The sequence below is a fragment of the Martes martes genome, assembly GCF_963455335.1.
Source record: "Martes martes genome assembly, chromosome: 11".
NCBI lineage: Eukaryota > Metazoa > Chordata > Mammalia > Carnivora > Mustelidae > Martes > Martes martes.
This window is the reverse complement of record NC_137899.1, coordinates 27,347,636-27,408,940: the sequence shown is the minus strand read 5'-3', so window position 1 is coordinate 27,408,940 and position 61,305 is coordinate 27,347,636. Positions and strand designations below refer to the sequence as shown.

Below are 61,305 nucleotides of genomic sequence, written 5' to 3'. Positions count from 1 at the left end.
TGTATAAATATAAGAACTGCATTCATTTGTTTCCATTTTTTAAAAAAACATGTTTTCTAATTAATACTAAGATATTTCCAATAATTTTGAGTGATACTCTGAATATACAAGACTGTAAGTTTGGATGATTCAATATAAATATTCTGAGAGTGATACTGGAATGATTATGAAGAATTTGAAGACTCAAATATCTGAAGATACAAGCTTGTTGATTAGTAATAACTTTAAATCATAGTAACAACAGTATGTTCCAATTGAACCGTTCCTTGCAGATTATCTTTAGTGTATAGATTTGCACCACGTTCTACGTTATTATACACTCTTCTTTAAGAAAGATGGGCAAGTTTTTAAAGATGTGCCACAAGTGGTCATTTAATTTGAAAGCATAATGAATTTCCTCTTTTGCTTCTAGCCACACAACCATGGGGTTGTGTGGTTTCGCCCTGTGATCAGGTGACAGCTCTGAAAGCATCTCCTTAGGCAAAGCAGGGTCTCAGAGAGTGAGGGAATGGGCGTTTAGGAAGCTCCGCAGAGCACTGCTTCTGCATCTTCCCTCTAAGCCGGAGCTGTGCTCCACATTGGAGAAGGCTCAGGCACATAAACTAACAAGTATCTACCACTACGAGATGGGGAGCGGAATTAGCTCAGAGAGCAAGGAGTCAGCCAAAAGATCCAAAGAACTGGAGAAAAAGCTTCAGGAAGATGCTGAACGAGATGCAAGAACTGTCAAGTTGCTGTTATTAGGTAATATTTTTTTCCCTCTTGCTTTCAAAACCCCCATTTTTCTTTGCAATTAGGATGTATTTCTTTTCTCAAATTTTAATTTCAGGTAAATTACCATATGGGGGATTTATTATGAATATGTGCTTGGAAACTTAAAAAGATTTTATATGCCCTCTATAAATGTTTACTTTTCTTCTTTAGTATTTTATTTTATTTGCTTAAGCAGAGACAAATATTTATGAGATGATTCAATTCCTCTTTGTCAATAATACAATTTACTACTATTAAAGGAAAACTCATAACCATTTATTATTTTCTCCTACACTAATCATTTTCTGAACATCAGTGTTTTAGTACTGAAAACAATCCTTTAATTACAAGTTATATAGAGTTACATTATTTTGTTTCAACAGAAATAACAGTTGTTTGATATCAAATTTAACATGTTATTTAATTACTTGTGCTGTGAAAACAAATTAGTATCAAGTTATTTAGAGAGTAATGAATGATAAGTTACCTTAGATTAATAACATTCTTCAGGCTTTTGAATATTGCCTGTGCTACCGTTTGTACACTTATAAAATACTCCACTGAAAGTTTTTTAGGATATTTATATATTGATTCAGGTCAGGATTATGTTCCTTCTACCTTTTTTTTTTACCCTTTTATTTTTTTAAAAAGATGTTACTTATTTATTTGACTGAGAGAGAGATCACAAGTAGGCAGAGAGGCAGGCAGAGGGGGAGGGGGAAGCAGGCTCCCCGCTGAGCAGAGAGCCCGGATGCAGGGCTCCATTCCAGGACCCTGAGACCATGACCTGAGCTGAAGGCAGAGGCTTAACCCATTGAGCCACCTAGGCACCCCTCTTTTTACCCTTTTAAAACTCAGCACAACGTTTTACCACAATGCTAAATTAATGTTTAATGAATTGACGGGAAGCTATATGCTGCACATTTTTTCTAAACATAAAAAAGTCTAACATGTAGTGGTCAAGGCAAGATCAATTATGTTTTTGAAATAAAAATCAAGACCTTTATAGAGAGATCAAAACAAGAACTTTAATTGGTACTATGTTCCTCCTGCTTAGTTACACACAAAAGGACTTCATTTTATTTTATTTTTTAAAGATTTTATTTATTTGACACGGAGGGAGAGAGTTAGAGAGCGAGAGCACAAGCAGGGGGCGCTGCTGAGGGAAAGGGAGAAGCGGGCTCCCTGCAAGGAGCGGGACATGGGGTTCAATCCCAGAACCCTGGGATCATGGCCTGAGCCAAAGGCAGACGCTTAACCAACTGAGCCACCCAGGCGCCCACAAAAAGACTTCATTTTATTTTAGAATTGTGTATTGTTCACACGAAATACCCTCATTTTTTAAGTGCCGCCTTTCCTGTGTCTAGTTTGCTCTCAGTGGCAAAAGTGTCTCAGAGATCAACTGTGGGATTCCCAGCACTTGCTCCGCAAAGAAAAGAAAACGTTCTCTCCCTTTATGCACAAGTTCTGTGGCTCACACCTGCCCACAGCACTTGCAAGTAACCACCTAGGGGTGAGTAACTTAGAAAGATGTTGGAGCCAACTCTTGCAACTGGAAATATTTTCCCTCTCACTCCAGAGCATTCTCTGAGGCTTTCTTTGATCAAGAGTAGACGTAATGTGGACATAGAAAAAGCAAATAAAAGATGAGAGGGAAAGCCAAACATTCCTACAGGTGCATTCAGTGTCCCACTTGTACTAAGAACAGTGGTATAAGGGTAATGATAAAATAGATTTTAAAATCCCTATTTTTGAATAAAGTTTCAAAAGACTAGACCTATTCTCAATATACCAGTTCTTTTTAGATTAAAGTGGTTGGGTTAGATCAAGAAATGAGGGTAAGTTTTAGTACCAGAGATTAAAAAAGGATCATTAGTAGCATTATTTTATCTTTTACTTTTCCCAGACAACTTCATAAATTCAGTTCCAAAGACACCACACAATATGCTTGGATTTATCTGGGTCTGAAAATATGTGTACTGAACTTATTTATACAAGTGAATCAAATTCTCAAGTCTTCCTCTCCCAGTTTATTCCAAATGTTTGTCTAAGTTTTCCCTTCTGGACTCTGAGTTCTATGCTTGCTCTTTCAATTGTCAAGTTCAAAACAACAAAGTCTTATAAAAACTCTGCTTCAATCCTCCTTTTTTACTTTAACTCAAATTCTCTAGACAGTATCTTTTTATTTGTAATATGGCCTCATTAAGACATACAAGCATTCAATGGAACTAACCTAAACCTTCCCATCCTCCTACCCTCAAATCCCCTCACAAATGAAATCTACTTAACCTCTCCCATCATTGAAACAGTGATTACTAATGCATGTAGGTCACGTGGGATGGACTAGTTAGGCCTTGGTAGTGATCAGATTCTGATTCTCATTCAGTTTCTGAGAAGATTCAGATTGAAAAATATTTTTGACAGAATTCATTCTTTATGCTGATCCTCTTATCTAATAAACTGTAGGTGCTTAAACACATTAACACAAGTTACAAATTTAACATGTGCTGTAAAGCAGATGTACCATGTGGTATTTTTATGGGACATAAGACTTCACTGAAATTAAAGAGCTATCTAATTGCTATTTTACAAATAAAGGAATACCTTGCAGACAGGTTCCCTCTTTATTATGCCTTTCAGATCTTTAGTAGAATTACAGAGAGATGCCAAATCTTTCTCCTTTGCAAAAAGCAGGCTTCTAGGAAACACTGGAGATGACTCAGACATTCTTAGCACATTTGAAAATTGCTGTAAGAATAATAATGCCATGTGCCTTAAAAAAAAAAAAAAGAAAGCCTATAAAGATTACCCAGAAAGAGTACATTTTATTAAGCAAAACAAATTCTAATAAATAACATGTTCTCTTTTGGAGAATTCTTTTTTTTTTTTTTTTTCCTTTTGGAGGATTCTTAAGTTAGGTATTTCTTGAAGACTTAACTTACAAATGTTTGATTAAATTTTATTACTATCCAAAAGAAATACCGGTCATTAAATTGCAGAATCAGAGTGGGTCATTTCCATTCTTTCCATGTCCCTTCTCTTCATATTTTACGTTAATTTCTTTTGTACTTTTGTAGATTCAGAGCTTAATGGGAAGTATAAGGAAAAATTAACTTCGTTTTTGTATTTGGAACACTGTCACATTTATTCTATAATTTTCAGTTATGATATTATAATTAGCTTTAGCCAGTGATTTCCAGCACTATCCTGTACTGTTCATCATTAATTTTCTTTTAGAATTAAACCCTTCTTATTTATTTAATTTCACAAAACTTTTTAATGGTGCCATTTGAACTCTGTTTTAAAATACTATTGCAATCATCTGACTCTTGAAAATGTGAACTTGAACATCCAAATATAAAAGAATATCTACTTTAAATGTGTTTGTTTTTACTTAGGTAATCAACATTTTCAATTTTTTCAAATGGTCCCATTTATTCAACAAATGGGTATTTTGGAAAGTATATCATTTTTCTAGTATGACAGTGGTAGAATTATGATAATTTTGACACAGTTTAAAAGCTTATTACAAAATAATTGGTAAAACAAAATCTGCACAGCAGAATTGACTAAATAGGTTTATCCACCTGGAAGAGTGAAGACTATAATTCAAAACATTAGAGTACAATGTATTTTAAGCCATTTGAGATAAAAATAATTGATTTAATGCTTTCATTATGATATGCTTTTTTCATATCTCTGAGTTACCTCAGGCTAGCCACATAACATCAGAGAAATGGTGGATGTCAAAGTATTTTATAAACTGCAAAAATCCAGACAAATATGATGTATTTTTGTTGTATAATAGATTTGCAAAACTGAAATAAATTGAATGTCAGTAAACGTATATAATTTTTCTTCCTTTGTTTTCCTGTTATGTATACCTAAGAGAAAAGAAGACAGAAACTCAGGTTAAATCAAAGTTCTTACTTTTATTCTTTTCTTAAAAGTAGGTCTTTATTTTTATTTTTTAAAAATATCTCTAAATATGAGTGGGAAAGTATGCAGGAAACTGGACGTGTTTCTGTCACTGGCTAGATTATGAATTCATCAAATGTAAGAAATTCTATTTTGAATTTCCATTATACCAGAATCAATGCCTGACAATGGATGTGATCAGACAATGAGATTCCCCCAGAATAATTACTTCGGGATTAACCAATCAATTTCTTTCTAATCACTAGTGATAAGTGAACAGCATGTAAGACATATTCCTAAATGTTTTTATTTTTTTTGTTTTATTTATTCAAATTCAAGCCACACTTTCTTGCTCTAATAATGTATTTTTGTTTTAAAATATTATAAAATAATTTTATGTTTCTAAAGATATCCAATCTTGTGGTCGCACAAATATATTTAATGCAAATGTTCAAAATTGATTTTCAGGAGAGAGAAAACAGGCAGAAAAGTCTACTTGGAGAGTTTCAAATTTTCTCAAAAATGCAATGAACTGTTTGCATCATAACAATATGAAAGTTCCAAAAGCAAACCCAAATATTTATAATGTTGTATTTATTTACCAAGAATGGCAGATGGCAGTATCAAATAGCTCTCTATAATGTCTCTTTTCCAACAGGCAAAAAGCGCTTAGACAAATGTTTTGCATGTATTTGGTTGTTTGTTTTAAGTTAATTTATCTTAAATAAGCAGTTGATCTTATACATAGACTCAAGTCTCTCACATAAAACATGCAAACTATGTATTAAGGTATTCCATATTTAGCCAAACGACGATATTTGCTAATGAGATTAAATCCTCTGGAAAAGACTCTTGTTAACTCTGATTTATAGCAGAACCTCTCTAGTAATACCACAGAACTTTTCTGTATTCACTTTTTTTCATTCAGACTCTGAATTACTGATTCAAGAGCAAGCGATACCGTACCTTTAAAAACATTTATAGAAGCATGATGAGCAGCCAACAAAAAGTTATTTACTCCTCCAAACTGTTAGAGAGATAGGAGGGTAGTGAACATTTGAGAGCATAATGACTCCATGATAGATAGCACATAAAATATACCTCCAGTTAAGATTTTAGACTCAAACCCAGAATCCATCTGCTTATCTAAGTTTTCTCCAAGTATTGATGTATAAATATAAATACATCAGTGTAGCCTTGAACCTATAGAAGTAGGATTGGTTCAAGGTGAAACTGAGGATAAGACCAATCAAGATGTGGAAAAACACCCATTCTGTTTATTAGACCCTGATGCTTTAAAGCAGATGTCACAGCTGTCACTCCTGCCTCACTATTTTATATTCAAAAAGAATAAATGTGCTACTTAGAATTGTTCCTTTTTAAGATATCTGAAAGTTTTGATCTCTGACCAGCATTTTATATTCTCTCACTCTTTCTGACACATGTGAGTTAGTTCTTTGATTTCATATACCTTCCTGACCCCTTCAATTGGAATCAGCCTAATTTTAGCTGTATTCGTCTGACAGCTGTGAACCATCCTGTCCCTTTAACCTGCTGCTTTAACTGAGATTCATACTCTCCACCTTAGATAATTCCTCAAAATTCTCCATCCATCTTGTTCTAATACACTGAAACCAACCAATCTCCACCAAAGCTATGCTATTCAACCTCTTTTCAGGCCTGAGTGCTCATCCAACCCTGACTCCCACGCATTCTCTTAATTTCTTTCATTCCCAGGTGTTATAGAATAAAATGGCATCATTTTCTGTTTCCTGGCTGACTGATTTGTTTTTAACTTTAGCTGGGCCAATAATTATTTTACTCAGTCCTCGTTTTCTCCTAAAATCATCCAAAGGGCAACTGTTTCTGTATTCCCAATATCATTTTCATCTAGAACTCCTCCCCTCTGCCTCACCCAAGATGAACACCCGTGTACCAGATAGTCATCAGTCATCATCTCCAAATCTCACTGAAATATTCCACTTTCAGTTTAAAGCTAATTTCAACCACTGTGTTATAAATTTCACCCTCTTCCATATTTTAAGAATTTTGCTTTATGAATTATTTTCTCTTTTCTCTCTCTTTTTTTTTTAAGTGATAGAAGTTTATTAAGTGAATTTCCAGAATTCTCTACTGGCTCCTTCCTTTTGGAACGTAGATATATTTTTCTCCATTAGCCTAAAAAACATTCTTTGACTCCATAATCTCCTTGAATTTACCTTACATAGGTATCTTTTTAAACACACTTTTATATTGAAATACTTCTAGTGTTTGCTCACTGCTTCTGTTTTCTTATCCTCTACATTCTCTTTAGTTAATTGCAATCCACCTGTGTATCTTCCTCTCTACTAAAATGTTCTCTCTCACAGAGCCCTGATAACCCCCAATTCACAAAACTCAGACTTCAGTAATTGTGTCTCTCTTCTTTAGTCATCCTATAATGCTGCAATACCCTCTAGTGTTTTATCCCCTCATGGCTCCCTTTATTGAAGCTTACTTCTTCTCCCCAGTCTTAAATGGTTTCACCTATCAAGGTTTGTCCTTGGATCTTGGTTTTGCAATCTGTCCTGTCTCTTGCAGATCAAATTTAACAATCTCTTCTGGAAGAATGACACCAATATCCTTCCTTTTGCCTATGTCTTGATCCATATTTGCAAATTTCTGTGAACTGTGAACTGACTGCACCTTAGGAGACCTCAAAATTATTGTTCAGGTTTATCTTGCTGCCTACTTATCCTTAAGCTTTGTATTTTATGAGGTTCCCCATTATATTCTTTCCCATTATATTAACTCCGTATTTCAATCTTCTTTATCTCTTTTGTGATCATTCTTTGCCCACTGCTGGAGGGCAACATTGTGGCAAAGGTGAGTTTTATTTCTATCTCTGATAGAATGGATCTCATATTTCTCCACTGTTTGCTATTGCTTTCTATCTACAAAAAAACCCCTATGAAATAGATATTATTTTCATTTTACAGATGAGAATCTTAAGAAATTAAGATAATTCAGTTTCTAAGATTACAAAATAGTTGATGAGAAAACAAAGCCTTTTATTTTTATCCCTATTAGTATTAAATTTTTATTAGCATTCTAGGGTCTATGAAAACAAACAACATGTCAGGTTTTGTTCTTCATTTTATTCCTATGACTTAGCACAAGAATGCATGCATGCATGATGTATGTATGGAAGAATGACAGAATTGGAATCTAAAATATTCCTGTAAGCTGTTCATAGTGTCTAAAGCATAGACATATGTTTGGAATGTGGAAAGAGAGCTAGAAAAAAGCCATTATGTCATCCCATAAAGAGCTTATTTAATTCAACTGGGATATATTGGTAGGTTTTCAGAATATAAGTGAGAATGATTATACTTTTTTGGGCAGGAGGAGGTCAAAAACCATCCTGGCTATACTATGAGACAAAGATTTTATGAGAATGATTGAGGTAGGTGGGTCAACTAGGAAACTGTCACTATTTCACAAATACTTGATAAGATTGTAAATTAAGATGGAAATTACAAGTTTCAAAGTAAGATTTGAAGGACATCCAGAAACAAGGTCAACAAAACTTAGCAGCTGACTGCATATGGGTTTTAAATGAGAGGAATGATTAAAGGCAGAATTGAAAATGGTGATCATTTTATTCATTGATATGTGAAAGGCAAGACAAAGTTTAGGTTGGGGTAGATATGAAAGGAGAAATGATTTAGGACATTCAAATGGGTGATGTTTATAGCACAATGAAGTGGAGGTATCTATTAAACAGATGAATATTTGGGTCTGGAAATTAGGAGCAAAACTCCAGTGAGCACTAGAGATTTGATATATTCAATCCTCTCTTTTCTTTTACCTAATTCTCAAATGTGTATAAAATAACCATGTAATGAACCCAGGCCGTGGTTTTTTGTTTTTTGTTTTTTGTTTTTTTTTTGAAACTTTAGTATACAAAAAGGTGTGTGTGTGCCTGTTCCACAATTAATGAACACTTAAACAAATCTATCATCTATGTTTCAGTTAAAATAGGCCTCTTTGGGGAAAACCACAGTTTCCCTTTTCAGCCTACAATGTATAGTAATAAGATTTTTTAAATACTTCTTAAAATCCAAAAGGCTCATATAATCTTTTAAATATTATATTTTAAAACAAGTATAAAATTGGAAGTACTTAAATTTCATAGAAAAGATAGTATATAACCACAATATTTCCCACAAATGAAACACGCTTAGTTTGCCTGATAAGGTGTTTTACAGATTTGTGATGCTTATATAGTTATTATATATATATATAACATATATATATAATATATTTATATATATATTACATATATTATATATATATTACATATATATAATAACTATATAGTTATATAGTTATTATAGTATTCTATCACAGAAATAGGAACTTAGATATACTATTAGTCACAGAAATGTATCTGACACCATAAGCGTACTGATGTGATGCACCAAAAAAACACAGTATTATATCATATTTACACTAAAATATTTATGTTGAATCTAACCAGATAAGTACAGAATACTGGATATTATATAAGAAGTTACCCTACACTTTACAAAAATGCTAATGTCATGAAAACAAATTAAAAACAATTTGAAAATGGAAATATTCTGAAATTAAACAAATTTAAATAGCATAATAACCAGAGGGAATATATAAACATTAACTGGATCTTGGATCCAAGAAATATAAAAGGCATGAAAAACATTTTTTGGAACAACCAAACTTAAATATAGAATATATATTAGCTCACATTTTGGATTAATATCAATTTTCTCAAGCATGAAACTGGTGTCATGATTTTATAGGAAAAAATGACCTTACTCTGAAAGAGTAAAAGAAAAGAGTAAAAGAAAGAGTAAAAAAAAAAAAAAGAAAATGATGCATTCTGAAGTGTTTGTGGGTAAAGTGTCTACTTTCAGAGGTTCAGCAAAACAAAGTATATTATATATATATGTAAATATACAACATTATTTCATAGATGTATGAAAGAAAGGAAACATGACAAAACAAAAATTGGTGAAGGGTATAAAATATAGGTTCTTAAGGGAGGACAGGGAAGATGGTAGAGTAGGAGGATGCTCAGCTCACCTCCTTCCTTGGACACATTGAGATAACATGTACACATATGCAACTAACTCTGACAATGACCTGAAGATGGGCCAAACAGACCTTCCATAGTTAATTGTAGAGAGGAGTCCACATTGGAAAAGGGCAGGAGGGGTGGAGACACAGCTGTGAACCAAACCCCGCAGTGACACTACCACAAACAGGAGGGACACTGTAAGTTCAGCAAAGCAAGAGGATTGAATTCCTCCCTGGCACCCCAGGAACTGGGGACTCACACTGGGAGGGCAAGTTTCCATAAGGTCTGGCTTTCAAAATTAGTGGGACTTAAATTTGAGAGGTTTTACAACTGGTGGGGTTTAACCCTGACTACTTTAAAATCAGTGGGCTTAACTCCAGGAGAGTCTGAAAACAATAGGAAACTGAGTCCCTGCCCTGAAAGAGCCTACCCACCACACCGTGCAAGCAGCCTGGAACTTGCACCGTTCCAAAATGATTCCTGTCTTGGAGAAAAGGGAAGATAACCCCCTACACCAGCATATCCACAATTCCTGCATCCAAGCTTCATCGCTGGCTACACAGGGAGCAAGCCCTGCCACTGGGCATGTCTGCATCCAAAGCATTGCAGATGGCTGGGAAGAAAACAGGTGCAACTCAGTGACAATAGTAGTGTACATGCAGCCACACAAGAGCCACACACCTCTGGATCATCTGGTTCTGGTGACCAGGGGGACATTGTGATACAGGGCACCACAGGACCTCTTTTACACAAGGCCACTATTTTGAAGACCAAGAGATATAGTGGATCACCCTATTGCATAGAAGCAAACACAGAATTAGACAAAATGAAAGAGTAAGACAAAATCACAGCAAAAAAAAAAGCTAAATGAAACAAAGATAAACAATATGTCTGGTAGACAATTCAAAGTAATTGTCATGAAGATACTCAGATGACTGGATAAATTCAGTGAGGTCTTTCACAAAGATACAAAATATAAAAAAGAACCAGTCAGAGATGAAGCATTCGGTAACTAAAATTAAAAAAAAAACAAAAACTCCAGAGGGAATCATTAGCAGATTGGAAGTTAAGAACAAATCAGCAATGTGGAAAAGAGTAATGGAAAGCAAGGAAGCTGAATATCAAAGAGTTAAAAATGGAAATCAGTTAAGGGAACTCAGTGACATCATCAAGAGTGACAAATTCTGGGGGAGGAAACAGACATTTGGGACCAAGAATCACAGAAGTCCCTAACAAGATTAACCCAAGGAGGTCCATGACAAGACACTTAGTAATTAAAATAGCAAAAAATAATGATAAAGAGAGCATTTTAAAAGCAGTTAGGAAAAAAAGAAAACTGTAAGGGCAACCTCATTAGGCTATTTGCTGATTTTTCAGCAGAAACACTGGAGACCAGAAGAGAGTGGTATGATATACTCGAAGTACTGAAAGTTAAAAACCTGCAACCAAGAACACTATACCCAGCAAAGTTATCATTTGGAATAGGAGGAGAGATACAGAGCTTCCCAGATGAACAAAGTCAGAGGAGTTCATTGCCACTAAATCAGCCTTACAAGTAATGCTAAAGGAAATTTTTGAGTGGAAAGGAAAGGTCATAACTTGATGAAAATTATGAAAGGAAAAGATTTCATAGGTAAGAGTAAACATAGAGTAAAGGTAATGGATTAATAACTTATCAATTCCGTGTGAAGGTTAAAACACAAAAGCAGTAAAATCAATTATATCTATAAAAAAGTCAGTCGAAGGATACAGAAAATAAAAGATATTAAGTATGACTTTATATACATAAAACATCAAAGGGGGAGAGAAAATTGCATGTTTTTAGAATGTGGTTGAACTTAATGATTATTAACTTAATATAGACTGCTCTACATGTAAGATGTTATATATGAACCTAAAGGGAATCACAAATCAAAAGCCTGTAACAGATACACAGAAAATAAAGAAAAAGGAATTCAGGGATAACATTTAAAGAAACCCATCAAATCACAAAGGATGAGGTCAAGAGAAGAAAGGAACTGAGAAGAACTATAAAAACAACAGGAAACGATGAACAAAATGGCAATAAGTACATACCTAACAATAATTACTTTAAATGTAAATGGACTAAATGTTCCAATCAAAAGATATGGGTGACCAAAGAGATTAAAAAAACAACAAAAGTCTGGGACCAGATGCCTTCAAAAGTAAATTCTACCAAACATATAGAGTTAATAGTTATTCTTCTCAACATCATCCAAAAAATACAAGAGGAAGGAAAACTTCCAAATGCCTTCTATGAGACCAGTATACTCTAATATCAAAACCAAAGACACCACACAAAAAACAAAAGGGGAGGTGGAGGAAAAAGAAAAAGAAAATAAAAAGAACTACAGGCCAGTACCTCTAGTGAACTTACAAGCAAAAGTCCTAAAAAATATTAAGTTGAATTCAATAATCCATTAAAAGAATCATTCACCACGATCAAGTGGAATTTATTTCAGGGATGCAAGGGTGGTTCAATATTCACAAAATCAATGTGATACATCGCATTAATAAGAGAAAGGATAAGAAACATGATCATCTGAAAAAGCTTTTGACAAAATAATATCCATCCATGATAAGAACTTTCAACAAACAGGAAACATACTCAGTGGTGAATAACTAAAAAGCTTTCCTCTAAGATCATGAACAAGATAAAGATATCCACTTCACTACTTTTATTCAACACAGTATTAGAAGTTCTAGGTACAGCAATCAGACAAGAAAAAGAAATAAAAGGCATTCAATTGGTAAGGAAGAAGTAAGACTCACTATTTGCAGATGACATGTTACTCTGTGTACAAACCCCCAAAGATTCCACCAAAAATATTACTAGAACTGATAAATGAATTCAGTAAATTTGCAGGATAGAAGATTATATATCCTGCAAATTTACTGAATTCATTTATCAGTTCTAGACCCTGAATAGTGAAAGTAATTTTAAGAAAGAACAAAGCTGGAGCATCACAATCACAGATTTCATGATATGCTATCGAGCTTTAGTATTCAAAATAGTATGGCACTGGCTAAAAATGGACAAATATATCAATGGTACAGGATAGAGAGCCAAGAAATAAATGCACACCTATATGATAAATTAATACCCCAAATGTATAAAGATCTTATATAACAACACCAAATCATCATCCAATTAAAAAATACACAGAGAACCCGAACATTTTTCCAAAGACCTACAGATGGCTAACAGACATGTTAAAAGATGCTCAACATCACTAATCATCATTCATGATCTAAATCAAAACCATAAGATGTAGGGAAATGCAAATCAAAACCATGGTGACCTGTCACCTCACACCAGTCAGAAATATTAGTATCAAAAAAAGATAAGGGGTGCCTGGGTGGCTCAGTGGGTTAAAGCCTTTGCCTTTGGCTCGGGTCATGATCCCAGGGTTCTGGGATCGAGCCCCACATCGGGCTCTCTGCTCAGCAGGGAGCCTGCTTCCTCCTCTCTCTCTCTGCCTGCCTCTCTGCCTACTTCTGATCTCTATCTGTCAGATGGATAAATAAAATCTTAAAAAAAAAAAAAAAAAGATAAGAAGATAAGAAATAACCAGTATTGGCAAGGATGTGGAGAAGGGAACCCTCATGCCCTATTGGTGAGAATGGAAATTGATGTAGCCACTATGGAAGACAGCTTGGAGTTTTCCCCCAAAATTAAAAGTAGTAATGTTGTATGATCCAGTAATTTCACTGCTGGCTATTTATCCAAAGAAAATGAAAACACTAATTTGAAAAGGCATATGCATCTGTCTATTTACTGCAACATCATTTACAAGAAGCAATATATAGAAGCAACCCAAGTGTCTATCAATAGATAAATGGATAAAGAAGATGTGGTAAATACAATGGACTCTTAGTCATAAAAAAGAATGAAATCTTCCCGTCTGCAACATGAGTGGACCTAGAGATATCATGCTAAGTGAAACAAGTCAGAGAAAGATACATACCATATGATTTCACTCATACGTGGAATCTAAAAAACGAAACAAATAAACAAACAAAAACCAAACAGACTCTTAAATACAAAGAACTGGTGGTTGCCAGAGGATGGGCGAAAGAGATAAAGAGGATTACATACTTCCAGTTATAAACTACATAAGTCACAGAGATGAAAAGTACAGCATAGGGAATATAGTCAATACTATTGCAATAACATTGTATGGTGACAGATGATGATTATACCTATTTTGGTGAGCATTTATTATATACTCAATAGATACAATTGAGTAATGTACAGAATTGTTGAATCAATATGTTGTATACCTGAAACTAATATAACATTGTATGTTAATTATACTTCAATTTTAAAAATAAAATAGAGGTTTTCAATGAACTGTTTTCTCAAACTTCTGCAGGTTTTAAGATTATTAGAATAAAATGTCTGGGTAAAATAAGTGTACACTGAGATATTGTTTATTATCTGGCAAAAGAAAATGTACAAATTTATCTAAAAATTCAGTATGACTTTATAAGTAAATCCTACCAATTACCTCATGAACAAATCACTTAAAATTACATAAAGAAAGAAGTGCTTCTTAATGCATTCTTTGACAACCTTAACAACAAAATTTAACCGACGGTGACAGGCCATTCTCCCTCCTCAGAAACATAAATACAAAGACCAAAGCCAATATTAGCAAGCTAATTCTAACAATGCATAAAGTGTTTAAAAAAAAAAAAAAAGTGTATGGGTGGGGGTTGTTATCCCAAGACTGCTTGGTTAAAACAGTATTAGAACATTAATATCATTCTCTAACTTACCACATTTAAAAGAGAAAAATCATTATAATTATGTTAGAAGCTGAACTAAGCACAATAAACTTCTTTTATCCATTCCTGATAAAAACGCTTATCAAATGAGCTATAAAGGCAATCCCTTAACCAGACAAGCAGTATGTACAAAAACCTTCAGTGGTTGCCATAGGTGACTACCGTCAGCTCTGTGTACTACACGGCTAGCGTTGTTGACTGCACTAAGGATGATTCAGGGACTTGACGCAGTTTCCTGCCCCTCACCCTTTCCTATTCACTGCTCTTAACAGGGATTTGGGTGAAGGAGGATAAGAAGCATTTCACACTCAAATAAGATTCAGAGTTTGGCAACATATAGTGACAAACAACGTCAAAATTCTACCTACCAGAATTCAACTACCAGAAATGACTGGTCCAAATAAACAAAATGGAATTTAACTGAGATCTTCAACTGAGGTTTAACAAAGATGATGTGTGTGTAGTATGTGAAAGGATCTGTTTGCTAAGGGGTGGTGTGGAGTAAAAGTAGGAAAATCTTAACTACTCAAAACTTAATATAGGTAAAGAATGTGATACAGTTACAGAAGAAAAAAAAAATAGAGGCGGCAAATGAATCATGGTCCGAATTAAGTGTTCTATTTAAAAACAAGCACCAAGGGCAAGGGCAGTCTAGGTTGCATTCCTATCCTGCTACATCAGAATATCAGTGTTGTTGATAAATCTCCTGATATCTACAGCACAATTTTCAGTACCAGTATTTCAAACAGTTTTTCACCCAGCTCCGAGTGGAAGGGGTCGAAATACATATTCTACAAGAAAGGATTAAAGGAACTGGACATATTAAACTGGAAGTCTCTTAGGAAAGAGAGAGAGCACGCTTTAATTAAAAGAAAGTGTTGAGAACTCACCTTAAGTTTAAGTATGTCCTGCGTATTTCCTATCTCTAATTTAACCTGTCCAGACCCTAAGAGGTAGACATTAATAGCCCCATTTTGTAAAAGAAAAAAACTGACTCTCTCACTAAATTTGATCAAGATACTCGAAGTCAGAAATAACTGTGAGCCTGTATTTAATTCCAAAGTGCTGATCACATTTTCCTACCCTCAGTCTAGACGATCTGAAGGGTTGTGAAGTGGAAGAGACAGATAATTTTGTTGTTGCTCCGTACGAAAGAGGAAGAGTCAGTGCGACAAGGTTCGGAAGGACTACCCTAAAAGCCTTCCATGCCTGCAGGCTATACAGGGATGACGAGCACAGACTGCATACCAGTATCTATGACAAGTACACTGCTTTTATATTAATTCAAGATGAAGGAATTTAAAATAATTTATGTGTTCAAATCATATTGATATTGACATTACCAGAACTTATTTTAAAAAGCAGCAACATTATAGCATTAACATAGGAGTCAGAAGCCATAGTTTCTCTGTTTTAAAGTAGGTGTGGGACTTGGGGTGAGAATCACAATTTCTACTGGACCCATTTTTCTCATGCACAGAATGAAGAGATAGCATAGTTGGTTGATTTCTGAGGTTTTATTCTACTGCTCAATTGTGTGATTTTTAAAACCACCTACAAGAAATCTTGTGCAGGATAACAAGCTGAAGTGTTTATTCTTATTTTGCCTCCTTTAGCAAATGAACAATCAAGCCTGGAGTATGTTCAGTTGAAGTTCAGTTACAAGTATAGATACCATGTAGCTTTAACATTATTTTTAATATTTGTAATAAAAATATGGAATAAAATCTCTAATTCTTAGGAATAATTTATGAGTATTAAAGTATGAGGCATAAACCTAAATATTTAATTATTTGAAACACCATCCACTTCCAAGAAATAAAATTCCCTTAGTACCCCTTGACCCAGAAAATAATTTTAGTAATTACCAGTTTGGACGGCAGAGATTATTTCGGGACACCCTCAGCCTATGTGAACATGCTGTTTTGAGGTCTATATTTGACTCTGTAACATGATCTCATTGTACAAGAATGGAATGGTTATTGTGAACTATGACCCAGAGCCATTGTGAGAATGGGACTTGATCATTTATTTCGGAGATAACTTTATAGAGTTTCAGATAATAAATGAGATTTTAGAGAGACTGACTTTTGTTCAGGAATTTTCCTGTTAATGCTATAGCTGACTGTAGTGGATGTTCATATAGAAGACTAGGGTCACTACATTGAGCAAGTAATAGTCCAGATATCCTTTGTAAAGTCTTCCAAAGAAAATACTCATATTTCACATGTAGTTCCATAAAAAAAAAAAACAAACCCACACACTGTTTTTTAAACATGACTGATTATTCTGCTTACCCAAGAAAGGTCATCAATGATCATTTTATTATAAGATACCCTCTAGACTCAGAAATAATTTTGGAAACATGCCAGATCTTAGTGCTGCATGATTACCAATTAAATATAATAGTCAGAGATGAGTTCTTTTTCTCAGTCTCATATTTTCTCCAATGTTTTTTTTTTTTCCCCCCAGTATTTCCATTCTGATTGAAAAAATGTAACACTAAATACATATGGCATGAATAAGCAAGAGAGTCCCTATTGGGCCCATTGGCTTTCTGCCCACATCCCTATGACCCTGTAGTTTTCCATATAGCAAAAAGACTATATAGCAAATTATTTATAAATATAAATATAAATATAAATATGGAGAGATATTCTCCAAATCTGTCACCTACAGAGGATGATGCTATAATTTCTTATGTCCACATCTGCCGTTAGAGAACATAAAACAAAACTACCACGAACAGTTTTATAATCTTGCCAGATAACTTTTTTATTTTTCCAAAGTGATGCACAGCCTGAAGCAAAATAACAAATTTTCTAAAGCTGGCAAACCAAGATAGTGTACAAAGCTCATTGATTTTCCCTTACCACTGTTGCAAACAAGCAATGCTCAGCCATGCAAAATAATATAGCCAGTTGTCTTCTGAAGATAGGTGAGGTGATATTTTTAAATTTTTTTTAAAGATTTTATTTATTTATTTGACAGAGAGAGAGGGATCACAAGTAGGCAGAGAGGCAGGTTGGGGGGGTGGGGGGGAAGCAGGCTCCCCGCCGAGCAGAGAGCAGGACGCGGGGCTTGATCCCAGGACCCTGAGATCATGACCTGAGCCGAAGGCAGAGGCTTAACCCAGTGAGCCACCCAAGCGCCCCAAGAGGTAATATTTTTTTTTTAAAGATTTTTATTTATTTATTTGACAGACAGAAATCACAAGTAGGCAGAGAGGCAGGTAGAGAGAGAAGAAGGGAAGCAGGCTCCCTGCTGAACAGAGAGCCCGATGTGGGGCTGGATCCCAGGACCCTGGGATCTTGACCTGAGCTAAAGGCAGAGGCTTTAACCCACTAAGCCACCCAGGTGCCCCCAAGAGGTGATATTTTAATGTGATTTTTATTTGATCCTCAAAAATTCTACTCTTGGACATAGCAGTTTCTAGTAAATGAGATGGTTTTGCCGCATCTGTCAGTTCATGTTTGATTACATCTTAAAAAGTCTACAAAGAAAGATTAGCAAATTCATGTCATTGATTTTGCATTTATCAAATTTTATGCTGTGTGGTGTGGACCACACCAATAGAAAGCCATAAAGAGAAGTATGCTGGAGGCTTACCCAAGGGGTACCCATTTATCCCCACCAGGCAATAAAATTTCATTTCCCATAACTTTGCAACTGATACCCTTACTTTATAAGGTAAGCAGCTGTTTCAGATAACTGCAGAAAACTAGATACAGTTAGATAGGCTGAGACAATGCAAATTCGCTGTGAAGTAGAATTAAATTTAGGTGCCACTACAGCTTAAGAAAATAGTGCCAATCAGGCAGAAATGTTGCAATGTGAAAAATCTACAAGACAGAGGGCAAAATTTTATTTCCAAAGTATGAATTTACAAAATTCATTTATTCCATTGAAATTCTACGATTAGGCACTCTTCTAGGTGCTTTAGATCCATCAGGGAACAAAACAAAGACTCCCGCCCTAGTGCAGTTGACCTCACAGCATTGGAAGACAGATAAGAAAAATTAACAACAGCATGTGAGTCATTTGTAAGTTTGTAGAATAAGGTAAGTGATAGGAAAAAGCAGAGTAGGGAAAACAGAATAAAGTGGGTGATAGTGGAAGTTAAGAACTGAAACAGGGTAGTCAGGATCCTCCAATTTAATACATATCTTGATATAAATTTAACTAAAATTCTGAGACTGAGGGTTACAAAAAATCATACTATTTTTGCTTGCATAAAAACAGAGGTAAAACAAGGCAGTTGACTGCCATGCTGGTAAGGGATATACGTTTATTAGTTTTCCTGGATTTTGATTTTTCCTGGGAAATTTTAAAACTGCCTTAGCTGTGCTACTTTGAAATCTGTCCAAAATTAACAGGCACGTTGAGACTTCGAAGATGTCCCATGACCCAGTTTTTGGAGCTGCCAGTAACCTATCTCGCCCCTTGCTTCTCTTAAAGATACAGAAATTAGGATAAGAAGACCAAAATATTCGACTCTTTGGTATTTTAGTTCAAGTCTTTGGTCAATACCATATTTTAACATCATATTTGCATGGATAAGGGTTAGTTGTAACCCAAGGATATATTCTAAAAAAATACAATTTCTTATCAATTACAAAATACTGAACTTTCCCCCAATACTTTCCAGATTTATAGGTGATTGTATCTTAATAATTTTATGAACAAATCTGTATTATCAGGCTTTGCCAACTCATGGTGACTCTGGTTTTCTCCTATCTATAAAATCAGAACATTCAAAGTTCAAGTGGTTGCTCCTTCCCTACCTCCTCCTTCATAAAAGATAAATACATAGATATTTATCCCATAGATAAATACACTAAAGATAAATAGATATTTATCACATAAGTGCACTAAAAAGCATGTCTTTATATCCCATTTACACTCCATACAATATGCCCTACATATTGCAGTAATTTTAACTAAATTCTCCCATCATTTTCTCTCAGGAGTCATATCCATTTTTAGACCCTTCATATGGCAGCCATCCTCACATTAGTCATCATTTTAATCAACACTCTTATATAAACAGTCTTGAGTCCCACTGCCTGCATTCACCCTACTGTTGAAAATATAACTATAAAAACATAATATCCTACTTTATAAAGCTCACACATATTAATGATATTATGGTACTATTAGACCTTAAAAATTGGTGAAATGGATAATGACCTACAATGTTAATGTTCTAAGTTGGTGATGGTGTTTGTTTTTTAAACAAGATTATTGAGATAAAAGCTACATATAATAAGTTGCAAATACAGAAAGGGTACAATTTGAAGAGTTTTTATAGACCTACACACCCATGACATCATTATTACCATGATTCAAGATTCTGAACATTTTCATTACCCCCAAATTTTCCTCACATGCCTTTATAATCCTTGCCTTTCTCCTCTCCCATGAGCAGGAAGAACTAGTCTGCATTCTCACTATGCTTTGGTTTTACTTTCTAGAGTTTTATGTAAGTGAAACAAATATCCTAGGGACTATAGGGGGTAAATAAACTTTTTGTCTTCTTTCCCTCAGCATAACTATTTTAAGTTTATTTATGTTGTTGCATGAGCCAATAGTGTGTTCCTTTTTACTCCTTGTAACATTTCATTATAAAGATGGGCTACATTTTGTTCATCATCCCCGTTAATGGACATTTGGGTATTACTGCTATGGGGCTATCAAACAAAGCTGTTGTGGACATTCATGTCCAAATCCCTGTGAGGATGTATATTTTCATTTATTTGGAGTAAATGCCTACGAGTGCAATGACTGGATCATATGACAGGTTTATGTTTAGCATCTTGGGAGGTGCCAGCTGTATTCCAAAGTGGCTATACTATGTGGTTTTCTTTTTTTTTTTTTTTAAGATTTTATTTATTTATTTGACAGAGAGAGATCACAAGTAGGCAGAGACGCAGGCAGAGAGAGAGAGGAGGAAGCAGGCTCCCTGCTGAGCAGAGGCCCGATGCGGGGCTCAATGAGGGGCTCGATCCCAGGACTCTGGGATCATGACCTGAGCCGAAGGCAGAGGCTTTAACCCACTGAGCCACCCAGGCGCCCCACTATGTGGTTTTCTATCAATAGTGTTAGACCTTCCAGTTGCTCCACGTCCTTGGTGGTACTTGGTACTGTGAATCTTTTAAATGTTACCCAAATTTACTGGATATGTAATGCCATCTCTTTATGGTGCCATTTGTACTTCCTTGATTACTAGCGATATTGGGCATCTTTTCATAAGATTATTTGTCACAGATTTTTTTTGAGAAATGTCAGTTCAGGTTTTTTCCTAATTTTTATTGGATTTTTAGGTCTTCTCATTATGAATTTACAATAATTTTTATAAAACTGGGCACCTGTCCTTCACCTGGCATACATGCTGTGAATGTTTCCTCCTAGTTAGTGGTTTGCCATCTCATTTTCTTGATACTGTCTTTTGGAGAGCAAATATTTTTAACAATGATCAAGTCCAATTTATCCATTTTCAACTTTTTGTTGTTTTGGGGTCTTTTTAATGTTTTATCTAAGGACATTTTGACTACTTCAAGTTTGAAAAGATTTTTTCATCTACATATTGCTCTAGAACTTTTAAGAGTTTCATTACATACAAAAACACATACATGTTTATGAATCAATTCAATTAATTTTGGCCTATTGTATAAAAGTCAGTGTTGTTTTGCCACATGGACACACAGTTGCTGCAGCATCATTCATCTGGTACATGTAGGGTATCTTGACGCTCTTCTCTTTACGGAACACCACAGAATTTCTTTCATTCTTGGATTCTTAAGTACATTGCTCTGTTTTAATTTGCATGGTCGTTGGCAGATAAGTTCATGCTTATTGTGTCATTACAGTCTTCTAATAATCTTGTGAGGTAAATTTCTTAGTTTATAGGTAAGGAAATTAAGGGGCTAACGAATTTACCAAAGATATCGCAGCTACACACAAACACACATGTGTGCACACATGGGGGACAGAGCCAAACCCTCAAACTTAGGTCACTTCATTTCAGTACTTCTTGGGTACTGTTTCCCAAGTCAACATTCGTATTAATGGCAAAGGACACTCCAGAAATATGCTCAAAAGGCCTTGAGACATAGCTGGAAATAATCAAATGTTTTCATCAAAGTTTCCCTTTATATTTTAAAAATCATGTGAATTTTGGGGTACCTGGGTAGTTCAGTTGGTTAAGCAGCTGCCTTTGGCTCAGGTCATGATTCTGGGGTCCTGGGATCTATCCCTGCAACAGGCTCCCTGCTCAGCAGGAAGTTTGGTTCTCCTCCCCCCCTGCCCTTTCCCCTGCTCATTCTCTAATAAATAAAATCTTTTTTAAAAAATCACGTGATTTTTGCATCTCTTTATACAATGTTTGCCAAACATACCAAAATAAAATTGTATATTGTATATCATCTACTAAAATAAATGTTCCAGGTAAATGTGACTGGTTCTCTATGTTATCACTGCCACCCCTGTTCCTTCCCATGGGGTGTGTAATCCATTTTCAGATACTCCTCATCATTGTTATCTGCAGGCTCTTTAGGTTTGCTTAGTGTTGTGTTATTAACTTTCCTTTATTTAAGCAGAAAACACCTATGTATGAAGAGAAACACAATAATAAAGACAAGAGTCCATTCTTCAATTAGAATAGGTTTCAGGGGCACCTGGGTGGCTCAGTGGGTTAAAGCCTCTGCCTTCAGCTCAGGTCATGATCCCAGGGTCCTGGGATCGAGTCCTGCATGGGGCTCTCTGCTCAGCGGGGAGCCTGCTTCCTCCTCTCTCTCTGCCTGCTTCTCTGCCTACTTTCGGTCTTTGTCTGTCAAATAAATAAATAAAAATCTTTAAAAAAAAAAAGAATAGGCTTCAAACAGTTCTGGAAATAAAAGACAATCATCTGGTGTTCTTTTTTTATTGCTATTTAATCAAACACGATATATGAGGAGACATTCTGGGAGACAGTTTTCTAGAGACTGCAAAGTTGGGACCACTTTCCTTGGGGTGCAAACCCAGGGGATAGAGCTTTCCATTATGTTCAAATGCAATAATTTTATTTCCCTGAGAATATACATTTCTTGTTTTAGAAGATACCCTTTACCTTGAAGCCAGACCTATAGCTGTTTTTAACATCAATATAGAGGGGTTTTATTTTCTTTTGCAGTCCTGGAAAGTAGGTAGCTAATATCTTTCAAGACTTGATGGAGATTATTTTCCTTCTTTATATAGCAGAGCTATCTGGTCAAGATTTACCCACGAGAAAGTGACAACCCCAGGTTTTAGTATCTATGTGAATTTAGTGTAGCAATTGATAACACTCCCCTCTTTCCGTTGCAGGTGCGGGAGAATCTGGAAAAAGTACAATCGTTAAACAAATGAAGTAGGTATACACTATTTTATATGTTTGATATTTGAAGGCTGTCTGTGTACTTGACCAGTCTGAAAAGAAATACTTTGGGAAAATCTGACAGATGGTCTGTACATGTAGTTACTGGCAGAGCTGTCTCATTCACTGGGCGAGCCTCTCTCCTATCCTTTCGCAGGGAGCGTAACTGATGTGTGATATTGTAATTTCCATTTTTCTTTTAAATTTTGCCTCTCAACAAGATGCATACTCAAAGCAGTCATGTTTTAAATATATTCATCTGGGCATAATCTAGGGCTTTGGTATTGTGGGTATAAGCCATCGACATTTCAAAATATGTCTATCGATGACCCATTTGAATTTAGGAGGAAATGGTATTTTTAACCTAATTGGCATTTTTGCCTGCCTGGGGATAAAGTGCTTATTTAAAGTTATTACTAACATGGATTTCAATTTATCTTTATAGTTCTTTTCTGTATTTTTTTTCTTTGTATAATGAAATAAATAGACATGGATTTCTTAATGAGACACAAAAACTCTAAACACAAAAACTCTAAAATTCAAGAATATAATGTCTAAATGAATAAAATTTAAATTGGAGAGTGGAAGGGATTATGTAAAGCCTAATGGCTCCATCACTGCTGGAGAATTCTGAAGGACAACTCTTGCCATAGGAGAAAAAAATAGTCCTTTTTTTGGCTTATTTTTTGTTCCATGTTGGAGGATCTTGTCCTTTGGAATATGTCACACAAGGGTTTCATCCCAGTCAATGATATGATTGTCTATTTAGAATCTAAATCACTAGTTTTTTTCTTTCCTTTCAGGTAATAATGTCATGTAAGTTCCATACCAACAATTATTTAAGTCTCATTTTTGGAATTTCCTGACACATGTACTTGCAACCAAATTTTTTACCTTTTCTTCTGTCTTTGAAGAACAGGACACTCGTCTCTCCTGATCACTGTTCAGACTGCTCCATTCACACAAATCATCTCATACTCCCATCACACTCCCACTGTGTTCACCTGTTCTTTTCTTTCAGTTCTAATCATGCCGGAGTTCCTCCTATCCTATTTACCTCTCCATTCTCTATGAAGTTAAATGCAGTAAAGCAAAAAATAACCAGTTATTTGACTATCTAAAAATTAAACCCTTTAAATATATCAAACCATAATAAAATTTAAAAAGATAACTAGGAAAAAAACTATAATAAATAAGTAACTGACTGTCATAATATAAAAAAAGTCATACAGATTGCTAAGAAAAATAAGCTGCCCAATATATACAAATGGGAAGAGACTATGAACAGACAGTTCACACAAGACAAAATTCAAATATCTATTTAAAGCAATATAATGAGAGGCACCTGGATGGCTCAGGGTGTTAAGCCTCTGCCTTATGCCCAGGTCATGATCTCAGGGTCCTGGGATCGAGCCCTGCATCGGGCTCTCTGCTCAGTGGGGAGCCTGCTTCCCCCCCGCCCCCTGCCTGCCTCTCTGCCTACTTGTGATCTCTCTCTCTCTCTCTCTCTCTGTCAAATAAACAAATAAATAAAGCAATAATGAGCTATTCTTCATCTTAGTAAATCAGCAATTTTAAATAATATTACCCAATAAGGGTGAGGTTTTGAGAACTTAATATTTCTCATTACTATTACTAAAATTATTTGTTATAGCAAATTTGTAGAAATAATTTTTCAATCAAACTAGAAACCTGGGAAAATAATAACTTCTGATATAAATAGGTCTCTGAGAATTCTAGTAAAATAATTTAAATTTGAAAAAGCACAAAAGGAAAATGACGTAAACATGAAAATACGAATGTTTATGTACCAAGAGGTTTAAATTAGTCTTATTTAAAATAGAGAAATAAGGGGTGCCTGGGTGGCTCAGTGGGTTAAAGCCTCTGCCTTCGGCTCAGGTCATGATCCCAGGGTCCTGGGATCGAGCCCCGCATCGGGCTCTCTGCTCGGCAGGGAGCCTGCTTCCCCCTCTCTCTCTGTCTGCCTCTCTGCCTACTTGTGATCTCTGTCTGTCAAATAAATAAATAAAATCTTTAAAAAAAAATAGAGAAATAAGAGAGAGATTAAAGTACCCTAAATTAAAATAAAACACAAGGAAATAGTTTGCAAAAGTGTAGGACCAGTTTTCAATTGCAATATTTTGCATCCATTACAAGTTTCATGTATATGAGAAAGTTGTGATAGAAAATACTTAAACTAGTTGAAAAACTAAGACCGAAAACTGCATGAACATTTTACCTCAACTATGACAAAATACAGTTTTTTAAAAGGGAATAATATAGGCCAATATTCAATGACAGTTATTTCTCAATATTGGGATTAAAAGTTACATTGCACTTTCACTTTGAATACTGCTGGGCTTTTCACATTTTCTACAAGGAGCAAGCACTGCTTCTGTTATTAAAGGAGTCTCCTCGTTACCTCCTCCTTCCTTCCTCTCTTCAGTTGACTCTGTGAAGACTAGTCTGCCTTAACTCTCTTCACTCTTCCACCTTTCATTTACCCTTAAACGATTCTCATCACTGCTACCTTTGGCTTGCCACATCAATTGCCCTTAATAGCATCAATATTATCTCCAATTGCCATTTTGCCTGAAATGCTCATGAGTTCCTATTTTAATTCCATTCGACTCCACTGGACTTATCTCTTCTAAAACGTCACCCTGGCTTTTGGAATAACTCCTAGTTTATGTCCTAATTGCCTGCTTGACTCTCAGATTCCGCCTAACTCGCTGGTGTCTCTAATGCACTTGGCCCCCTTCTCTGCTTACTCTATAGGTTCAGATGAAAACTGCTACAGTACAATGATTTTCCCTCTCATCTTCAAGCAGACTGTCCCAGATTATTTCTTTCACATTCACTCTGTCTAAATTAGGGAAGCAGGTACTTCTACCTCCATATTCTATGGATCGGTCCAAATCAGAATACACAATACTAAGTTATCTCCCCGTCTGGCCTCCATGTCCCTACAATGAATTCCAGCAGCTGCAGCCTCTGAAGCAATTAATCCGGGTGTAGACATGCTGACATCCACTCTCTCAGTTTTGCCATATCTAAACAACTTTTGTCTTCAAGGGTGTCACTTATCCCTATTGTCGCTGCCTTAGCTTAAAAACCTCGAATTTCTGAACTGGATTAATACAATATCCTGCAAAACACTTTTTCCCTCCCTCTTCTTTCTTCCACTGCAGTATCCACACCAACACCAGTGGATTTCTTTAAAAAGAAAACTTATCTCTTTCCTGGACTGTATTCTTCATGAACTGTCAAGAACAGACTCCTTGAAGGAAACATAAAGCACTTTAGAATCCAGCTCTTATCTCTCTCTTCATTCTCACGTCCCATGACTTCCCCCTTCCTGCTTTCTACACCCAGAAATCCTGAGCTCACATAGTTCTGCGGGCTACAGAAGACAGGACAGCTGAGCGCCTAAGATCACAGGCTCCCAAATCAGAGTGCGTTTGTTGCCCAACTGTCTCACGTACTGAATAAGTTAGGGGTAGTTCCTTCATTTATCTGTGCCTCCATTTCTTCCCTGTAAAATGTAGGTAATAATCTTACCTTCTTTAAAGGACTTACTGCAAGAAATGAGAAGATATATAAGCACTTAACACAGTTCTTGGTACACACTGAAAGCTTGATCACTGTAACCATCTATTTGGTCATAACTGATCCTTCTGCCTAGAATGTTCTTCCTTTTCACTATCTGGAAATAACGACTTCTTGAAAATTCAACTGATCGTCATTGGTCCCAGGCAGTCTCTCATGATCCCTTACACCTACTCCCTATAAAATTTATCACTTTTTCTTTTCTAGTTTATTGGACCACATACAGACATTGTTGCTATATACACTGCACAAAAATGGATTTTATGCTCTACCTTTCCGTAATCTACTACTGTCCAATAGAACATTCTATGGTGACAGGGAGATTCTCTTTCTGTGCTCTCCAATATGGCAGCTCCGAGTCATATGAGGCCATTAACCATTTGAAGTGTGGCTTGTGTGAATGAGGAATTTAATTTTAATTAACAGGTGGTGGCTACTATATTGGACAGTAGAGCTCTAGCCTATAGGTTTTTGGGGAGGAGAGAAAGTAAAACCCATTCATTCTTTTTAGCACATAATACTCCATGTTACAGAAAATGCCCAGTAAAAGCTCATTAATTGGAACGGATTTAGGAATCAACTGCAAGTAGAAAGCTCCATCTCACAGAAATGAATTTATGCAGTCCCCAGAAAAACAAGGTTGCTTAAAGTCCTACTACAGCTGGATTTTTTAAAGTATGCTTTCGCCATTTTGCTTTGTGATGTTTCCTTATCCTATAATGAAAAGACAGGAATCAGAACTTGTTCCAGAAAGAAATCTTAAATGCCCCAAGTTTACTGTTAACTGCCGTTTTAATTTAGTAACTAAAATAACTTCCCAATTTCAGTTTTTGAGAAAGAACTGAGATTTCCTTAATGAACTTATTCTTGATCTATCCACAAAGATATTTCAACTGCATTTTTCTACAACCTTTAGTTGTCTGTTTTATTTACTCATTAAACTTATTTGTTTAATACAGCAAGATAAACATGGCCATGCTTAAAATAGAAATACAGCAATTACTGGCAAGCAAATATCAAAACAATCAATAATGGATATAAGAGCTACCTCTACTTTCACTGCAAAAATTCTTGTATTTAAAAGTTTTAATATCTTGGGGGGCATTTGTATTCTTTTCCCTATGCTAAAGCCTCTCTGTGAATAGTTATAAAACACAAATACTTCGGAATATGACTTCCAAAATGAAGCCTACAGATAGCACTTCAAAAACAACAACAAAAAGGAACGAGAACGTATTATACAATAAAGACACAATAAAATAATTAGAATATGCAGAGATTTTAGCTTTTGAAGGTAAATCTATTTTAATCTATTATTCTAAAACTATAAAACGCTGAGTTCTGATTGAGTGCCTGGAAGGAAGAGAGTTCAACAAAGTAACATAAGCCTTTCAACTTTGAGAACTAGTGGCACGTACACAGATGGAAAAGTAACAAGGGATTTAACAGCAGGTAACTACCTACATAAGAGAGAGAGAGAGATGCCTTTGTTAATGCTATAAATAGAACGCAGGCACTTCTATTTTCCAGTGTGTCTTAAGTGATAGGAAAAGAAATGAATGTTCTAGTAAATTACTTTGCTTCCTCTAGACATCAACATCATGTTACAAAGACTAGCTTCAGAACTCTGTATATTTCTTTGTCCTGCGAATCTGGAAATTTTTCTTTTGAAAATAAATAAGCTCTCTAAGTAAAATTCCTCACGATTTACTCATTTTAAATACTGGTTTACTAGGGTAAATTCTAAGTCCTCTTTCCCTTTAGCATGAGGAGCCCAGAAAGAAAATATTATATTAAATCTCAAGGATAATAATAAAATCCAAAGCCATAAAATTGTTCAGATTTAACATATACATATGGGTAATATTTTTTGTAACAAATATATACTGTAATTTTACTCAAATTATTGTTGATGTGTTTTAATATCATTAAAAAAAAAACAATTGCTCAACTCACAAAAGCTTTTCATGTTTAAATTATAGGATCATCCATAAGAATGGTTACAGTGAGGAAGAATGCATGGAGTTCAAAGCAGTAATTTACAGTAATACACTGCAATCCATCCTAGCTATTGTGAAAGCCATGACTACCCTTGGGATTGATTATGTAAATCCCACAAGTGCAGTAAGTATACAAATAATGACAGTTGTAGTCCTACAATGGAGTTTGAGCCACAGAACAATAGAACTAAATTTGTAGTACTAATCTACACCAAAAATTTAAGAATATAAAATATGAATTTTGGAAACTTTAATTCTGTTTAGTGTAAGATTTTTTTCTTTAAATGAAACTTTCTGTGTGCCATAATCTTATTTGGCATTAACTATTTTCCTAGGAATCAAACCTATTATCAAATAATATACTGTATTAGAGAAAAATAATGATATCTACTAAATACAAAAGAGTTCATTCTATAAAATCAAACTGCAATATCTCCATTTTTATTTTCTTAGTTTAATTGTGAGTCCTTTCATGGAGTGAACATTATAACATTATAGTAATAGTAATAACATAATTATTATTGTTCAACAATAACTATAATGCTGGGCAGGGAAATGACTATTTTCGAGTGCTAATTTTTTTAAAAAGAATTCAAAATTGTGTGATTAAGATGCCTGTATAATAAATACACTCAGGTAGTCAGAGTCATGCTTGTAAGGTAGCTTCTAAACAGTTTCATTTCATTCTATTTTATATGTTGTAATAATCATTTTATGTTAAAATACATTAAAAACTCACTTTGTTTCAAACAGTTTATGTGCAAATATATAGTACTATTTTAGTTGACAAATGGAACATAGAGCATTCTCCAAAGAACAATAGTTAACCACATGCAAAAAAAGGAGTAAAAGTGCATGATCAACAGGAAAACACTCATTTCCATTTGTTCTGTCCTGGAGCAGCTGGTTGCCTCCAGATGGTATCCACTGAGCTGCTCCCAGTGTAAACTTAGATACCCTGTCCACTAATAGTAAGAAAGAGAGGAAGAGCATGTTAATTATAGAGAAGAATATGACCCTTGTACTTTACTCTTCCTACCCCTCCAGAAGTTTAGGGTTTGACTATGTAAATTACCATTGGATGCCATTAGGATGAAAAGAAAAATACCTCTTTCATGCTGTTAATTAAAAAAAAGAATTTAATGGTCAACCCTCATCTTGTTCTGCCATTTTCCAACAAAGAGCACAGCAATTCTAAGTATGTCCTTAGGGCAGATGCTTTGTAAAGCACAGTCAGGAATTGGGCTAGGTTTCTCTTCCTTTTTTAGTTTTCCTCAAACCTGGCTCCAGTAAGTCACCGCCTTCTTTAGGTGACAGTTCCCCTCTCACATGTAAGAGGGGAACTTGCCAGAACCCAACTCCAATATCCTTGTATTCTTGACCATTCCACGACTTGGTGATCTCCTTTTTTATTTAAGCGTAGTTTGGTTATCCCTCTGACCTTGGCTGTTCCTAAGGATCTGAGACTTTAAATTGGCCCTTCAGAAACAACCTGCTATAAGCCCCATATTTAAAGATGTGAAAAATAAAGGCCAAAGACTATTAGCAAGGTAGCCTGCATTGCACAGCTAGTGTTTTGGGCAAAACCCACCTCTTCTGGCTTCCATGAGAGTGCTTTTCCTGATGCAAGGATTTTTGCAAAAATACTTTTAACAATCCAAAATGTTTGCTAATCCTCCACTGGTTATCATCTCAATGATCTGGCCCGCGGGTAGAGTGATGATAATAATACAGACTCTGCAGATTGCTGCCACTGTGCTGAACGAAACTTTAAACAAATGTAATTTATTAAACTGTACATTAAATGGTTAAAACAGAGCAATTTATGCTGCACTGAAGGACTGATGCAACTTCTCAGAAGGACCTATAGCCTCAAGGGTCAAACATCAGCTGTCAGGTACTATACTACATACCCCCAATTTTGATTTCAGTTGTTGTAAACTATAGTAGTTTCCGTGACCTTCTTCAGTATTTGATTTTAAGATTAATATACTCTTAACCCTGGCTTGAACTATAACCCTGCTAAACATCTATGTGTGTGTGGCTTTCAGAGTTCTATTGTTCTCTAGCTTTCAATTTAGCTGTTTATACAATTTATGTATTTTTATATTACAGTCCTAAAGGAAAATGTCCATAAGCTTTATTGGTTATTGGTTCTGTAAATTTGGACAAATTACTTAATCTCTCTACATTTGGGTCTCTTTATCCACAAGATGTTAGTGCTTTTTTCACTGAGTTTCAAGGACTATTACAGAAGCAAACAGAAATATAGGAAATCCACTTAAAAACAAAATACTTTAAGATCCTAGTAAATACTGAGTATTTATTTTCCAGTAATCACTCTAAATATAAGCTCATTAAAATTTATATATTAAAGTCTACACATCTAACATCATTTGAAAAAATTATATATTTTTTTAAGATTTTATTTATTTATTTGAGAGAGAGACAGAATGAGAGAGAGAAAGAGAGAGAGAATATCAGGGAGGTAAGGGGCAGAGAGAGAAGCAGACTCCCCACTGATCAGGAGCCTAATGCAGGGCTTGATCCTGGGACTCCAGGATCATGACCTGACCTGAAGGCAGAGGCTCAACTCACTGAGCCACCCAGGTGCCCCTGAAAAAATTATATTTCATTAAGCTATGATTTATATGGCAGACACTTGACACGGGATGTACTGAGGAATCAGCAGTAAATAAAATAGGAGCAGTATCTTCCCTCAAGAGAAGGAAGTCTGTCACTGAACAAGTAATTACAAAGCATCAACTATTTCAAAAGTGCAGCACAGCTGGATGGAGAGCCAAATTCTCATTTATGAAAAGAAGTACTGAAAAAGGAAGTCTGTCACTGGGGATGGGGCACAACTAGTACGTTTAAGAAACGTGTCTGTAAGCTCTGTAACATGTCCACATGTGTAAGTGGTTGAAAACGTACATTTCAAGTCCAAACGAGATAATGTGTAAGAGATCGAAATCTCAGTAGTATTGGCATTACACTATGGTGTATAATGTGTATTAGGATATGGATGGGATCAAGGAAGTCAAATATTTACAAAGAGAAGATACAGGTATAAAGGAGAGTGGCAAGTTAGGTGCCTGTGCTGAAAAAGTAACATTTTCGGGGCACCTGGGTGGCTCAGTCACGGGGATCAAGCCCCCTTCAGGCCCCCTGCTCAGTGGGGAATCTGCGTCTCCCTCTCCCCTTCCCCTGCTCCTTTTCTCTCTTGCTCACTCTCTCACATAAATAAATAAAAGCTTTAAAAAAGAAAGTAACATTCTCTGGTCATTTGGGAGGAATAGGAAGTTTGGAGGAAATGATGTGAAAGGAAGAGGAAAACCAAGTTTTTATCAAATCACAGAATTCATTGCAAGGGTTCCAGAGGGGAGTTATCTAAGATGAAAGGTCTTACGAGGTCAGGAAAGAAGTCTATTTAAAGTCTACTGGATTCAATAATACAGAGATCACTGGGGATATCATGAGATGGGTTTTAGAAGAGTTGTGGATGCAGAATCCAATAAAGTATGTTGAGAAATGAGAAGAAAATATGGGAACAGAGTATAAAGACATTTTTAGCAACTATAGCTGGGGAGGAGGAGAGAGAGAAAGTGAACCTATAGCTGAAAGAGGAATGAAGCTAACAGGAACATGTTCTTGTTTTGGTTTAATACTTGACAGACTAATCTCATAAATACACAACTTGTAAAGGGGAAAGTTGAAGAAACTAGAGGCAGACATAATATAGGCATTTAGTAAATTTCAACGTATCCTCTCTGGATATTATTCTATTTTAGAGCATCTAAAACATCCACTACCAACTTAAAAAAATGTTGAAAATTTTAACACTTTATCACATGATTTGAGTGTTGCTGTGACCATCCTCGAGACAGTGTTCTGCAAAGTGAACCCTATAATATGAACCAATGAACACTGATTTCACAAGATGTTCTAGGATAAAAGTTCTGTGATCAAGTAAGTTTGAAAACATATATTATAACAACTTCTTGGAAATTGGCAAATTGCAGGACTCAAAGGCCCTGAGAAAGTCCTGTAGTAACAAAACTGGGCATTTCTTAACCTGACATTTCCCAAGATTATAAGGTTGTGATATCCTTTTCCTTCCTTGACATATTGTTTATGCAATTTTTGGAAATATGACTCAAAGGTTTAAAATGAGTTCCACAGGGTTCCAGGATCACCACCACCTAATATTGATGAGGAAAGCCTGGATAACTTGTAGAGAACATGTATTTTGCTTTCTATACAACACTGTACCAGATCTACACAACCTTGAGAGAATGAACTATTCCAGAACCACCATAATTCCCAAGCTTTTCTAAATATATCACAAGGAACTAAAATCTCTTCACAGTGCCACTCAAACTTCTTTGGAGCTATTTGAAAAATGTGAGAAGTTATTGGAGAACTTTTTAAGTTTCTTTAGAAACTGAGGTCTGAGCTAATCAGTGTGTTCTCTTTGTTGACTCATTTGTTCTACAATATTTCTGAGACATACAATGTGTTAGGTTCTGCTCTCAGTCTTAAGGATGTAGAAATAAACAGAACAAAAAAAAAAAATCACTGCCTTCATGTGCTTATAATCGAATTTAGAAGGTACAAAAGAAAGATATATGCCCTATATAGGTAGTAGTAAGTGCTATGAAGAAAGATCAAGGAAGGCAGAGGGCTGGAGAGTAAGGAAAAGATGAAATTAAGGGTGGCCCTGGAAGGAATTCTTGAGGGGGTGATATTGTGGGAGAAACCTAATGATGTTGGAGATGGGCCACAGGGAAGACATGGAGGAACAGCCATTCAAATGTTCTCAAATGGGGGTTTCGTGAGTTGAAGGAACAGTAAGAAGTCTAATGCACCTTGAGGAAAGAGAAACAAATTGTAGGGGGAGGGAAAGATGGAGAGGGAGAGACTGAGAGACAGAGACTGAGAAAGAAAGCTGAAAAGGAATACATGGTTTATTAAAACATGTAGAACCTTGTGAGCCATGGCATGGGATTCTGGGTTTTGAGTGGGATGGGAAATTACTGGAGCTTTTAAAATATGAGTAAGATTATCAGTAGGAGTCAGTTTTCCATCATTTGGCTGTTTACATAGAAGACAGCTTTTCGTAATACTGGCTAATTTTGGTATTATATACTTTAAAAATTCAAATGTGATTGGGGAGCCCAATTCCTTAAAATACATGAATTTTGATTCTTTAAATTACCATGTCAGTCCTTTAATAACTATAGAAGAACTTTATGAGTTAACATACAGTATGTCCAGTAAGATATTATTTATTGTTGTAGAAAACTCTATATTGCCAGGATTCTCAACTCAGGCTTCACATTTGAGTCACCTGAAGATTTTCAAAAATACCTTTGCAGAATCTGAACCCCAGAGGTTCTGCCTCATTTTGTTTCAGTTGAGGTCCTGGTATGAGTATTTTTTAAAAACTGCCCCACATGCTTATAAGCCACAGCCTGGTTTGAAAACCCCCACAACTGACTTTACCTATGCAAGCAGTAAGCTAAAAAATAAAAGGTCTTTCAGCAAAAACCAAGCTGATAGGATGGCTGGCCCTTTGGGGGAAGTACTAGGACTGAAGTGGTGGTGGAAGAATACTTTGACATTTACATATTCCAGATGAGAATGTTTTCATGGTATCTAGTCAAATAAAGTATAAACTGAAATTGGAAAAAAATTTTTTTAATGAAAGTGTATATTAGAAGTTAGCTGGTCTGTAAAGGTATGCTAACAGGGACAACCTAGTTTGAGCAGCTGTTTCATTGCATCCTTTATCCTAAATGGCACACTAACAGTGAGAGGAGGCAAATGGGACAATCCCAGCTAAGCTGGCTGGGTCATTCTTTGCTGGATTTGCAGCCCTCTCTCACAACCAATTTATCGGGAAGAAGGACTTAAAAATTTACTGTGCCAATATATGAAAATGCGGTCAATCCTTAGATTTGGGCCATTTATAATTTTTGGCTTAACAGTCACCGATCAGTTTGGGTTAGCAATAAAATCTGAATGTGAAGACAGATGTAATAAGATTTTTAGTCTTAACAGAACCTCTCTGACAATGAGACCACCTTTCCGTTTTTAATGCAAAGAACAGATTTTTAGTAAAATGGTGAAATAACCATTATTACTTCTTTAAAATAATAAACTGAATTGTATCAGAAAAGCAGCAAGTTCGCACGGCCATTCTTCACTGGGAGCATTCTTCACTGACACTGCACAAAGTAGTTTGAGTTGGACTCTTCTTCTGATGCTCATTGTCTTTCTTGGTTTGGCATATTAACCTCCTAGTTTTGGATTCATTTGTAAAAGACACTGTATTTTCTCCTTGCATTTTGACTGAGATCTCAATGGATTTGAAGTATTATTAATCCCTTTGACATCATATTCCGAAGTTAATGATATATACCAAAATATCCTCATTTCACCATATAATGTTACATAGTTTCTGCAATGGACAACTCTTTCACCCAGCCATTAGAAGGAAACTGACCTTAAGATACACTCAATAAATGGTCAACAAAAGTATTACCTAAAAGAATAAGATAAAAATAATGAAACTGAAATGCTTTATTTAAAAAAAAAAAGGTATGTCATTCCAAGTAACAATACATTTTTATCACTGTCACAAAAACATTGCTCTAGGAAGACCAACAACAACTTTGCGGGATGGCCAACACTCTGCAAGATGGCGGCATGACACCTGAACTGGCTGAGGTAATAAAGCGACTCTGGAGGGACCCCGGAGTTCAGGCCTGCTTTGAAAGGGCATCTGAGTATCACCTCAACGATTCAGCAGCTTAGTAAGTGAATGCGATTAACAGCAATTACAGTTGAAACATTTTATGCTAAGAATTCTCAAAGTCAAAGATTACAAACTCTGTGTTTGTAATCACCAATGAGGAACACAAACAGCTTTATATTTTTTAGACTGAAAGAGTAATTGAAGAGAAATAAAGATCAAAGTGACATCATGAGATTTAAAAATCTAAGCAAAGGAGCATTTAAAATAACTGATTTTGAAACTATTTGCCTGAGACCCCTATTTTGCAAATATTTTCTCCCAAATGAAAGAATTAATCACTGTGCACTGTGCTCAACATTAACACAGTTCGAGGACATGCATACTAAGGTTCCTGGCTATTCATTTCTTTTCTAGTCCTATTACTGAAATCATCTTCTAAAATAATTTTATTAATGACACATTCTTTGGCTCCTTTGGTTCGATGATTAGCATACAGAATTATAGAAGAAAACAATGCTTTCTAACACATTTGTGTATTGTGGGATTCTGTTTGAGTCTCAAGAAAGATTGTTCAATTTTCACAGCTAGTATCACCTACCTGGCAATTACGAGCCACAAGGAAATTTGGAGGTTATGACAACATGTATAATTTCATTATCAAAATTATTTTAAATTTCTATTTTAGTAAGCAATTTTTAAGCTACACTGTGGCTATATGCCTGCATGTGTGTACATGATACAAATATAATTTACTTATTCTATATTTCTGTCCATGCATACCATGTCTAAAAAGGTATAAATAAAGTCCTTTCGATGAACTCCCAACAGAACATGTTAGTAGTACTTAAAAAAAAAAAATACAGGCAAAATGAAGCAAATGAAAAGTTATGTCAGGACAGAACAATGAAACTTGCATGAGACTTCAGATTTCTGATCATGACAGTCAGAAGGATTATGGAGAGGAAACAAACCATATAAATTTTAGGAAAAGCTAACAATAGTCTTCTGTGATTACTCACTCATGTTCACTTTAAAGTCCAAAGCCCTTGGAGGAAAGCCCCGCTCTTATCTCTTTGGTGGAGGAGAGAATACCTACCATCATATGATCACATAAACTCAAAAAACTGTTTTATATGTCCACTAGGTACCTTGCCACATTTTAATACTCACAGAACTATGTAGTATAGAGAACCCGGCTTTTTTATATAAATCACTGATTAGGGCAGTCACAATAAGAAACTGAATTGTGGAATATTGTCCTAAAATGTTGCAAAACAAAATTCTAGGGAAGAAGGAAGAGATTAAGAGTGTTGGTGTAAGTGCTGCCAAAGCGAGGGCAAGACAGTGTTGGGGACCACGAATTTCTGTCCCCTCCAAGATCCTTCTAGCTGGCCTAAGAATCATATTGACATGAGACAGATTAACAGGAGAAAATCAAATGTAATAGGCATACATACAGGGAATCTACATGACCATGGAAATATCAAAGTCAGGCGAAATGAGGTATATATGTTATTCTGAACTAAAGAGAAGGGGGTAGTGGTCTGGGACTTGAGAGGAAAGGAATGTGTTTCACAGAGAGGGATGAGCAGATGTTTGGTAATCAGATGTTTGCCCTGCCATACAGATGGGTCACTCAGATAAAATGTATCTCTGCCAAATCAAGGGCAAAGACTCTCAGTTTAGATTCTTCTATGTAGTTGAGGGAGGGACAAAAGTTCTCTTAGGCTTGCAGGTCGCAGGTACCTTCAGCTCAAAATAATCCACATGCCAAAGAGGTACCTTCTGGGGTTCAACGGGGTGGGGGGTGGGGGGAGGGTAACGTCCTGAACCACTTCAATAGCTGTACTTAATAAATTTAGTTTTGGATATTCATTAGCAATTAAGCATTATTTTTTCATTCAGATAGTCTAAGACGTGTGTTTGAGATTATATTATTATGCTTACCAAACACTTTGCTCTTTAGCCGCAAAAAATTTACATATTTTATTATTAAAATAGGCAGATGAAATGACCTTTTATAGTATTTTCTAGTATTTCTATTCTTTAGTTTCAGTTTTTCTGACATACAAAATACATAATTTGCCATGGAACTATCACATTACAGATTTGTATTAAAAGCAATTATCTGTTCAAGTTAAATGCAATATTACACATTTGTGCCAATTTTGTGAATGTTGCCCATATTATAATGGTTTTAAATACCCTGACTGATGTACAGAGCAGTAGAACAACAAATCTGATCCACCCTCCACCCTTCACTCCTACCTCCGTGTCTAAGAAAATTTTCATTTAAAAACCTCCAAATTTAAATATTAACATTTTCTGCCCTTAGAAGTCCTTAAAAGATTATGTAAAACACAAAGAAAAATAGTTGAATGGCCATTGCTTTCTTCCAAAAATTAACATTTTTTTTCAAATACTGCATTATATTTACATTTTACCACTAAATATATTATCAGATAGGTACCAAACCCATGTCTATTTTGTATGTACTGTACAGGGCAATGGCCTCCTTCCCTCTCTCCCTCCCCCCCTTTCTCTTTCTCTTCTCCCTTTCTCTCCTTTTCCCCCTATTTCCTTTTTTTCTGTTTTCAGTCAAAATAGGATATTATTTTTTCAAACCTAGAGCTCCTTCAGGGCGTCTGAGTGGTGCAGTCAGTTGAGCTTCTGATTCTCTGTCTCGACTCAGGTCCAGATCTCAGAGTCAGGTCAAGATCTCAGGGTTGGGAGACCAGCCCAGGTCAGTCAGGCTTCCTGCTCACCAGGAGACTGCTTAAGACTCTCTCTCCCTCTGCCTCTCCCTCTCCCCCACTACTCCCCATCCCCCACCCTACCCCTACCCCCACTCACGTGTGTGCCTGCACTGCTCTCTTGCTCTCTCTTTCTCTCTCTCTCTCAATTAAATAAATATTTAAAACAAACAAAGAACCTATAGTCCCCTTCAAATTTAAGCTCACGAAGAGGTGAGTCCTAATCAGAGCAGGGAATGCGATGTCCTTGACAACACCCCACCAACCTGCCCCTATCAGTACTAGCAAACTGAAAGGAAGAGGGCAGGACAGTGACAAACAGGGGAAAGATTCTTACTAATACTTCATGGTTTACTGATTGAGGCCATCTAGTGTGCTATTTAAATTCTATCAACGTTAAGATTTAGCAGATTTGACCAGAAAAAAAAAAAATACTGTTTTTACATGATTAGAAAAAGAATTTTTTTTTTTAAGGTGATTTGAGCCATATGTATGTTGGTCTTCTGGTTTCAGTTCTAGACTACAGGCCTGAGCACTCAAATCATTTATTTATTAAAAGCAGGCATCTTAAATGCAAATTTGTCACTCTGCTAATGCTTCTGCTTTGCTTGAAATCATTTGTACATGCAAATGAAAGTACATTAAATGTGTCTTTACCAAAATATTCATTTAGCTATCACTGAAATGAATTTAACTGCTAGGTTGACATGTTTGCTTTTGATGTTATTGTTCCTTCATGAACCGACTAATAGTAGACTTTACCTTACGTGCAGACTTAGTCAATATGGAATTCACAAAGGACCTGGCTTCACAAAATAGAAAAGAGACAAACTGGAAAAATCTTCCAATATTTTCTTCTGATATATCTGTATCTTGATTTGTCTCTTGCTTTTAAGAAAAATTCAGCTTTTTTGGAAGAGAGCATGGTGAGAAATTTTCACATCACACATACATATGTTTCTGAACTGTGATTGCCTCTTTGTCATCTGGCCAAAACCCCTTTGGGGCATTCAGTCCGTTTGTTTCTGCTCAAAAGCAGAAAGATCCTCAGAGAATAAATTATCCACATTGCTGTTGGATTTATTTTTTTAAAAAATGATAACATAGTTGTGCTGTTTAAGGCATTATGTGAGGTGCTAATGCATACCAACTCTTCAACGGAGCCCCTGAAAAATTCAACTTCTGAATAATAAGTAATATTTAGCTAGATTCTGCCCCTCGAATTCTGTCTGGATGGATGTTTGCCCATCATGACCTTCCCGTTAAGCTGCATATGTAAACTTCGTTTAATATAATGGCCAGTTTTGTCATAAAACCCTTACCAGACTTTGACTGTCTCTATTTAGCATATTCACAGAAATAGCCATATTGCTAAGCTACTAAAGTCCTGGTATTGAAAGTCTAGAATAGTAGTTGTCAACTGTTTTGAAAGCAATTAAATACTTTTAAAGACATGATCTGGTTTCAAAACAGAGACAAAGAGCAATGCCCCCCTCTCATCTAACAGACTCTAAGAGAGCACAGGGTTTACTCAGACTTGTTCCTCCTTTTCAGCACCCCTAGATTCTGTGGCCCAAAAAAGGGCAGTATTAGGCTTGGAAATGGTGGGATTTTTAAGCACATCCTCCAGGAAGGAGTAAGGCCACTGGCACACAGGTAGAAGAAGAGTGGTAGGAGTGAATGCAGGGTCTAAGTTCAGCCTTCTGTCCCTTGGATGGGTCACCAAGGTCATGAGTTAGTTCCACTGTGAACCAGCAAGAAAGTCAAAGGTTTTTTTGTTTTGTTTTGTTTTGTTTTGTTTTAGTTGCACTAACTGCATATAATCATGGCACTAAAAACAAATGGTCCGGAGTCCTAAGCTAGACAATCTGTGGAGAACAACATTATTGCAACCAATTACTGTCTTAAAATTCAAAGCACCTAAATTCAAACTACAGCATTTTTAAGATAGTCTAGTGCCTAGCGTGACAAGATAGCATTTTGGGGGAGGATGATCAAAACCTGAAAATAGAACTTTTCTCTGAAATATATCCATACGCCGCCAGTTCTGTTACATACACCTTATCAAACACAGGCAGCAGTGCTCTAGCAGACTTTATAAGAGACCTCCATGGGTCAGCTGTGCGCCACTCTTAGCCCTTCCACATCTGGCCACCAAGCTCTGATGAGCACAGTTTAAAAAGCACCAGCCTGGAGCTTCATAATTTTAATGGACCCTGAAGTAAAAATTCATTTGTACCAGATCCTGGTCTCTTCAAACATAAATTTAAAAAATACATGCTATCTTTGTTGTTTTATTAGCTATCTTAATGACGTCGACAGAATCACAGCTCCTGGATATGTCCCGAATGAGCAAGATGTGCTACATTCTCGAGTGAAAACAACCGGAATCATTGAAACTCAATTCTCCTTTAAAGATTTGCATTTCAGGTATGCACTAGGTCTTTTCTAACCATCCACAAAAGTAGTCAATATTTTTTCCCAGAGAAAGGGCTAACCTGTTTTTGAGCTTGGGCTTGACTGCTTGGGTCTTCTTCCCAAGCTTTGTTCACTCTCGGTACCACTTCCTCTTACTGCCTTCCTATGGCCTTACACCCTATCCCTCATCCTAAACCCCATCTACTCCTCAAAGAAAAATGCCTTGTCTTGACCAGGTGGGAGCTCGATTTCATTTTCCTCTTGAAACTGATATCCTACTTTGAAAACGAAAGAGAGAGGGAAGGAGAGAAAGAAATTATATTTTAATAAAATTTAAGTACAGGCGCCACAGATACAATGTCCTTTGCCCTCCAATCTCCCATTTGCCTGAAATATTCTTATTCATATCCTTAATTTAAAAAATGCAAATAACTGAGAGAACTATTTGAATGTGATGCTATTTACTGAAGTAACAAGACCTATTTTATAAGTATGGTTTGGGTATGAAAATGAGTCCACTAATTTTATTGCTGTCACATCATCAAAACCTTTCTAGAAATGCAAAACCACTCATTTACTATACCAAGAAATGGAAATCCAAACCGTAATGTTATAAAATGTCATGACACTTAAGTACCTCTCCCTGTGGATTGTGGATAAGATGAACTGTTAAACATTAAAACCAGGCTCCAGATGTACCACTTAATAAAATGAAAAAAATAATTAAAAATGCAATAAACTCATTCATGTATGCAAACAGGAAATATTTTTTTAAAGCAGAAAAATGGAACAAAAGTGACATGGATTATCTGCATTCATTTGTGAAGCAAAACTTACTTCAGTGGGATAAAAGATTTAATTTTTTTTTTTTATTATTAACATTGCCGAGTCAGAAAATACCTGCTTAGAATAGATGTTATATAGATAGCCAGGGTATTTTCAAGTTACTATCACAGAAAGCTCTTCAAAATTTACACCTGAATTTCAAGTCCACAAATAGTTAATTTTCTGAGAGATGAGTCAAAGATCAAACCAGGATAAAGGGACTGCTAAGATCTGGATCAACATCTACTCTTGGCAAATGTAAGCAGTTTGTCTTCGGTCCTGTCATGGCCGTCATGCAATTCCTCTTTGGCAACGACCTTCTCCACACTCCTGGTTTTTGATCCAGTTTCTAAGGTTTTCCTATGGGAATCCAAGTGCAATTGCTTAGATCCTCTGCCCCTCCTAAGCCTGTCAAAGCATTACACAAACTAATAGAATTTTCTGGAGTTTAGACTGGATCATGAGCCAGTTATGAAAATTTATATCATGTACTGAATATCTAGAAGTTGACAACCCCAGTCAGCCTATGCAACACCAATTTGGTATCTTCTCAGAAAGAGTCACTATCATAAACTTTCTGCCGTATATATCTCTTCCTTGAACATTCTAAACCTTAGGGCCTTTGCACTTGCTGTTCTTTTTGCCTAAAATGCTCTCTCTGATGGGATCTCTGCAAAGACTGGCTCCTTCTTATCATTAAGTTCCCAAATGAGATGCCATCTTCTCATGGAACCTTGATCATTCTGTCTACCATCCCTGGGTATACTTGTCACTACTATACCAAATAGTGTCCTGGTAAGCCTATCAGTAGGCTCTCTGGGACAGGGGGAGAAGGAAAGCCTGACATGTGGTCCCTGAAGATCCCCTTGGTATAAATATACTGTAACAATGGCTAACTGCAACCTAGCAATGAGAAGTCACTAAATGTAATACTGGGAAGAAATGCAAAGAGTTCTCACTTGCCGTACCAACGTGAGCCAATGCCTTTACAAGATTGAAATATGCTATTTTGTTCCAAAACAAAAACAAAAACAAAAACAAAAGCCTTACTAATGTATGAAATTGACTTCTTTATTTGTTTGCTCTTTTGTTTGTTTCTGCTTCTGTTCTTAAATGCTCTGAACTCCGGGAGGGTAGGAACCATGTCTCTACAGTACCATCTCCTGTGATTATCATGGTAGCTAGCACAGAGTAGGCTTACAGTTAATTTTTGCCTGATGAATAAATGTGCTATGCCAATCACTGTATGGACCCTATTTGTACACATTCCTTGAAACACGTTGAACCGAGCATTGCTGCTCTTATGTTGAACAGAGTCCAAAAATGGAGGCTCAAATGATGTGAAAGATTTCCCGAAGATCATACATAGAGGCACTAGAAATGTGGTTAGAACACATCTTTCTAACTTCCAAGACCACACTTCTTACACTGAGTATCTCTGTGGGCCACGAGGTAAACTGGCAGAAACCATTCTTTCTTCCATAGAATAAGCGCTCTTTCCAATGTTTTTGGTCCTTTGTAATTCCCTTCAGAGAGAAGAGGGAACAGGGAATAAAACAGCCTGTTGGGGAGCTGTCTAGGAGTTGACAGGCTCTGGTACCTTTGCATATCTGTGCTTCTGAAACCAGGGGACATGATGACGGCCAGTGAGCATCCCAAACCTCAGAAAGTCACATTCATTTTCTGGAACATCTATTTCTCTCAGTACCAAATAATATTAATAAAATTTAAAAAATTATATTCTGAGCATAACAGCATTTGCATTAGTTTTTAAAAAAAAAAAACCTTATTTTAAAGATATGTGACCTCATAATAGGTCTCATCAGATTATACCTCTAAACCCCCATTGGTCCATCATCATTTTTCTGTCCTTCTGTGGTTTGTGAGGCACTGAGTCCTACCGGCAGCGGATTGCCTATGCTACTTTCTTATCTCGCTGGCCCTTACGAAGGAGTAGGAAAGGTCTTCTAATTCTCTATGACAGCATCAAGGCTGAAATGGAAGGTGTTTGGGAACTGGATTGTAAAGTCAAGTTAGGACTTCTTTTACCATAACATTTTCTATGCTACCCAACTGCGACCTCTTTGCCATTCTTAAGACAGGTTTTTAACTCTTGGGGCACCTGGGTGGCTCAGTTGGTTAAGCATCTGCCTTTGGCTCAGGTCATGATCCTGGGATCTTGGGATCTAGCACCACATCAGGCTCCCTGCTCGGTGGGGATCCTGCCCCTCCCTTTGCCCCATATTCCACTTGTGCTCTCTCTCTCAAATAAATGAATAAAATCTTTAAAAAAAAAAAAAAGATAGGTTTTTAGCTCTTTTGTTTTAATAGGTACTGTTTTTCCTCCTGCTCAAGAGGATTTGTTATTTAAAAGGCATCTTCCATAAGGAAATCGAGAATATTAATTACTCACTCAAATGCAGGGATTTTTCTCTAAACACAAGTATTTAAACAATGGAATTTGGAAAATATTCAAATTTTACTATAAAATATAAAAAAAGGCAACTCTACTTTCTTAAGGAACTATTTAAAACCACTTACTTACATTTTTAAGTTTAGTCATAGCAACTGAGATATATTAATCCCTTAATAAATTCCCACAGTTAAATCACTTTGTTTTTGAAGGGCTGAATAGGATTATCTATAAGTGCACAGGATTTTGTAGTATAAAATTTGGTAGTATTTCAAAATAGAAAGTACAAAAATAAGATACCTTCCAACTTCATTTCAGTAAGTGCCTAAGATATTAAAATATATTGCATTAGCATTGATTTGTATTCACATAGCATACATCATCCTATGATTATTTAAAACTAAAGATTTAATTTGCATATTAAATTAGAGAACTCTAGAATTTTAAATAGGAACATCAAAATGAAAAATTCTCTCTGCCAATATACTACATCATCTTCCTGTATCACCTAATTTAATGGAAATTACCTTAGAGTTCTTATCAAACCAGAACTCCAACTGCCAAACAGAAAAGAAATTATCTTTATACATGTTAAAGTACATGGAAAATACAAGCATGAGCTCTTTTATTTGTTATAAAATAATTCCTTAGGACAAAGAACTTAAAGATTTATAAGGCTTTATCAAACAATTATAGAAAAGTCACTTCCTACTTGTTCCACAATTAAACAAGAGAATTATAAAGACATAAAGCTATGAGGAAGTCAAAGAAGAGAAGTCAGCCACTATTATAATGTGAAGCTTTAGGTTTTGTAAGTTCAACATAACTATTTCCAGCAATGTTCGAGTGGATCTATGATATAACATAACATAAATTAAAATTTTCTTGAATTTTAAATTGATCATGTGCATTGGTTTCCTTTATTGTGGGGGTATAAGTCAGCTTAGGAGTGAGTCTAATTGTCTACCCAGCTGCTAGACTGTTTGACATAAAACCATAAAACTCAACAACTTTCCCAATTGTTTAAAATAGACTACACAAGTCAAGTGCTGACTATAAAGCCATAAAACCCTGATACCTTGCCCTCTATTAATGCCATGGATAGTTTAACAAATAATCAATGTTCAGCTGTCACTTGAAAGCCTTGTCTGTGGATTTTTAGCTGTATGGTACAACTCGGGCATTTAAAAACTTTTTTTTTTAAACAATTCTAACTGAACTATCAGACTTAATAAGAAAATATATATAATCAACAAATAAGTAAAATAAAACTTCTTCACCCAAATGAGAATTGCACATTCCATTCAATATCATTAATGCTCTGGTTACTTTCACTACTCAGGGAATCAAGGGTATTTAATCTGTATCACATATATGTTTACTTCATTAATTGTCCCTGTAGATCTGACCAATCCAAATGTCAGTTAGTGAAAAAGCATGTTTTTCTCTGATTTCTCCATTTGTTTTTCACAAATTGGTCATGATGGAATATACATGTATTCATATTCATGTATATTCATATATATTCTTACATATATTTTTTAGATCAGAGAACACCGATTCAATGAAATATGTTAGAAAAGACTTCTACTTTGGAAATCTCTAAAATGTTTCTAGGTTTTAATGCTTTATACCTCTAAAATAAACCCAAAATTAAAATTTAGAGGAAGAGGTCAAAGTGAAGAGGGATGTGTAAAAAGAAATTACTACAATAGCAACAAAACAACACGAAACTTCTTAGAGCTAATATAATATCCAGTAGACTGAGTATAAGAGCAGAATTCCAGCTGCTGGTCTGATTTACTAATGGACATTTCAATTCTGTTATGGCAGATGGCATTAGAGCAATGTTCTATGTTCCCTGGGCCTTTGTCTCTAACTTCAACCTGAGCACATGCACATAGATACACATCACTGTTTATTAAGTGAGTCATAAAATGAGAAGGTAACGAACATGCTATCTAAGACTTTGAAAAGCCGTTTTATCAATAAGACAAAACCCTCAGAGAACAAATCTTTGTCTTTCCTTCCTCGGGAGAAAGCTGTGCCTATTGAAACATGTTTACGGAAGGCTGCATGATAAATTAAAAGAACAGTGGGCTAAGGGTCATATTACACATTATGCCCCTCACTAATTGTATATATTTACCTGAAGAGGAGAATAGATACCCTTACGCAAGGATGTTAATGTCAACGTAGGCTGTGAAGAAGCTGAATGATCAGAGAAAACCAGGAGAGAGCCAGCGAGATTGCTGGGCTTGCTCTGAACTTCATCTCAAAGATTTTTCAAACATTCTCTTTCTTGGGAAAGCCATTTGAGATTACATTATAGAAAAGGAAACATGGAAACCACATGAAGTTTCTGTTTTTCCCTTTTCCTGGTGAGTTTAAATTCCTCCCCGAGTTCATAAATTGGTAATACCATATCTTGATAATTATTACTGTTTTCATTGCAAGGGACTCCCTGCAATTTTTTTTTCTGATTTAAAACTATTAACACAAGCACAATAAGGTTATATTCTTTGAGATAAAATATTCGATCACTGTGCCAGGAATATGAGACAGGAATATTCTACTAATAGAACATCTTCAGATTTATAAATTTTGAATATAATCTAATTGAAAATAAAAAAGTAATTAAAAAGAGAAATCATCAGATGGATGGAGATAGCTTACTTAGTTGACCATAAGAGCAGAAGAAAAGAGGCTCAAAAAGAAACGCTAGTTAGACAAACCCAAGTCCTATCTATCTGGTGGAGAAAACTTAACCAAGGTGTCCTGGAGTTTGGTTCCTACAGCAATAGTATTTCTACTGTGGAAATTGAATTTTGAGCTCTCTTAGCACTGACATTCTATTCATCCAGCAACTTGAGTCCTCATCTGTGATTTAGTTAGTTCTCCATTGTGAGATGCCCACGATGGAAGCAAACCCTGAAGAGAGGACTAGGACAAAAGAGGAAACAAGAATTATGGAGATATTTACATGTTCAAATCTAGTGGGTGGAGATACAATGGGGGGTTTTAGTTCGAAAATCTTACCAGGAGTTTAAACCTAAGGATGCATATTCAATCTTCAACACACCAAAATCCACAAATTAAAGTATCTTTGTTTGATCAAAGTACCACATTCCTTTGCCAAAAAATGATCCATCATATATCTGTCTATGACCAAATGGGGACTATACACAACACCTAGAATTCTGACAGTCTGTGCTATCACCATTAAAATCATGGAACAAAATACCTGGGAAGGGGAGTTTGACATTTTGCCCAGTTTGACAACACATAGAACTGCTGTCTGACCTAGAAGAAGGAGGACAGACTCTACAGAAAAGGTAATTCCAGCCCACTGGTAAGAGTTTAAGAGTTTTCAAGCTAACTGTGGACCCTAGGTATTAACTGAGGACCTCTGGTCCAAGTAAATAAAGTTATACTTGATGAGCTTCACAACAAAGCTTCATGATCATACCCACAGAACCTATCATGCTGCCTGGTACATAACAACCTCCACAATTGTTACTTGAATTAATACACCTTGGGCAAGTGACTTTATGAAAAATAGAAATCATAATTGTACTTGCCTTATGAGTTTATAGTTTAAAATTTGAGTTGATTGTGGTAGCTTACATGCCTGGGTGTGTTAAATTAAGACATTACAATTGGTGGGAACTCATGGAGTTAATAAAAGTCATGATCTGAACTATTTCCATTTGGACCACATTTTATAATTTCAACCAAGCTATAGATAAAATGATTTTTCAAAGTCTGAAAAAAATACTAAAAATACTAAGATTACTTTTATAGCTCAACAAAATATTTGACTAAAATTTAAAGGTCTGACTGCATATTAATTATCTTCATTTCCATAAGAGTCTTAACTCATTTTTAAAAATTAAATGGTTTACACATAATATAAACATAAATTCAAAATTACACATAATATAACCTTAAATTCAAAATTCTGTCCTCTTCCTCCATTTATATTACTAGTCTGAAACTGCAAAGGATTTGGCATTAGCAGTACGTATAATAGTGTTTGTTGACACTGGATTGAAATTTCCAAAGCACCTAACTCCTGAATTCTTCAACATTATCTTGAGTACTGTTAGCATCTCCTTTTTCAATTTTGCATTGAGGTGCATTTGTGTGTGTGTGTGTGTGTGTGTGTGTGTGTGTACACAGATACAAATTTGAGGAATTCAGTTCTATATATCTGTTCTCTACCTGGTTCACACATCAAGTGTAAAGTAGTAGAATGGATTCTACAACGTATTCTACTTTTGATTATCTTCACCAAGTCAACTAATTGGAATTTATTATCCCAGGTACAGTTAATGCCTTTAAAATCTCTGTACAGCTTGGATGTTTCTCGGTAATTAACATGTTGTGGTTAAACCATTATGAAAGCCCCATAATTTCTTTTTCTGCCTCTAGTCTCTTATCAAATCTATCTTCTGGACTCAGATCAAAGTGACCTTACATAACAACAAGCGAACAAACAATGTTAATTCTCTGCCCCCAAATCTCCCATAGTTCCCCCACTGATTGCTATATAAATGTCATCTTCTCGTGTAATACAAAAGACCTAGTTAATCTATTTCAGGGCTAACGTGCCAGGTTTGCTCCCACCTGCTCAAATCCTTTGCCCTTGCTGTTTCTTCGGCTGTCTCTCCCTGGAACATTTTCCTAGACATTCACTTGGCTCAGTCCCTCAACTCCTTAAGCTTTTTTTTTTTTTTTTTCCTTAAGCTTTTAATTAGCAGTTTCCAGTTAGTTTAGTTCAAATTATGACCCATCCCTACACTCCTTGCATGTCTCTATCCTAAGTCTGTTCACAAACACCACACAAGCCCCACCACCACCACTGCCACCACGTAGACTAGAAGCTTCTTGAGGTTGAATCTCTAATGCCTGGCATGAGCAATAAATATTCTTTGAATAAATGAATAATTAGGCCATTTATCGCAATGGTTTTACTTAAGTTTTCACGTTCCCGAAAATATACATTATGTGCTTACCCCAGACATGCCATGTTCTTCATTCCTTGATGACTGGCACATGCACTTGATAATAACTCCCCCCACCCCCGTCCTATTAACACCATCCTATAAAGCAATCCTTTCTCAGAAAGAAAGAGACGTGAGAGAAAGTAAATGGAGACGGGGAGAGACACAATTCACATAGAGGTTCAAGGCACCTTCCTTGTGGAGGAGACGCTGACTGTAAGACCTGCGAGGTGAGAATGAGGCAGGGTCATGTCATGAAGAAAGGAGTCGTGTGACCTGGGAAGGAGACGGGTTGTGCCAAAGTCCTGAAGCTGCAAAAAGTTTGGATTAAGAGCTCGAAGAGTAGCCTTATGATCAGATTATATTAAAGAGGAAAGTAGTATGAACTAAGGTGGGAAAAGTAAGCAGGAACCCAAATTGCCAGAGCCTCAAGGGTCATTAGACCAGCCTGTGTGTGGTTTGATGGCTGACAAGCCGAAGGAAGGTCACAGAACTCTGGCCGTGGCTGTGCTGAGAAATGTCGGTGGCTTGTACAAGAGAAGGGGCCTTAGAGAGAAGTGCAAGAATTGGGAACTGCATTTTGCATGGGTATTATGTGGAGGGTAAGGGAAAGGAAGATGTTAAGAATAACTCCTAGGAAGGTGTTAAGAATAACTCCTTTAGTTTCTTTACTTAAAGAGGGTGACTTTAACCAAAATACTAACACTTTTACCAAAACACTAACACATTTTCAAACACCTCTTCTGAGTAAGTTCTAAGATGACTCAGGCTGACTTAGGTTTTCCTCTGAGCTCACATTTTACCTTGTGGATTACTCTATTATTTAGTACTGAACATCTGGGTGGGTCAGTCATTGAAGTGTCCGACAGATGATTTCAGCTGGGGTCATGAACTCAGGGTCATGGGATCAAACCCCCTGTTGGGCTCCATGCTCGGCAAGGAGACTGCTTGAGATTCCCTCTCCCTCTGCCCCTCCCCTCACTTTCTCTCTCTCTCTCAAATAAATATAATCTTTTAAAATAAAAGATTATTTGTCATATAATCCTATAATAACATATTGGATTTTTCTCTCCAAGACAGCAGGTTCTTTGAAGATAGTGACCATATCTTTTCATCTTTCTGTTGGTAGGCCTAACACAGTGCCCCACACAGAAAAAGCAAACATAATTGAATGAATGAATGAATGTAGGAAGAACTAAGAGAAGAAGCAAGAATCAGAGTATCAGAACTATGTCAGCTTCCAATCTTTTTGTAGGTTCTGTTCATTTAAGACTATGCATAGACTTTTTTAAAATTTTAGTTCTGGTACAGTTAACATGCAGTGTTCTATTAGTTTCAGGTGTACAACATAGTGACACAACACTTCCACACTATGCATAGACTTTGGCCAAAAATCTCTCGAGTCTTGTAAATTTCTTACTAAAACTATCAATTGCTAAAAGTTGCCCAGTCCCTCAAGGTCAGTATGTGATTTTACCTAGCTTTCATGAATACCAAAAAAAAAAAAAAAAAGAAAGAAAGAAAAGAAAAGAAAAAAAAAGAAAAAGATAACTCTTTTTTTCTATAGTCCTTGAGCTGTAAATTGGCCAAATAAAATATTTTATAATCAATAAAAATCAAAGGATTATCTTTTGAAGATATAAGAGTGTTCATTTATAGTTCTAAAAGTTAACATTAATGTAACTTTTGGTGGGTATTTCTAAGACTTGTTATCCTGTTTTCATTTTTTTTTTTAAAGAATGTTTGATGTAGGAGGACAGAGATCTGAGAGAAAGAAATGGATTCACTGCTTTGAAGGCGTTACATGTATTATATTTTGTGCTGCTCTCAGTGCCTACGACATGGTCCTAGTGGAAGACGAGGAAGTGGTGAGTCTCAAAGGAAAATAAAGTCAGGGTAAAACAAACAACAAACAAACAAACAAAAAAACAAGCATATGTGCTTCTCAACATTACTACCATATTCCCCAACTAGGGGAAGATCTTCCAAACATAGATGTTACTTCTCGAGTCTTGTTTATAATGCCCAATGTTAATATTTTGCAAATAATAATGCTACACATTCTCACCTTTATACCTAACAGAACAGGATGCATGAAAGCCTTCACCTGTTCAACAGTATCTGTAATCACAAGTACTTTGCAACCACCTCCATTGTCCTGTTTCTCAATAAAAAAGATCTCTTTCAAGAAAAAGTAACCAAAGTGCATCTTAGTATCTGCTTTCCAGAATACACTGGTAAGATACTTTAATTCCATATAAATTCTTTTTTTTTAAGATTTTATTTATTTATTTGACAGAGAGAGAGAGAGAGATCACAAGTAGGCAGAGAGGCAGGCAGAGAGAGGGAGGGAAGCAGACTCCCCACTGAGCAGAGAGCCCAATGTGGGGCTCGATCCCAGAACCCTGAGATCATGAGCTGAGCTGAAGGCAGAGGCTTTAACCCACTGAGCCACTCAGGTGCCCCATAAATTCTTATATACTCCTATATTTTCCTATCTTCATCTTGACAGGTAGCATTTATCAAGTTGAGGCTTATGATAATTGCTTGAGTCATGTGTATGATCTAAACTGGAAGAAATCTTACAGTGAAATAGGAAACCCTCTCAACACTGTTGGCATTAAAGCAAAGCTCTAAGGAGTAAATGGGAGATTAGGTGGACCAGCGCTGCTACTCTATGTATTAAACACTGCAAACTATATTAACTTAAACATTATAAATAATATATTCCAAATTGTCATTCTTTTTTAAAAGATTTATTTTATTTGAGAGAGAGAGAGAACAGTGGGAGGGGCGGAGTCTTAAGCAGACTCTGCACTGAGTGGGGAGCCTGACGCGAGGCCCCATCTCAAGACTCTGAGATCATGACCTGAGCTGAAACCAAGAGTCAGACACCCAGCTGACTGTGCCACCCAGATGCCCCTACCAAACTGGCATTTTTTATGTACTTCCTAATGAAACTCTAAAATGCAGTTGTTTCTCAAAGTCTGAATTAAGTTTCCTGAGGGACAGTCTCAATGATTTTTGAGAATAGTGACATTTTTCTCTTCCCAGTTTTCATTTTCCAGTTTTCCTGGGACCTAGAATTTTAGTGCTAATCCTATTAATGATTATAAATACCAGGTTCTGTAAGTAGGTTCTTTTTTTTTCCTTCAGAGACAGGTTTTTTTTTTGTTTTTTTTTTTTTGTTTTTTTTTTTGTATATAGTTACATCTTTGTTAATGAAATTGTGTGTAAGATGGAAATACTTATGATTTAAATGACAAATAGGGTGCCTGGGTGGCTCATTTGGTTAAGTGTCTGCCTTTGGCTCAGGTTATGATCTCTGGGTCCTGGAATTGAGCCCCACGTCTTCTCCCTCTCCCGCTGCCCCTCCCCCCCCCACTCATGTGCACGCTCACTCTCTCAAATAAATAAAATCTTCTAAAAAAAATAAATTTTAAAAAGCACAAATAGAAGCTAATGCTACTACTTTGCTTTATGGGTAACCCAGATGTTACTAGAAGCAGGGCAGTCTGTCATAGTAGCTATTTATGCTAATCTAAAACTAGTGCTTCTATCTTTCTTCTAGCTTTGAAAATATTAATTATATGTTAACACATTTATCATGTGATTAAATATAATCATGATTCCATTTTGAATAATACAAACTACATATAGACTCAGTAAAGCTCTGTATGTTTTCTTTTAACTAATAGGCTTTATTTCTTAGAGCAGTTTTTAGTTTACAGAACAAATGAATGGAAAATGACAGTTCTATTCCCTCTCTAGTCAGCTTCCCATTTCTCTTATCATTAACATTTTGCATTGAGGTGGTGTATGTGTTACAACTGACCAACAGTTATTGATACATTATAACTAAAGTCCATAGTTTATTAGGGGCACTCTGTGTCATGCAGTTCTGTGTTTTGCAAATTCATGTCATGTCCCCACCATTACAGTAACATATAGTCTCACTGCCATAAAAATCAACTGTGTTCCACTATAAATCAGTGCTTTACCCCTCCCCTCCAAATTGTGGCAACCTCTGATCATTTTACTCCATCTATAGTTGTACTCTTTCCAGAATGTCATAGAGCTGTAATCGTACAATATATGGCATTTTCTGACAGACTGCTTTCACTTTTCATTATAAAATACTATATGCATTTAAATTTCCTCCATGTCTTTTCATGGGTTGATAGTCCATTTCCATTTACTATTGAATAACATTTCATTCCATAAACCAGTTTTTTTTCATCTTTCATCTATCGAAAGACATCTTCGTTACTTCCAATTTTTGACAATTATGAATAAAGCTGCTATAAACATTCATGTTCAAGATTCTGTGTGCCTGTATGTTTTTGTGTAGATATCTAGAAGCACATGTGCTAGAGTGTACGGTAAGACTCTGTTTAGCTTTGTAAGAAACTGCCCAACTGCCTTCCAAAGTGGCTGTACCATTTGGAGTTCCTGTGGCTCCACATCTTTGGCAGCATCTGGTGTTCTGTTAATGTTTTGGATTTTAGCCATTCTATATGGTTTTAAAGACGGTCCCTCATGGAATTTTTCTCCTAGTTACAATGAAGTGAGGAACAATAATCTTACCTCCTTGGAAAATCTTCATGCTGCTGCCCTGTCCTATGTTAGGTTCCCTTAAAGTATATTCTGTTATAAAACCGTCAACACAGGTCATTTTTAGCTGCCTTGTGTTTCTTAGCATTTGTATTTTATTTCTTCTTTTCCCAGTTGATCCATTGTGAGTCCTGCTACAAGTCTAACCATCCCAACTGTCCCCCTCCCCCACCCCTTCCCCATCAACTCTCCATCTAACTCTACTAAAGCATCAGTCAGGAACAGCTCTCTCTAGTTCTACACATGTCATCTCAACTCCTTTGTTTGGTCAGCAACATAGTCCATAATCTGACCTATACCATCCATTCTACTTGATTTGCTGTAATTCTTCTGCAAAAATCTGTCCTTTCCATCCAGCTCGACTCTCCAAGGTGCACATTTGATCCTGAACCTTACCCTCAAGTCTAGTGACACAGGCCATTCTCATTCCCACTTTTTGGCATTCACTCAAACTACTTCCTTCTCTCTTCTAGCTACCCCTCAAGATCCAGCTCAAACACCACCTCATTCCACAGTCCACTCATCTACAATTTCTATTCTTTTAGTTCATATGAAAACTCACACACCCCCATGTACACAGATACATGCACAGCCTTTGTTATATATATAGACTTCATTGTTCATTTATGTATATATATGTTAGTATTTTTATTTTAATCAAGTAAAGCCCCCACTCAGTGGGACAAGCATTGTTCCCAGCACAAATTTAATATTGCATAAATCCTGGATAACTGACCATTGCTTTCTTGATTTTTTTTAACACTGAGTATTATCAAACAGCAGCACACAAAGTAAAATCCTAAAACTTAATGACATTTCTAATTTTATTGCTTTTAAAATGCAATTAACATTTCTTTCTTTTCTTTTTTTAATAAGGACCAAATACATTTGAAGATGCAGGGAACTACATCAAAAACCAGTTTCTAGACCTGAATTTAAAGAAAGAAGATAAGGAAATTTATTCCCACATGACCTGTGCTACAGATACCCAAAATGTCAAGTTCGTGTTTGATGCAGTTACAGATATAATAATCAAAGAGAATCTAAAAGACTGTGGGCTTTTCTAATCAATCTGTTTTTAATTCCACTCTTGCTCATGTACACTTTTCAAGATACAAAAGGAAAGGTGCTGTGTGATGTGTTTAGTTTTAACAGATTAGTGTTCTAAAGCAAAAACTTTTCATACAAAAAAAATTACATATTCTCAGCTATATCTGAGTAGGTTTCAATTTCTCTAGGACACTGATTTTCATGTCCTCGGATCTGAAAATGTACATTTTGGTAATGTTGTAGCAGTACATATCAATGACAGTGAGTTTGCTTGGTAGAAAATTTCTATATTGCGATCTATTTCTAATCATAGAACAATGAAACATGTAAGGTATTCTGTATTATTTCATTGGCCACATTTTGAGAGGCATTTGTTTTCACTGATATGTAATGGTGCCTGTACTATAAAGACTATTCATTATTCATTATTGGTCAATTCCTCCTAATGAATAAGTTGCTAATGAAATGTTCACGAGACATGTACTTGTTGATGGGAAATACCATATGCAAAAGAAACACATGGTATTTTATCTGCTACATTTTTCTGAGAGAAAAAGTCATTCATGCTGAATTTACCCTTAGAATTGGAGATCTTAACAATCTACCTTTTCATACTAGTGGAAAATGGGACTGTGTGCAAACAACAGTCCCACATCTTGCTCCAGAGTGACATGGAGCATTACTGCAACTGATGGTTGAGGGACAACAACTTTAGACCGCAAGAGAGAAGAATAACTCAGTGTCTTGGCATTTAGTACGTTTTGGTTTTGTGAATAAGAAGTAGGAAGTTAAGAGTAATTAGGAGATTTTGTAGGGGAGAAACACTGAGCTCCTCTGTTAGCACTGTTTTAAAAGTTAATTTGGTACCTTACAAACCAAATCATGTCATTTGCAAACAGAAAAGAGGACCTTTCTTTTTTAAAATATATGTACCACTTAACAATTTATCGTTTTCAAGCAGGTCTCAATATTGTTCACTCTCTATCCTGGTAGAAGGGGATACGTAGATCAGAATAGTAGGTCAGTACATGAGATTTATAACTACCCTGAAAAGAGAGCTAATTGGTGTTTTACCAGCTAAATTAGGAAAACAGAAATTAAGCAATTTGCCAATCTGTAGCTTGGATGGATTTCGGTAGTTCTGTCTCAGGGTCACTTCTTTCTGGTTCTGTAACGTTTCCTTTCTAAACACTTAGGAAAGATCACTATTCAATAAATAGCCTTGATTGGAGCTTTTCTGACTTTACTTTCAAAAACACAAAGGAGTTATCAACAAATACAATCCAATAAAAATGTCATAGTAAAAAAAAATTAATTGGAAATTTCTTTGCAGAATATAAATAATTAAGGAGCCTACAATAGCAAGGACCAAAAAGGGGAAAACATTGAGTTCAAGAATTCAATAAAATTTTCTGGCTAAGAACCAATAATCTATATGACAAAACCCCAACAATTTGGTAGGAGATATTCAATGCTAAGAGATACTAAATTAAGATCACAAACACGATCATTTCATCTTTTGCTTTGTCTTTTCATTTTTTCCCCATCCTACTTTAACCCGCTTTTTTCTAACAGTGTGAAGAGAATTTTTCATAAAGTATAATAGTTTGTGAAGTATTACTATTATTATTTGGATTTTGACTTTGCCCTACCCTTAGGGTTTCTCTTTTTGGTGTAAATGGTGGGGTCAGAAATGGTTCAATTTGTCTTTTAAAAATACATTAACTCATTTCAATATGTGCAGAAAATTGACAAGTATCAATATTTATAAAATACTGTTCTCTGGGAAATTAAACTACGTTAAATATCAAATTAAAATTAGAGGTCACTTGGGGCGCCTGGGTGGCTTAGTCGGTTGGGCTGCTGCCTTTGCCTCTGGTCATGATCCCCGAGCCCTGGGATGGAGCCCAAGTCCGACTCCCTGCTCAGCGGGGGGCCTTGCTTCCCCCTCTTCCTCTGCCTTCTGCTCTGCCTGCTTGTTCTCTCTATCTCTCCGTCAAATAAATAAATAAAATCTTTAAAAAAAAATTAGAGGTCACTTTGGATTAGACGAAAACAGAAGGAAACAAAACCTATTCCTTCCAATGGAATGACTGGAATTTTAAAAATTCCCTCACAATCACAAACGGTTGTTATGGTAAACAATTCATTTTAATTAAAAAGAAATTTTTAGTAGAGAAAATAGATGTTTGCTTTATTTCTTTAATGATCTCCCTCCTTAAAATTGAGTTTATTTCTGATTTCACTTTTTAAATTTTTAATAAAAAACAGTTGGCCTAGATGCATAGTATTTTGAACTAAAGAAAGTTACAAAATGCAAAGTCTGGAAAACCATGCTTTAGCCAGAAGAAACCTGTGCTGAGACCAGCAATATTAAAGTTGGTTAGAATTCAAACACCTGTTTCAATGGAAAATTCAACCTTCCAACTGTACAGTTGGTGTGCTTGCTTTGATTTATCTCAAAGCAGTCTTAGTCTTTGTCAAATCAAATGTTATTATCCTGCTACTTCCCTTTTCTGCTCTTTGAGGTTTCTCTTCCTCACTCAGAATGTCTGTAAATCCTTTTGCCTCAGATTTTTAACACTCCCAACTCATTCATTTCTAAAACGTGTCCAATTGTAGATACACTGCAGGACCTCAAAGATCTGGTGCCGGCTTTTATAGCTAACAGAGTCACTAACAACTGGTCCTTGCAGAGTATTTCCAGAAGCATGAACTTGTCAACAGTTGTCTTTGCATCTTGGGACTAGTGACTAGAGAGTTAAATGAAGAAGAGCATTTACTGGTAATACCCTGGAGTCAAAATATTAAAGCTGGTGATTCTAAAAAGCAGTTCTATAGAAGGGGTTTCAAATTCTGCGAAATCTACCACATACTTTGTAGATATCCCATATCCTACTGATTCACAAAATTTATAAACAAATACCAGTCTTCATGCACGTCATACAAACTGGCAAACTAGGTTTTTTCAAGCCGCGGGCCTCTCCAAAGACAAGTTTTCTTACTTGATCCACTATCCTACTGACTGTATTTGTAAATATTTGTAACTGTATTTGTAAATATTTGCACAGACCCCTTCAGGCTTGACTTAATCACACTAAAAACATGACAAAGGGGCGCCTGGGTGTCTCAGTCATTAAGCAACTGCCTTCGGCTCAGGTCAGGAAGCCTGTTTCTCCCTCTCCCACTCCCCTCTCTTGTGTTCCCTCTCTTACTGTGTCTCTCCCTGTCAAAGAAAATAAAGAAAATCTCTTTAAAAAAAATAAGAATAAAAACATGAAAGAAAAGAAATCCTGTGTGTGGAGATAACGTGTTTTTCCTATACCACCCTACTTTAGAATCAGAGATGGATTTGCTGGTTAGCAGGAGTAACTACTAAAAGCAAAATATTCATAAGAACTATAGAAGCAATTGTGAATCCTCTCAGAGTAACTTTAAAAACAGGAGCCGCTACCCTCTGCCTGGATGTAGCAAGTATTCCAATGGATAATCTAACCAGTTATGGCCTCCTTTCTTTGTGGGCCTTTTCTGACATTCTGACTGACCAGTCTATAGCCACACGGGGGCACACTAATATCGTGTGTTTTTCTACCCAAATGTTGCAAACATAATAAATTTAGATTATCAATAGCTTTAATGAGACAGATAATAAAATCCTATTAAGAAATATAGCTCATTTTGTGCTTCCAGCACAGAAGCATACGATAATCTTCCGATCATAGTCAGCGCTGCTTTAGTCAAATCTGTGAAATAACAAAGCTATTGAAACAGCTCCAAATTTGTTCAGTGTTTATACAGATATTTAGTCATGCTCTAATTTTTTTTTTTGCCATTTGCAAGTTCTTACTCAAATCTTAGTTACCATTCATCTTGTACAGTGTGTTTTTCCATTCATCTACATTGTTTCTAAAATCTTCATTAGTTTACAGTGAAATATGGGAGAAAAATAATTTGATGTTTAACAACTATGTTTCATGAATAGTAATCAAATGGCTGCTGATCGATGTGTTTCTTTTCAGTAAATCAAAGTAAAATTCCACTCTGCTAAAACATTAACCATCCCGTTATTATGTTGATTACAACTTTTTCCTTAACCACCACTCCACCAAATCGACAGGAAAATAAGCGCTCTGTGACATTTCGCAATTCCCAGTTCTGCGGCTGCCGACACATTTTTCATTAGTAATGGCACAATTTTTACTTTAAACCACATTTGTCACTCTCGTTAAGAAGTAAATAGAGTCATACGAAAGAAAGAAATAAAAAGGCCCTTATTTACTTCAGATGGGCAGTGATGGCCCTCTAATTTTAACACCCTTCAGAAAGCAAATAATATATGAGACATACAAGCCAAGGGATTATTTGAAAGACATTCGTGTTTTCTAAATTCATCAGATTGGAACAGAAGCTAGCACGTACATGTGATTGAAAATATTTTCCAGCGTAGATTGTGGTGTTTTCTTTTTTGAAAAAGAAAATGGCCAAGTAAGACATGCTATTATGATGTCAAGAAAGTGGTGCCGTTTTCTACTTTAACATATTAAAAGCCTCACAACGGAGAAAACAATAGATGATTATGCTTAGAGTTAGTGGAAGAAAGTTTGGCATAAAAAGCCCCACATGCAGAATGCCAAAGACAAAGGTACTGTATGGTAAGATTATTTATCCTAAGGAAGATCTGAATGTTTTATTCCATTTAAAAAATACTGTTGTAGAAGCGTACGTATAGGCAGGCATATCTTGTTTTAGTGCACTTTGCTTTACGGTGCTTTGTGGTGTATTTTGCTTACAGTTTGTAGGTGTCCCAGACAGTTTGTTGCTGTCTCCAGCAAGTCTGTGAAGGCCACCTTTCTGACAGCATTTGCTCCCTTCGTGTCTCTGTTACATTTTGGTAATTCTGGCAACATTTCAAACTTTCTCATTATTATATTTATTGTGATGATCTGTCATCTTTGATGTTACTATTGCAATCATTTTGGGTGCCATGAATTGGAACCATATAACACAGCAAGCTGTCTATGTTCTGAGGACCCCGCCCATCAGCCATTCCCCCATCTCTCTCTTTCTCCTTGGACCTTCCTGTTGTCTGAGACACAGTAATATTGAACTAAGGCAAGGTATCCACCCTACCACAGATGCAGAAAAGACGTTAGGGTTGGAAGCCCACAGCCAAGATGAGATGTCTTTGGTGGGGGGGGGGGGGGAAAGCATGGGAACAGGACCTGTGGGCAGAAAATCTTCCCTGGGGTCATGAGGAGTGGCTGATGATATACTTTCAAGTTGGGAGGGGTTAGGGATACGCTAAGTCTTGAAGGAATTTTGGAAGCAAGGATTCCAGGACCTTGATGGGGCTAGCTATTGTTAGGAAAAGATCATTTATTACCATCAAATAAAACTTTAGTCATGAGACCCTTCAGATATGTATCGGTGAGTCAAATGCTTGGGGGATGATTGCCAATATGTATCTTGGGGAGTAGAGATAAAGAAAGTTTCCAAAGGAATTTTTATATGTTAAAGGAGACTTACAGGAGCCTGGAGGGTTGGGATGAGATTGCCTTTTGCCCTTAGCACAGTGTTAACATCGAGGCAGCCGAGTCCCTAGGGGAATGTCACTCTGCTTGTTTCAAGGACTTGTCAATGGGCTGTTAAGTTGTAAGGAAATTTAAAAATTTTTCTTCTAACTTTGTTTCCCACCTCACGATGACCTCTAAATGTTCAAGTTAAAGAGTTGTACACCTCTCACTTTAAGTCAAAAGCTAGAAATGATTAAGCTTAGTGAGGAAGCCATGTCCAAAGTGTAGATAGGAGGAAAGCTGGGCCCCTTGCACCAAATGGTTAGCCAAGTTGTGAAAGCAAAAGATAAGTTCTTGAAGGAAATCAGAAGTACTATTCCAGTGAACACATGAATGACAAGAAAGCGAAACAATCTCATTGCTCATGTGGAGAAAATTGTAGTGGTCTGGATAGGAGGTCAAACCGGCTACAATATTCTCTTAAACCAAAGCCTAATCCAGAGCAAGACCCTGACTCTCTTTAATTTTATGTGGGCTGAAGGAGGGAAGGAAGCTGCACAACAAAAATTGGAAGATAGCAGAGGTTCTTTATTAAGATTTAGAGAAAGAAGCTATCTCCACAACATAAAAGTACAAACCAAAGCACCAGGTATATTCTAGAAGCTACAGCAAGTTTACCAGAAGACCTCATTCAGGAAAGTGGTTAAACTAAACAACAGATTTTTGATGTAGAGAAAACAGCTTTATTTTGGAAGAAGATGCCATCTAGGACTTTCATAGCTAGAGATGAGAGGTCAATGACTGGTTGATTATCTTATCAGATGCTAAAGCTACTGATGACTTTAATTTGAAGCCAGTGCTCATGGGCCATTCTGAAAATCTTAGGGCCCTTAGGAATTATGCTAAATCTACTCTGCTTGTGCTCTATCAGTGGAACAACAAAGCCTGGACGACAGACAGCACATCTGTCTACAATGCAGTTTATTCTATTTGAAGCCCACTGTTGATAACCACTGCTCAGAGAGAAAAAAGAAGTTCCTTTCAAAATAACATCACTCGGGGTGCCTGGGTGGCTCAGTGGGTTAAGCCTCTGCCTTTGGCTCAGGTCACAATCTCAGGGTCCTGGGATAGAGCCCCGCATCCGGCTCTCTGCTCAGCGGGGAGCCTGCTTCCTCCTCTCTCTCTCTCTGCCTGCCTCTCTGCCTACTTGTGATCTCTATCTGTCAGATAAATAAATGAAATCTTAAAAAAAAAAAAAAAATAACATCACTCATTGACAATGCATCTGGTCATCTAAGAGCTCGGATGGAGAAGTACAGCAAGATTAATGCTTTCATGCCTGCTAACACAACAGCCTTTGTATAGTCC

At 36.1% G+C, this 61,305-nt stretch overlaps 1 protein-coding gene across 1 annotated transcript; it reads left to right on the top strand.

Moving 5' to 3' along the window:
* Positions 1-626: 626 nt before the first annotated feature.
* On the top strand, positions 627-54,441 carry GNAT3 (G protein subunit alpha transducin 3; the record flags this gene model as incomplete). The annotated part of the gene is made up of 8 exons (XM_080818260.1): positions 627-744; positions 22,928-22,970; positions 28,568-28,709; positions 35,246-35,403; positions 40,400-40,528; positions 50,499-50,628; positions 50,844-50,997; positions 54,251-54,441. The coding sequence occupies 8 exons, from the start codon at positions 627-629 to the stop codon at positions 54,439-54,441; spliced, it is 1,065 nt and encodes a 354-aa protein (XP_080674386.1).
* Between the last annotated feature and the right edge of the window lie 6,864 nt (positions 54,442-61,305).